Genomic DNA, 67,159 nt, shown 5'->3' with positions numbered 1-67,159 from the left:
GCAGGGTGGGGGGCGCAGCCCCGAGCTCCATCTGCGCTCCCTTTGCTTCCATTTGACCTATTGCTGTCGGATAGGCAGGACGGCAGGACAGCAGGAGGGCAGGACAGGACGGTGAAGGCTAGGCCATGTCCCCACCTTTCCCTGCGCTGCAGTCAGGCCACCCTGAGCTCCCCCACCCCAGCCCCCAGTAGCACCAGTAGCAGTGGAAGCCCCCGGTGCCTGCCAGCCTGCACCCTGCCTCCGCTCTGCTCCTGCAGGGTGTCACCAACGCCCTTGGGGCCACTTCCCCACCGCAGCCCCCACGGCCCAGTTTGTGCTGTGAAAGGCAGGGGCAGGGCCTAGCGATGAGCCGCACGTGGAGAGGCGCTTGGACCCGCTCAAAGGAGGTGTGTGCAGGGGAGGGATGATGGCCCCAGGTGCTTCCCGTGTGCCCGTGCCCCAGGGGACTGGCAGGCGGCCCGCGCCCCGGGAAGCTCTGCGTTGGCAGGGGTCTGAGCTGAAGGGCTGGCTGGTGGGGAGCCTGCGGCGGGAACAAGCCTGCACCCCCACCGGCCCTGGCTGGGCTCCTCCTCCAGGGGCTGGCGCCTGGGCATCCCTGGTTCCCAGGGCCACCAAAGGTCATGCGCATTGCGGCTGCTTAATAAGGGTGTGATGAACCAATACTGTTTTCCTCGCCTGTTTGCCTTTGACAAAGTCTGCAATTAGTCCTAATCGGGTGGTTTTTTTTTTTTTTTTCTTTTTAAAGATTTTATTTATGTATTCATGAGAGACACAGGCAGAGGAAGAAGCAGGCTCCCTGCAGGGAGCCCGATGCAGGACCCGACCCGGGACCTCGGGATCACGCCCTCAGCCAAAGGGAGATGCTCGACCACGGAGCCACCCAGGCGCCCCCCGTCCTGCCTGTTTACATCAAATTAAGTCTGTGAAGTTTTCCACAGTCCAGCTCCCTCCTTCCCTTGGATGTGATGCTGCCCACCCCTTCCCTACCCCGGACACCAGTGGGCTTGTCTCAGGCTTGACCAGGGCACGCCGCGCCCCTGCCTGGGCCGGACGGGACGGTCGGGGAGCTGAAATGACCCTGGAACAAACTGGAAACCCGGCAGCCATGGGTCCAAATTTCCAGGCAGGACTCCTTAGTGCTCGGGGGGCGCCACAGCCCCGTCCCCGCCACGGTAGACAGCGCCCTCCCGTGGAAAGAAGGAGACCGTGCGGGGCGGAGCTTCCCCCTCGGGAGGGGGCCCCAGGGACCAGCCGGCAGGTGCTTGCTGTCCTCAGAGCCGGCTGTGTTCTTTTTTTTTTTTTTAAGATTTTATTTATTTATTCATGAGACACACAGAGAGAGAGAGAGAGAGGCAGAGACACAGGCAGAGGGAGAAGCAGGCTCCATGCAGGGAGCCCGACGTGGGACTCGATCCGGGGTCTCCAAGGTCACGCCCTGGGCTGAAGGCGGCGCTAAACTGCAGAGCCGTCCAGGCTGCTGTTCTAAACGCAGTACTACTGTTCACGGAAACGGCTAATGCAATTATGACGTAAAATTAAAACCCTTAGTATGTGTCTTAAGACGATGCCTGGCTCAAGACCCACAAACCAAATAACCACACAAGCAAAAACAAAACAAAACAAAACAGACAAAAAGAGAATAGAACAAGCAAACATTGGAGAACTGCACCAACATACAATCAGAAAAAAATAATGTAATTTCCACCACATGAACGTCATCGGAAAATATGCTTCCACATTTATATGGTGGGATAGAATTTTCAGAACAGACTCTCAGTTTACTGCCTAAATGAAAAGATGAAGAAGATTGAGAAAAAGATGCAATAAATATCTCCTCTCCACCATCCTGCAAGCACACGCCTTTCCTGAATCAAAGCGAATGGCTAACATTGCTTCTGCAGAGCAGAAATAAACATGTGTCTTGGCTGCTAAGTGATACAAAGAACATTAACAGCCTTTAATTATCTTCCTAGTGGGAACTTTTTCTACTTTACGTAAAAGTTCTATATGTGTGGAAATAAGTAAATATATAACGAAGTATGATTTTCATGAGGAGGTTGTAAAGGCCACGTTGCTAACCTTACGGAAAGGTTCGAAGTAATGGAAGAAGTATCAGTCTGTCTTTCCCCCGGTAACACCAGAGGCCTGAAGCTAAGACTGGTCTTTAAAATCTTGTAAATATATAGTGGCCATTTCAGTATCTCTTATCAGGGTGTTGACCTCATATTGAACTTTAAACATTTTTTAGAATTTGCCTAAACATCCAAGTATCATGGGTCGAACCATATCAATTGACAGTGAGAGTGAGGCTGCCGAATCAGGAATAGCCCGCCCCAAGAACTTCCACTGTGGTCCTGAGCTGACAAGTTTGGGGTGATTCTCCTTCTTTGAGAAGAAGCCCTTTCGGATGGCAATGTGCTACTGGTATCTATAAATTAAGGCATTTCCGAATTGTCGTAAATGGAATATTTTAGTCTTAAGGTTTTTGGGTTACTTGATTTTTTTTTTAATTGAGCTTTCCTTTTTTTTTTTTAAAGATTTTATTTATTTATTTATTCATTCATGAGAGACACACACAGAGAGGCAGAGACACAGGCAGAGAGCCCATGCAGGGAGCCCGACGTGGGACTCGATCCTGGGTCTCCAGGATCACGCCGTGGGCTGAAGGCGGCGCTAAACCGCTGAGCCACCAGAGGATCCCTGAGCTTTATTTCTGCTATTTGCCCTTTCATTTTTGTATATCAAGTTTTCATTATACTTAAAACTGTATCTTGAAACGTTGTGAACTGACTTGCTGTATTTGCACTTTGAACTATTGAAATAAATGTGATTTTTTGGTCTGATTAAAAAAAAAAAAGAAAAAAGAATTTAAAAGATACTTTTAGAGGACTTTAAGTCCAGCACCATGTAAAGGGCCTATATATTCTTAGCATAAATGGATACAGTTATTCATTAAAAAATGGATGACTGGGAAATGAAAGGCAATGAAGTGTTTAATTTAGTCAGATAGTCAGCACAGGCAATAATTCCTTCAATGTCATAAGCCAGGTGAATATGGAACTTTTACCAAAGAAAAGAACTTTCTCCCTCTGCCCCTATAGAATCGTGCAAAGTGGAATGTTGTTTCCAAGACATGCCAATCTTTGAACAGGCCCAGGAGTGGCACGCCAGCGCTGGGCCCACTTCTGCACACAACTGCCCTGTACTAGTTGACCTTGGCCCTGCTTCCCTGGGCCTCCGTGCTCATTTCTCAGGGACTCCTCCTCCAGGGAACATTCTCAGGACTCAGCCTAGCGCTAGCGCCTCCAGTCCCTTCTGCTGCCCCTCTGCACTGGCTCACATCAATGACATGAGCTGCAGGGGCTTGTGTGCAAGCGGCCCCTCCAGTGCTGGGACCTTAGGCTGATCGACCATCCCGGTTTGCCCAAGACTAAGGGGTTTCTGCGATGTGGGACTTCCAGTGCCAAAACGGGAAACGCGTCCCAGGCACAGAGGGAGGAGTCGGTCATCCTCGTGCTGGTGGGAGTCACACGGAGTACTGTGAGTCTTGCCTTTCACAGCTGCAGGAGCAAAGACCCGAGAAATCTGAGGCTTCCTGCTGTGTAAATGCCAGTTGGCTCATCACAGATGGGCGCTGGAGACACCTGCCTTTATTTCTCGTGAGGCCCTGCGGGTGCCTTGCCCCCCCCCCCCCCTTTACTATTTAGTACACATCCCTCCTAGTACGTTCGGCAGAAATCCTTCAGCAGATAATCCTGTTTGGTTTCTAGTGAGTGTGGCGGATGGGGGGTGGGGGAGGGTTGTCACAGGTCAGAAATCCACACCTGTGGCAGGTCAATGAATGTTTTCCCCTGTTTGACATTGGGGAAAGACAACCTGTCAGTGTTTCAAAAAATATGATGTTTTACCAGAAATGCAAATCACTTCAAAAACAGTTCAGTCATATTTATTATGTAATAGCAATAATAACTCTTAGTCCAGGCTGTTATAACAAATCACCATGACTGACGCTTTAAACAACAAACATTTATTTCTCACAGTTCTAGAGGCTGGGAAGACCAAGGTCAAGGCGTTGGCAGGTCCAGTGAGGGCTCGTTTCCTGGCTCACGGATGGCCATCTTCTCGTGTCCTCACGTCGTGGAGGGAACATCTCTCTCAGGTGTCTTCTTAGAAGGGCACTCATCGCATTCAGGAGAGTTCCACCTTCATGACCTAATTACCTCCCAAGAGCCCTCTGAATCACCACTGAACACCATCATACTAGGGATCAGGTCTATGACGTTTTGGAGCGGGGGCACATTCACTCCATAGCAATAACTCATATTTAAAGAGTGTTTGTGGGGCACGCTTGGGTGGCTGAGTCGGTTAAATGTCTGACTCTTGATTTCAGCTCAGGTCACGATCTCAGGGACATGAGGTTGACCCCGAGCAGGGCTCTGCTCTGAGCATGGAGCCTGCTTAAGATTCTCTCTCTCGCTCTCTAAAAAAAATAATGAATGCTTGCTACACACCAGGTACTGTGGTAAGTTTCAAATACATCATGTTGTTTGTCAGAATCAGGTAGGGGAGGAGACTGAAGCTCAGAGAGGTTACGATATTTATCTGGGGTCACAGAGTTGATAATTGGCAGAGCCAGGATTTGAATCCAGTCTCACTGCACACAGTCCACACTTGGACTCAGAACTGCAGACTTGGGGCTAAGCATGCACGATCATGCTTTGCTCAAGCTGAGCAAACACCTGAGAACACCATAGGTTCACAGACTGCAACTGGGGCACATCAGGCAGGCTGTCTTCTTCCTGGACCTGCATCTAGATCACTGAGGAGACTCTCAGTTTCTACAGCAAGCGTTAAATAAAAGATATCTGTGGACTCTAGGCATTGCCCCAAGTTTGGCCAGAGAATCTGAAATGCCATGATCCATCTGGATTCATATGCTGCCACCGAAATTCCAGGGACATGCCCATGGGGAATAGCCTGTAGCTACTTCTCAGCTCAGCCAGTTCCTCTTGAAAGTGAGCCACAGTGATAAAGTCTTGGCTTGAAACTTCAGACTTACCCTAAGGTTTGTGCTTCAAAGGCCACCGAAGAAATAAAAAACCCAGTGTGGTATTTTGAGTTTGGGTTTGCATCCCCTTTGATCAAATCCTCTGCGTGCTGGAGCAGACTGCTTGGGTTCAAATGCTGGCCCTACCACTTGGGAGCTGGGAGATGGAACTGAATTTGCTTATCTGTACACAGAGATTAACAGCCTCTCTTCCATATAACTGAGTTCATCCGTATGAAGTACTTGAACAGAACCTGGTCCATAGAAGCACTCCATAAATATTTTTTACTCAGTAAGAAGGCACGTTTTCACTGTTCCTCACTTGATAACTGTGATAGATAGAACCTTCTGGCTTAAAGAGAACATCCATATGACTGCTATACCCTCCCAAGCTAAAGAACCCTCTCTGCAAGGTTCCTGGACAGATGCTCTCTTTAGCTTACTTGGTAGGGACTAGCTGTCTCAGGGACCAGCACTTCAACTGTGGGTGGTGCTAACGTCTGGCATTAGTTACACCATAGTGCAAAAAAGCTTGGGCTTTGGAACCTGGTTTTAAGATCTCCCCATCATGTCTACCACCACTATTCTGCCCTAATAGTTTAGGGTGAGAAAAAATCTATAGAACTATGATACAAATCTTTCTACATTATGGTGTGCTTCAGATAAAGCAGTTAAAGTGAACTGAAGCTCAGTCAAATGAGAAAAGAATATTCTTAACTTCTCAAATCATGGCCATCTGGATCATGGATTAACAGGAGTAACAAAGCCCCATTAACATTCTTACTTGTAGCAAGAACATTATCTCCATAGGGTCTTTCTAGCCAAGACTAGTAGCTCTAGCTCTCAGTATGAGATGGACTCTTGCAAAAATCTAAGAAAGAGGGGAATGAGCAAGTCCAGGTAACGATCAAGAGTTCTCTTGGGCTAAGAAATATAAGGGAAATGATGATTAGTTCTAAAAGATGTTCGACTAGGTAACTCAGTACATAATGAACATCAAATGTACAAAAAGTCCACTAAGATATGAATTTACATGATTTCATTTGAATTCTAAGATTTCCAGCATTTCAAATAAGCCTTTTAATTTTGTTCTTTTCCTTCACAAGAGAACACAGTTCAGTTGTACTCAAGTCTGATTGCTGTTAAAAGTGTGCCACTGCTTTTTGTCTTGTTCTTAACTGCTCTAAATTGATGAAATTTTCATTTTTTTCTCCTTTTTCCACTCATTTTTGTATACCAGGGGCAAAATGCAACAAAAAGGCAAAGAGTAGTACTGGCTGCTTGAACAAAGGTAGGAATGCTGCTGGAATTACAGATGGCAGGAAGGTAGTTCTACACATACTGCAACAGAAGTTATTCCACACTACTGAACTGCTCACTAGCTGAGGCAAGAAGCCCAAGAGTATGTGAAAAGTAGTGTGATGGGCTGGGAGAAGAGTGAAGGAGGTTCAAAAGTCAAACAAAACATACTTAAGTCATGCGCCATCTGAATCAGGGGCCCCTCAGGGAGGCAAAAGTAATCTGCAGGTCTACTTCACATTCACATTTTCTAGGGCCAGTGGTAATCCTAGTTCCTAACACAAACCAAAGGCTTTTTAATCAGGAGGTCAACTGGGATTGTATATATGAGAAGTGCTTTATAAACAGTAAAGTATCCGTATCAGATTATTCCCAAATTAAATGAGAGGAGATATACTTTCTCAGGGACAGTTAGATCTTTGTGTAACCTGGACTCATGTAATCCAATCTCTAATCTACTCAGTTCCTTCAAGCTACTTTCTAGAAGATACTATTTGTGTTTAATTGGGTGTGTGTGGGGGGGTGACGGGCCTGGTTCATTACCAAAGTTGGGGAGCCCTTCTCCTTTCCTCCATAGCTTGGCTCCTGGTCTTGTGATCTTATCCCAGGAAATATGTACCTAGAAGCAAAGGGCAATGGACTGGACTAGGACTGGTACTCCTGAAATATAACACACCGCTGCTAGCATGCACTGGTGTCCAGAGCACGTGTCACACCTCAGCCCTTTTGCAGGTTTGAGTGTCCATCTTGCCTGATGGGAGGACAACCCAACTAGCCCATAGGAAGCCAGGGGGGCACTAGGAGGATCAAGAGAAAGTTACCCGATGGAGATGGAAGGACAACAATGTAGCTAAACCAACAAGAAACAGGAGTCAAGAAAAAAATGACAACAAAATGTATTTAAAAACAGACTTCTCCAGTTGGTATTTTGAATGAAATGGCTAACAATTAACTCCGACCCCTTATATTGTGTTTCTTTTGCTCCTGGAGTCCTCTTGCAGCTTTAATTCTTGAAACTCAGGCAGCAGCACCAGACTTTAAATCCCCAAAGGGAGAGGTATTATTAAACCTTTTGCTGGTCATTCTTTTCTCAACACAAATGGACAAATTCTTAAGCCCTCTTATTCATCTCATGACGATCATTAGGAGAAACAAATTAAGCCAAACTTGCATATTGAAAGTAAGAACAAAAACACAAAAAAACCCTTGTAGATAATAAATATCGCTGATTCACTTATTTTAAACAAAGTCCAATTTTATTCACTCTTAATATCCTTGCAGTCCATTGTATACCTTCTGCACTGATCCTTGGTTCAGAAGCTGTTTGATACCTGAAGAAAGAATAAGTGATTCCATCAACAAAAAAAAGGGATTTCGCTTAGAGTTTAAAGAGATTTCATGGGGAGGCTCACAAAAGGCCCTATGACAACCACAGATCCGAGTTAAACAGATAAATAACCATGTTCAAGTTCATTGAGTGTGGATCCCCCCCCCCCCCATGGGCACACGTATGTCCAAGATGGCACGGCCCCTTATCTCCTTCTGTCTCTGAGGCACACATCCCACAAAACCCTATCAATGAGAAATGAGAAAATGGCAACCAAGCTCTTCAGTTGTCTTCCGTTCCTTCTTCTTTGTCCTCTTTTTAGTTCTGACCTCTTTCACCATTCTCCTTCCTCCTACTATTCAGGATGCACCAACTGGGCCCTTGCCTCAAGTAGCCATTGCTGATGCCACCCATTGTCCTCTAGCCCTTCTAATGTATATCCTTCCCTTTAACGTTTGGTCCAGCTGATTTGTTTTTATGTGATCCCACTTCACGCTCACAGCCACATACCCTTGTTGCCAAAGCCTCTTCACCCAGCCTTTTGTAACATGGTGATGAGATTTTCAATATCTCTTTTATAGAAAGGCAAGTTCATTTCCTGGTCCTGTGTTTGATGCCCAAGGTCACCAGAGTTTGTTTTTGTTGCCTGTCATCTCTAACCACTGTTTTCATACTCACAAACTGCAGACACGACACACACACCCACACACACACACACTCACACACACACACTCTTTCTCATTAGACCTCTCACCTTCTCTTGCTTCCTCTGTTAACTGTTCTTTTGGAAAATCCACATCAAAAGTGATTATCAAAGAGCCCTTGATGTTGTTGTTGTCAAAGTTGGGGAGCCCTTCTCCTTTCTTCCATAGCTTGGCTCCTGGTCTTGTGATCTTATCCCGGGAAATATGTACCTAGAAAGCAAAGGGCAATGGACCGGACTAGGACTGGTACTCCTGAAACACCACACACTGCTGCTAGCATGCACTGGTGTCCAGAGCTCGTATCACAGCTCAGTACAGCAGCAAGGGTGAAAAAGGGACAAGGGAAACACCATTAGGACATTGTGAGCCAAAGAAATAGGTTTCCAAAGGAAAAGAAAAAACACGTAATCTTAAAACCACCCACACAAAGGTTTAAAAAGACAGGTTTTAAAAAGACAGGTTTTAAAAGGATGGGAAGCAGGAAAATTGGTCTGTTTACCTTGTGGCCATCCAAGTGAGTAATATCCATATCAAAGCCCACCAGAGACTCGACTAGTGAGATTGTCACGTTTGTATACAAATCATCTCCTCTCCTTTCAAATATTGGGTGCCTAAAAATAGAACAAGGCAAAAATAAAAAACTCCCATCTTTCTTTGGAAAGTGTTCCAAAAATTTTAAGAAAAATCTTGGTAAAGGATGAATACCACTCTTTTAAACAATGAGCATTTATTAGACACTCCTTTGTGTGTAGCGTTAATTGAAACCAAAAAGTTGTGTTAGGTTTATTAAATTCTATGCTTAAGGAGTTTATAAATCAGCAGAAGGCAACGCACATAAGTAAAACTAAAACTACAAGTAATCATATTATAGAAAAGAGAAAGACAACTTCTGGCAGTGGGGGCTGGGCGATGGGCATTGGAACAGATTTGGGAAGGTCTCTAAGGCTAGGCTCGAGGCCAGGTCAGCTGTAGATGCAGATAAGGTGGGAATGGGGGAGGGTGAGGTTGGAGTAAGAGGGAATTCTGGCAAAGACCAGGACTTGAGAAGGTACCAGGTTTACTCAGGGAACATCACATGTTCCAGGTTTTCTGGGAAGATATGAGAGAGATAAAGTAGGTAAGGAAACTTGGGGAAAAGATCTCTGAGATTAAGAGTGGTAGGAGGGGAAAGTCCTAGGCAGTGGGGGAATGTTTCTCCATATTTACATAGGAAAATTGTTCCAATGAATCCTTAGAAGCAGAAGTATCACTGCTTTCCAAAGTGGTAACAAGAGAGAAATAATAAACAGGAAAGCTTAAGTCCTGGGCAAAATTCTTGTATAATCAGCATTTCATGCTAAAAAGAAGCTGCATATTATGTAACAGAAGGTTCTTTCTATGTAAAGCCTTCCATTCCTTTGTGGTGCCATGCTTGCTCAGTCAAAATCTCAGGTCTCTCCTTGAGTCCCATTCCTGTTTGTCTCTCTTTTACAACTCCTTACTTGTCTTATCAATTCTTTCCTTCCAACATCTTTTGGATTTGTAGGTCCCAAGTAAATATATAACAGTTCAATCCTGGGCCCCAACCCCAAATTTTCAGTATTGCTGTAGTTACAAATGACCAATTAGGTAGTGAAGGGCATGAAACACAGGGAAAAGCCTAGCAGTGTCCTGGTGGCTATCTATCTCTTTCTAATCCAACTCATCTGAAAAGCGGGGCCTAAAGAGAAGGCCTCCGAAATCAGATCACTTACTTGACAACTTTGATTCGGAACCGCAGGTCTCCTGGCTCTCCATCCACATGAGGCTCACCTAGTCAGAAGAGATGATGGTATATCGTAAGTCACACAAGACGAACACTGCAAATCTACCTGTAGTTTAGGAGAATTTTTAAAAGCTACTACCTTAGGTGTGGCCTATCAAGTCTACCTGTGAGAGCAATGTCTCTAACTGGTTATACCAAGTTTCAAATTATTAGTGAAGATCATCTGTGTCTCAGACACAGCGATAAATAACTTGAGCTGTTTCCTAACCAAAGAAAGATTGATTTCTTGAACCTAAGTCTTAAATTTTCTTTTTTTTTTTTTTTTTTTTCAGAAACCTCAAAAGTGAGGTCTGAGAGCATCTCATTAATGCCAACCAGAGCTACATATCTTCTTTCATTACTGAGTTCAAATTAATCCATTAGGGTCTGAACACTCTAAATTTTGATATAACTTAGGCTACTAGATATCCAGTAAGTTACTGGATAGTAACTTTTGACTGTGATGTTCAAAAGGTAAACTGTAATGCTATGGCTTAATGTGAAAATCCATGAAGGTCATATAAGGCTTTCTGTGCCCTAAAACTGACCGAAGAGTATTGGAAATGATATATATGTTTACTAATGGCCATTAGGATATGGTGTGAGGTGGGGGTGGCTGGAATTCTCACGCACCTGGAGAACAGAAAATTATGACAATAAAACATCAATATCAGTATTTCACCTTCTCCAATAAAGGGGTACTCCATTCCATCTCTCACTCCAGGTTCTATTTCTACCTCTAGTGTTCGTTCTTCATTCACTAGTCTGAGACAAAGAGAATTTAGAAAGAAAAAAATGAAAATACAGACCAAATCCCAGATACAGATAATTAATTTTTTCTGTTCTATCAGAGTTGTTTCTTTCTTTTTTTTTTTTCAGAGTTGTTTCTTGAAAGACTATTCCATACCTCTGGTTGGCAAAGCCATCGGAGATCCATTTACATCTCGTACATGCCAACAGCCAGGGCAAAGTTACTATATATTCTATAATCTTGTAACTGTGGCTTCTAAAGAAGCCTGTAGTAGACTGAGTACTTTGAGCTGAGTGATCAATAACAGAGAAAACTACTCAACACCTACGTAAATTTGCACCTGGAAGGACAGGAATCAGAAGCAAAGTATCCTACCTGATACTTCTCCTGATCCCACAAATAACTGATCTAGTTTATATACATAAAAAACATACGGCTCAATTAAATAGTAGTGTTTATAATATAATCAGCAAATAGTACCTCTCTAATCTGAAATGTTAGCTGGACATATATAACTGCTCTAATATTCCAAGTGGGAAAAATGAAACACTGACATTTGAGAAATATATTCAGAATTAATGGGCACTGCTTATTAGTTCAGAAACACAGAAGGAGATATTTAGAAGAAATACTTCTGGAAAAATAAAAAGGTACATGTCTTCGCTCTGTCCTCTAGAGGTGGAGCATGAGAGAGAGTGAGAGAAAGGTGTTGGGAGATTGGGGAAGTAAATCTCGGTATGGACCATTAGCATTTATCAGACAAGTGAGATGATGAAAGTGTCTCTTGGTAGAACAAAGAAGGTGCTCCACTTACTTGACATTAGGGCACTCGTCACAGACCACCTCCTGGGTCATCTGGAAGCGCCCTGGGCCCAGCTGGGTAGTCCGCATCTCCTGCCGGCAGTTGCATTTTCGTTTGCCTGGAGCCTGTCTTGCCACAGGTTTGTTTCTAACTACCTGAGAAGTACATAAACAACATCAGCTTCTCTCTCAGTAAAAGAGCCTTTAGTCTCCTCAATTGATCAGGGCTGCCCACATGCCGGAGCTGGAACTTCCCTCCTCTGGCAAGCTACCCCCCAGAAAACCTAAAGCTGACAGAAGCCTTTGTGGAGTCACAAATCAGCCTCTATAAGAATAAAGCAGATACTTCAATGGCTCAAATTCTGGAGCTGGAGAAGAGAGCGGAGTAAGAAGAGAACTGTAAAATAATACATATGATATCGGCATCTCTAAGGCACAACTAACCATGCCTGAGTTAAAGCAGTTCACAGAATTGCTATTTTTTAAGAAATCTGAGCTGTACAAAGCACAACCCCTGAAGAACCACTATGGCATTTGAAAGCTGGTCTTAGCTGTCACCATACAATTAGCTATGATAAATCTAATGAAAACACTTCCTTGTTTCGGACAACTTGATCCAGGACTGTTTCCCACTGCTATCTCAATTCAGACACCTAACACGTAAGGGATACAATGATCACCTCTTTGTAATTGCTTGCAACCAAACATGCTGATCCCTCAAGGTTTGTGTGAACCAATCTGCATGAAGAAATGTGTTCCTGGTTTTTGCCTGCTTCATTAGTCAAACACCTGATCACAACGCATGAGTTCATGCAATAGGATGATGCAAATGCTTGCCAGAGAAACCCCTTAAAGCCTACCAATATATGGAAGACCAGGTCAATGGAATAAATGACGACAGTAAGAGTAGAAGAGACCCTCGATAGGACTTACTCTGAGCACCAAGCAAGGCTCTGATCACTTTTACAAATACGAACTTGTCTGATACTCATAACAACCTCATGAAGTAGATCTGTTACGGTCTCCATTTTGCAGGGGAAGTAATTAAGAAACAGAAGGTTCAAGAACATGACCAAGGTCTGGAGGGAATGTGGGAATTAATTAGGCTCACCTCTTTTCTCCCACCTCAACAACCTATCTTGCTTTTGAAAGAGAGATAGAACGAATACTTTCAGTGCCCTTTCCCCATCCTTCAGACCAAACCACAGTATTAGAAGCCAGTGCATCTTCTGTAACTGTCCAGTCTTCTTCGTTCAACTATTCAGAGCAAAAACACAACTAAAGAAAATGCTTCTTGTCTAGTTGGTAGCTATGCATGGGCTACTGGCTTTCTCCTCCAAAATCCTGGAAAAACTAAAAGAAAACATGGATTCCAAGAAGCAATAATTATAACACACAATTTGTGGGAAAACTCCAGAGCCAGAAGGCTGTTTTGAACCAGCATGTGTATAATGTGGAGGCTACAACATGGGGCGGCTGCAGCTAGTGGGGGCCACTGAAGAGATGCTAGAGAAAAGCAGTTGAAGTTCTGCTCTCATCTCTCTCATGAATCGCCTTGGGACAAGCACTATCTGGCCTCTCTCCTCCAAAACAACAGACTGCATACACCAAACAAGACCAAAAAAACCTCCAAGAACACAAATAAAACCACTATGCAAGGGCTTGCCCCCAAACGCTCTCCTCTGGAAAGAGAATTGCTGATATCCATGGGGGAAATATGAGCTCAAAGTCCAAAGAAACATCTAGACACCTGCGGAGTCCAACTACATATATGTCCCCCACTTTCCAGAAAAGGCAACAAATAGATAAAATATATATATTTTAAGCAAATGTATTAGAGGAGAAAGACCAATAAGCATAGTTACATTTAAGGAGATAAGGGAGGACATTAGCAATAATATAAGAAATAATGTAAAGATCCAGTAGAGATATTATATACAAAGATATGAGTTGAAATAAAAACACAGCCAATGGGAGACTATTGGGATGGACATAATTGAAAACTGTTGTGAGCCAGAAGTCCAAAATAAGGCACTCTCCTAGAAGGAAGCAGGGAAGGCTAAACAACTAGAATGGTTTTGTATTGTGTTTTTAATATTTAAAAGAAAGTTATGAGCAGATAGATGGAGAAATGTCAATGAAGAGGACTATATATTTGCAAAAATAATGGGATATAAATTTTCCAGAACTAAAAAAAGAGAAATAACCTCAAATGAAAAGATCCCAAAGTTTTAGTAGAAAATATAGGTGACTTGTTTTCTGATTTTAGGGCAGAAACAAATTTCTTAAACAAGACACAGGGGCGCCTGGGTGGCTCAGCAGTTAAGCTTCTGCCTTCAACTCAAGCGTGATCCTGGGATCCAGGATTCAGTCCCATATCAGGCTCCCTGTGGGGAGCCTGCTTCTCCCTCTGCCTAGGTCTCTGCCACATTCTCTCTCTGTGTCTCTCATGAATAAATAAATGAATCTTTAAAAAAAAAAAAAAAAAAAAAGACACAAAAACTAAGCATAAAAGAAAAGACTGATATATTTGGCCATGCTAAAATTAATGACTTCTGTTCATTTTAAATAAATCTTCAATATAATGAAAACACAAGTTATAAACTGGCTACATTTGTATCACTTATTGCCAATAAAAGTTAATAAAAATAAACTATTCTTAGAAATCGATAAGGACAAAAAAATATGCGCAAAATATGGACATTTCACAAGAGAGGAAATAAATACGGCCACTAAACATATGAAGGTGTTTATCCTAATTATGAACTGAGAAAATGCAAATCAAGGCCACAATGAAATGATATTTCTGCCCACTTGGTAGGCAAAAGTTGAGAAGTTTCACATTTCAGTTTTAGAGAGGTAGCCAATCTATAAGATCTCTAGTAGAAGTGCTAGTACTAATCAATTGAGAAAACAATATAGAATTATCTTGTACAAATGAACATTGGTTTCCATTACCCATGAATTCCACTCTTTTGTATATGCACCCAAGAGAAACTCTTGCTCACATGTACCTAGTTATATGTACAAGAATGTTCAAAAAGCACTATTAGGAAGTGAAAAACAAACAAACAAACCTGGAAATAACCTACATGCCTACTGATACAATGTGCTCAGAGTAAAATTCTATTTAGCAGAATTTTAGCTACAGCAACACCTACCGATCTTGGTAACATAATAGTGAGTGAAAAAAACCAGTCCCAGAAGATAATGTATGGTATGATAGTATTTTTACAAAGCCAAAAACAATAAAAATACAACAATATATTATTCAGGTATTTGTACACATGTAATAGAACAAACAAAGAACAGTGGCAAGGGAACAGTAAAGACAAAACTTAGGACAGTAGCTAGCTCTGAAGTGAGACAGGAATGGAACAGAGAAGTAGCATGTGGGTAGATGTAAGTGGTAGTTTTATTGTAGTTCCTGGACTGGGTGGTGAGTTCATGAAACAGTTAACTCTGTATCATAAACCAAGGACTAGGATTAACTCAAACTGACACATCTGATCACTCTCCCGACTCCCAAAAGACAGAGAAGGCACTCAGAAATTTCTTGTTTTTAGTCAAAGGAACAAGTTCTGGAAGTTATTATGAATAGCTGTATTGTTTGAACTTACTTCCACAAAATTTCCTGCATATACTTCTTCCAAAGTGACTTCTAGATCTACAATAATATCACTGCCTCTTGGAATATTTCTGTCTTGCTGACGAGGGGTTCCTCCAAACATGAAACCAAAATCTCCAAAGAAGCTGTGAATAAGTGTAAAATCATCAAGAAAAGAAAGCAGAGTTCATGTCTTCAATTATTTAGTTTTCTTCACATAGATACAATATTATGTCCTACCAATATACTGGATAAAAACTGACATTTTTAATACATTGGAGTCATACATAATATGCAATTTAAATTTATACAATATTAATTATATTGCCCTCTGCCACAAAAAATTTTTAATAAATATTATCCGGATACATATTACAGTGCACATATACAGTGTGCCAATGAATTCAAAGTTGGGCTTAATCAATGAAATAATAATCTGTTTTAATATCAAGGAATATCAGGATATAATGGCCTTACTGAGAAAGGGCACATATAAACTCATGTAATGCTGACTTTCATGATAATTTTGAACATTTGTATTATTCACTTTGTATATTCAGAAACTAGCTTTAGTTAAAGAAGCTATGTTCTGTAAAAAAAACTCTTGGTTATATAATTAAGTAAGCTAAAAAAGCATCAGCCTTAGTAGAATTTTGGACCTTAAGATAAAGGAAGTTCTGTTCTCTACAAAATCAAAATCTATTTTTGTAAGTTATAAAAGCATCACTTTGAATTAATACAAACAATGCCCTTCAAATGTTCAAGTGTTCTAATCTTGACGTTAATTTTCGATGTTAAGAAACCTCAGATGTGGGCAGCCCGGGTGGCTCAGCGGTTTAGCGCTGCCTTCAGCCCAGGGTGTAATCCTGAAGACCCAGGATCCAGTCCCATGTCAGGCTCCCCGCATGGAGCCTGCTTCTCCCTCTGCCTGTGTCTCTGCCTCTCTCTCTCTCTCTCTCTCTCTCTGTCTCTCATGAATAAATAAATAATAACATCTTAAAAAAAAAAAAAAAAGAAACCTCAGATGTTAGCATAATGATGACAACTAAGTAACTCCTTCTCACCCACCAACCAATCTTGGTGAATGGATTTCCTGAATCTTAAAAACAGAGAGGGAGGATTTTCAGGAGGTGGGGGTAGAGTACAGATGGAGCTTTCTTTCTGTCTGGTATCCCTACATATTGCTTCTCATAGCCAAGGGGAAGAGGACACTTCCTTTGTAGGCTAAAACAACCAAATTGATCCTAGGGAAAAGAAGGATTTCCTAATCATATTATTCACAAATCTTTACAAGTCCTGAAAAAATCTACTGTCTCCCCCAAATACTAAATGAGGGAAACTACTGTATGCAACAGTGATTCTTACTTCCTTTGGGAAAGGATTCACAAAACCCTTTAAGAATCTGAAGAAAGCAATAAACCCTCTACCCATACAAAAGCATACTCACATTTTTTGTTTATAACTTGATTTGGAACCCCAGATTAAGATCTTATGGCATCATCAGTGCATACAGATATTCAAATGCTCAACAAAGAGGGGTTCAAAGGGTGTGAGGGAAAGGTGTGTATTATTATTCCAGTCATTTAGCACTCCCAGAAAGCCATGCACAACTGGAGCAAAAGAGCCTCTACCCTAATTCCTTCTACCAATGCTGATTACCATATTTGCCACACTCTTGTTGATATAATGAAAAAGAGGCAGTTCTGGGTATGGGAATAGGAATTTCTCTCTCTCTCTGCTTATAAGAATAATTTTATGCATTAACAGTTTGCAGATTTTAAGACAGTGAAGAGACAATATATAGTAGTTTCCAACACATAGGGCCCCCAACATTGTCAGGGTCAATTTGATTGATACAATTGGCTGGATGGAAGCATTTTCAGTGCTACCTGTCTATTTTGGAGCTTTATGAAAATAGAAGAGTGTATTCCTGCAGGGAAGAGGATGATTAACCTTTTGGTCAAGAATCAGTTGAGCTGTACTCTTCATCAAAAGCTTCTCAACAAGGGAGCAAGGATAAATCTCTAATAAGCATCCGATGACCTATTCTCAGACACTAACACTTTACAGATGGGCAAATTACTCACTGTGAAAAAATGTCTCCATGGGAGCTCTGATGACCATCTTTTAATCCCTCTTCACCGTAAGTATCATACTGTTTTCGTTTCTCACTATCTGACAGAACCTGGGGACAAAAGCCAGTGGAAGAAAAGATCACGAGTTAGTAATAATGCAATTAAGATACATTCACATTTAAGGGTTTTTAAAACTCTGATAAGACTTTTGTGAAATGTAGTTTTCATTCTGTGTGGTATTAAGGCTGTATATATTTGCTTTAGCAGACTAAATTCTTCAATGCACTGTTCATTTTGGAACTTCCAGTTGCTCAATTCATGTCTTTAATTTAAATTTATCAAAATTCACCTAGTCAGATAAAAATCATATCTGAGATTAGCAATGTGGCTATGAAGGGGAGGGCAACAACAGGGAAGAGGTGAGATGAATTCATCAGGTTTATTTCCCATGCAGTTTAATTCTTGTGCTTGTGCTGTTCACCTCTATGACACAGTATCTCTCTGAACCATAGATTATGATATGATAGGACAGATTGTAATTAATGATGCAGTAAAATCTTCTGCTTAGGCCTACTTGTCCCTACCATATGGACCCCTATCCCCTATACACATTAGGAGACTGACAGGTCAAGGGAATCAAATGATAGGCCCTTCAGAAAGGTCTATACTATACTTTCATATTCCCTTCTCTATTTTGGGGGTATGTAGAAATTCACCTGTAGAAGAATGCTATCTACTATATATATGTTTAAGTTTGTAATTTTGAGTCTGAATTGCAGAGAGTGGGGAAAAAAAATTCACTGCTCTATGAAGACTGCTCAAGGTCAATTTCACAGCTTGAAAAAATTGGGCCCATTCCATATAAAATACTGAAGAATATAGAAACAAAATAAGCTTCCATACTCTTTAAAGTCTTTCAACATGCCAAAAAAAAGTAAAGGCTTCCCATCTATTTAGAGAAATCTGAAGTATATACACACATACAATTTTGACAACTAAATAACTTTATTCCTAATTTGTTATTTTAAAACTCTATTTAGACAGCAGATTGAAGGCAAGTTATTTCAAACCCATACTTGCACTGGCTCAGGAAAAGAGGTTATAAGTACGATGGGGCTTGTTGCTCAGCAAAAGAAAGGGAAGACTTGCCTGGCATATATAAACAGGATACGCTTTTGGCTCGGGGCTGAATAATGTGTAAAGAGCCCCGAAAAAATTTTATTTTTCTAAATTTATCTTAAATGTTACAAGAAAGTGAGTGTATGAAAGAGAACATTCTTAAAAGCAAAGACAAATGGGTTACTTGACTAAAGGCATAATTGTTCATGTGAAAGGAGTGTTTGGGTAAATATCCTAAAAAAAAAAAAAAAAAAAAAAAATTAGCTACTTGAGGGAAGTAGAAATGGGCAGAGTTAACTTTAAAAACAAAAGCCTCAAACTCATTATTATGTGATCTGGATTTCCAATATTTTTACTTTCAAGTCTCTTGGGCTCTTGTCTTGCAAAGAAATGAACCCCACATTTGGGTCTATAAGAAACACCACTTCAAAACCCCTAAACCAAGACTATTTTAAAGTCAGCCTCTTTATAGGCAGCAGAGGCTTCTCTCATAACCCTCTCAAAACTACCCTTAAAGTTATCTATTATAATTCACTTCCTTTTCAGTTTTCTTCTGTCCAAGGAATGCAATTTTATTCCATGGTCTTAGAAACTATTTTATTTTCAAAAGAAAATAAAGGTTCTTAGTTGATTGGTCAATCAACCCAAAGTCTCAACTAATTAAAATGCCAGCAGTAATCCCAGCTCAGTAGAAAAGACAGATTTGTATTCACAAAAGACTCAACTGGGATTTTGATTCGTGAACACTAATTTATCTAAGGACCAAGGCAATGAAGTGAGTAATACAAAGAAAAAAGAAAATTTGAACCAGTGACTAGAAAGGTTCTTCGAGTTAAATAAACTGCAATCTCATGAATGATTTATGTATAGCCTGCTTAGGTCATAGCTAAACAGCATGGGAGACACTTATTTCTTTAGAGACAGAGAGAGTGAGTGAATTTGTAAGTGGTGGGTGAGGGGCAGAGGGAGAGAATCTCAAGCAGGCTCCACACTCAGCCTGAAGCCCAATACAGGGCTCCATCCAATGACCCTGAGGTTATGACCTGAGCCGAAATCCATAGTTAGATACTCAACCAACTAAGCCACCAAGGCGCCCCAACATGGTAGACTCTTTAAAGAAGATGGCAAATTCTAAGCAACAGCTTCCCTAAAAAATATTTTCAGTTCCTAGCAAACAATGGGAATATTTATGGGAAAAATAGTGCAAAATATGGTTTCCATATTATCAATAAGAACCAAAATGTTACATATAATTTAAGAGTCCACCAACACTCTCAAATGTATTTGTGGGCTCCAGGTTAGAAATTTCCATCCTATGGGATCTTTGAAGGCATCAATAGAAGGGGGACTCCATTAGCTCTAGATCGCTCTCTATAAATCATTGTTTTAGTTTGGTGGATTCTTTAGGCTTTGGGACCCCTTCCTTTCAGCTTTTTCCCACTAAAAATATTTTTCAGATTTGTTTCCAGCCTTCTCACTAACCAGGGATTTAACTTGAATTCAGAAGTTTTAGCTCCAAAACTTTCAGAGTTAAATTATTTTACCTGTGCCCTTTCAGAAAATGGAATGTTATCACTACAGTGGTAACACTGTAATGTATACCTGAAATGTGCTAAGAAAGCAGAACTTAAATGTTCACATCATAAAGAGACAAGAAAAGTGCTAGATGTGTTAATTACATGGGCAGTGTCCTTTCACAATGTCTATATATATCACATCATGATGTACACTTTAAACATTCTATAATTTTGTCAATTACATCTCACTAGGGCTGGAACCCCTCCCCCACCCCGATCTCTTATTCTATTTCTAGAGGAAAAGTGAATTGCAACACATGAAAAAAGCTAACTCCTAACAAATGCAAGATTATCAGAACTTATTTGTAAAATTTTTTCCCATAGTGTTGAAGGAGTCTGTGTGTAACAGTTTTCAAAATAGTAAGTAATTTATTAAGCATTCAATAAATATTCCTCTGTGTTAGTAAAAATGAAAAAGAAAGAAATTGAGAATATGTCCAGCTCTACTATATTTCATGGTATCCTAGTGCAGATTAAATGAGATGATATTAATGAAAGCGTCTTCATCTCCTGATTAGAGGCTGCAAATTGTAAACTGTTGCTGTGTTTTGTTTGATCTGCACAAAAAAGAAAATTTTAAATTGAATTAGTTACCAACATTTTCCAATCAAAAGAATTACATAAAAATCTGCATTTCCACTTCTCTTGAAAAATTACACGATCTGGCAATACTGTGTTTCCATTTCTACATGTCAAAGACTAGCTGGGGTTGAGTAACAGCTGTCCCCTTGAGAAAGGGCAAGAAGACTTCAGTTTGTCACAGTCCTTATCAATCCCTGTTGATTCCCAACATGGAGGTAGAAGATCCACTGTCATGTTTTATCTCATAACTGCCCTGCATGTTCTGTGTCCCATTGCAGGCATGTGGATTTGCAATCCTCATTTAGATTTTGTTTCTATTTCCGGCTCTAGCTCCCAAACTGACTGATGATCAACCTACTCATTAATCTTTCAATCTTTCTTTTTTTCATCTTTTTCAACCTTACTCTCCTTAAAAAAACAAAAATACGAAAAAATTAGGAAATGGCATATGCTAATGTTAATATGCAATGTAGCAGCAAGCACTACTCTTATTTTTATCTGTAGCCTATTTTTTTTTAAAAAGTGACCTGAAAGAAAGGAGTGTTACTCTGTGTTACACGGCCTTTGCTCTATCTGTAGATTTTGTTCGTACTTCATCCTTTTTCCTGACTCACCTCATAAGCAGCACCTAGGTCCTGGAATTTCTCCTGAGCTCGTGGGTCATCCGGGTTCCGGTCAGGATGAAGCTGCAGGGCTAGTTTCCTGTAGGCCTTTTTAATGTCTTTTATAGAGGCGCTGCGAGGCACCCCCAAGATCTTATAGAAATCTCGCCTAGGGAATAGGGAGGGGGAGAGGGTACTTCATTAAAGAGTTCTACAGTATGTTTTTAAAAGTGAAATTTTTTTCCTTTGCTTTTAGGTTTGTATATGAGCAAAGAGGTAGGAAAATGAAGGCATACATGTGACACACAAAAAAGAATGACTAAAAAGAGCCCGTCAGAATTTGTAAGGAATCTTACATATTGAAGTAATCACAATGAGAGGCCATGAACTTTTTGAACTTTGCTACAATTATTCAAAACATCTGTGGCATACTTCTCTTAGACCCTTTCAGACAAGAGAACTATTTCCTTATTTATGGTCACATGTTATTTTCAACCAGTAACTGTACAATCGAATTAACTCTCTCTTTTTTCCTTCCCTCTATTAGTGACTTCAAATGACTTCTGGCTATGTCCAAAGGTCAAATAATAACCAAAGGATGATTTTCTTTATTCAAAAAGATCACATCATGTAAAAGTTCTAACCGTAGCTTTGTTTAGAATGTTAAACATGAAGCAACTGAAATTAACTTCAGAGGTTAACATAGAAGTTAAGCCAAAATCCAGTTAAGAACTCTGAGAAAGAATAACCTCTACCTGGATGTAGGAGTTGTGGTGTTTTTTGCTAAAAGTGAGAGAAAATATCAATCTTGCAGTCATTTTTAGTGGCTATACTGGTTTGTCTTGGTCAAGTCGTAATTATAGACAGCTGCTGAAGCCCATATGCAGAAGCCTGTAAGTCTCAGCAGCTACAAATATGCATACAGCATGAGCAGGGAGATAAGGTACAGATTCACTGACCTCCTTGCAAGGGACTCTGCTAAAGTAATTATAAAAGGAGTATTTGCAAGAAGGGCCAATGCATAAAACAGACCATAATAAACTTCAAGGGTAGGGACTGTAGCCCATAGAAGACACCAATAAATATTTACTGAATGAAATGAATAAATAAGCATGCTCACAAAAACCTACTCCTTTTGCCAGAGTCATTTTAGCCATCAAAAATTATTCTGAAAAAAAAATTATTCTGAAAATGCATTTCTCAACACAGGGAATGGGAAAGTTGTCCACAATGGACACACTACTACAGTAGTGATGGTGACTTTAAAATGCAATGGGGATAAAATGCATTGAGGTGCCAAGTGATATATGACAGAACATGGAAAAAATGATTTCATAAGTTCTTTGTTGCACTTTGGAAAGTCATATAATCATTTCAGGTCTAAGTCTGTAAAATTATCATCCCCAATGAGAATTAATTAGACGTTTTATCCTCCCCATCCCCCCCCCAAATCTGCAAACACCCCTAAGATCTAGAGACAAGGGACTAAATAAATCAAAAGGTTCACCAAAATTAATAACAAAAGAGCTGTTTAAAGAATGAGGCTTACTTAGAATATGCTTAATATAAAAATGGGTCAGTAACAGTCCAGAATAATCAGGGAAAAGAGAGCTGGCATAGTTCAGCATCAATGTTACAGTTCCCCAAAGACTTCTCTATAAAAAGGCTGGCGTTTAAAGCTACAGAATTAACAATACTCAGACTGACCCATATCTTAGGGTATGTATGTGTTGCTTTAAGTGAAGTACTAACAAAAACATACTAAAAAAAAACAATAAAGCATTACCTAGAAGAAATCATTATTATTATTATTTAGCAATTTAAAATGTTTCACCAGAAAAAAAAATGACAACAAAGTTTAAGCATATAAGCACGGGGGGAAAAGAACACTTTTAAGAAATAACAAGCGCTTTGAAGTTTAAAGCTTTGCTAAGTAGCATCCCCTACAGTGAGGGAAACTTAGGAATTGTTAGAAGCTAAGACTTCACTGTTTCCCCCATATACTCAAATGTGAGCCCGGCACGTCATATCCTGCGGTCACCGAGCTTTAGGATCGTAGATCTAAAAGGCTGCACGCATCCCTGAGGGTTCAGGTGGTCCTTCCTACTCCCTTCGTACGGGGGGGGGGGCACCTTATTATCTTCATGATACAGATGAGAACTCAGAGTCACGAAACTCGCAGGTGGGGTGGGGATGCGGGGTCTTGAATGCCAGCTCGCTGTCTGTCGGTGAAATGCCCTTCCTGTTCCTGAGATTAGGAGGCTTCTCAGGAACGTGCCATGGAGAGGCCGTGAAGCAGGAGGGCAGCTAAGGCTCCGTTATCGCCAGGAGCCAGGAAGGACAAGCACTCTCCAGGGCCCGCCTCGCTGCCTCCATCCCATTTCCTTCGGCCCCGGCATGGCTCCCCTACCTGTTCTCCCTTGCTCGCTCAGCCTCGCAGTACCGCCGCCTCCCCCCCCCCCCCCCCCCCGCCCAGGGGCTTGTTGCGGGCTGTCCACGTACCCGGTCCTCCTCTTCGGCTCAGCAGCACCCCGCGCCCCCCCCCCCCCCACGGGCCGTCCCGCACCGCATCCACATCCCGCTGGAAGGGCCTCCGGCCCTGCGCCCCTCTCCGCCGCCCCGCACACCCCCTCCTCCCGCAGCCCAGACGCACCGACCCACCGGCCCCGTGCCCGAGGGCGCCCGGTCCTCACCCGGCGATCGCGGCCCCGAGGAGGTACAGCAGCAACAGGCAGAGGGTGCCCAGGTTCTGCGGGGCCATGGTCTCTCGGCGCCCGCCTCCGTGCCGGCCCCTCGCCCACGCGCTCCGCCCCGCCGCCGCGTCGGCTCACCGGCCCCCCACCCCCCGCCCGGTGCCCAGAGGCCGCCTCTCCCCGGGGTCACCCCTCGGTCCCGAGCGACGGCGAGCTCGCCCCCTCCTCGGCCAGTCCACTTCCCGGGAGTCCCGAGTCCCCGGGAGAGAAGCCCCGCAGCCGGCGAGAGCCAATCGCTGCTCGGGACATCACACGCGGCCGGCGCCGCGCAGCCAATCAGCGCGGTACACTTCACCTCCGAGGCGGCGCGGCCGGCCAGTTAGGCCTCCGAATTGCAGCCGCAGCTCCGGGCCAATTAGAGGAGGAAACGTCAGAGAGACGCGCCGCCGCGGGCTTCCGCTCGGCCCCGGTAGCCACGAGTCGCGGAAAACTGCGTAAAAAGGCGGTGGGGTCCAGGAGTCCCGCCCCTCCCCGCCCACCTCGGGCTCTCCACCAATCACGAGGCTCCTCCTCCAGCACTGACCAATTACGGGAGGGAGGACTTACCTGGTGACGAGTCTGGGAATTTCATTCATCCGGAGCTTTACGCTGGGTGCGGGAGCAAAGGGTCACCGGAGAAATGGGCGGGGACAACTACTCTGCGCCAACGGTGGGGCGGACGCACGGCTTAAGAGATCTTACTTTACCCTCTTGGAACAAGCCCCGAAGAAAATTGCCTCGGTTTGCACGGAGAAGAGGCCGTGGGGGCAGACAGACTTAGATTCGGATTCAGCTTCCATCACTTCTTAGCGGTGAGAACATCCTCCTTCCCTTGCCCCCGTCAAGCCTAAGCTTCATTTACAAACCCGAGGGCAAAACATTTTACTGGCAGTGTTGTGAAATTTAATGGGAGAAAAGCTGTAAACTGTCTAGCACAGCAGGCACGCAGTGTAGAACTCTTTGATTCCCCCCACCTACTTGTTCATGACAAAATTCTAGGTATCTTCCTTGATTCCGCCCCTATATCCTCTATCCACATCTTTGCTTTTAAACTATAGCCTCAATCTGTCCACGGCTGTACATCTCCACTACCTCTCTAGGCCAGGTCACGTCATCTCTCCCCTGGCAAGCCTTCCTACGTGGTCTCCCTGCCTCCACTCTTAATATATTACACTCTCTTGTTCACTCCTGACCCCCAACCGCATGATTTTTTGCAAACGTGTCAGACCATGTCATTCTCCTACTCAAAAGCCTCGAATAGCTTGTCATTGCACTTAAAATAAAACCCCAGCTCTTTATGATAGCTTATAAAACTCTGTGTGCTTTCATAAAGCTGGGGGAAAAAATAGTTAAAGCCTGATAGGATCTGTGCCCTCACCTAGTATATACTCCTTGGAATGTTCCAGCAAACCTGGTTTTTTCTTTTTATGAATACACAAAATTCATTCCTCCCTAAGGCCTCTATTCTTGCTATTCTCTTTGCCTGAAGCACTCTTCCCTTAGTTTCTAACTTGGGTGACTGCTTTTTACACTCAGATCAGTTGAAATGTCACTACTTCAGAGAAGACCTCCCTGACTAGCCAGTCGAAAATAGCTCCTGCTGAGTCCCTTATTCTTACACCCCACACTCACAGGACTGTACAGTTTCAAGAGAGCAGGGGTCTAGACTGTCTGGTCATACCTGAATAGAACAGCATCTTAGAACGGAGCCTACCACAGAATAACAGTTGTTTCCACCGTGATCTAACTATGCTGGCTTTTTATTCTTGAGTCCTCAGATCAAATTCAGCATTGGTCCTCCCTCCTCCCCCCAAATTTATAGCACTTATTAATATGAAATTGTCCCTTTCCCTCTTAATATGTATTATCTATTCTCCCTATTAAAATATACACTTACGAAAGCAAGGATCTTACCTATTTTGTTCACTGCTGTGATCCTGGTGCCTAGCACTGTGCCAGACACCCAGCTGTGCTCTGTGATAATTGCTCTTGCGAAAAACAAAGGCATAGAGAGGTAACAGAATCTGTTCAAGGTCACTGAACTATTTAGTGGCGCAGCTTGAATTCTCCCCAGGATCTGTTTAATCCAAAGCCCTCTCTACTCTCGGCTCTTACAGAGGGGTAAGCGGAAGACAAGGGTACTGCTTTCAGGAAGATGCCTACTAGACGAGAGAGGGCACCTAGAAGAGAAACTAAATTGCATTTTACGGTCTTATTTATTTTTGTAACTCCCACACCTGTGGAGGCGATAAACGAAGTAAGAAATCAGGAAATGGCCAAAAATCATTAAATGGAGGCTTCGAGGAACGCGTGGTGTTTTCTGCGGGGGGGGGGGGGGGGGGGGGGGGCATCCCAAGAAGCTCCTGAAAGCGGTAACGTGGCGGGAAAGCTAACAATTTACCTGCAGGTTCTTTTGTTAAGGAGCTAATAACCCTGGGGGCTCTGGCTTTAGGCTACCTGGCTTTCTACGCCGGCTGCTGTGACCTGAGGGCTGTGTTCCTTTCACCTCTCTATGCCTTAGGTTACTTGTCGGTACAGCAAATGCACTTCACTTGGAGAGACTGCGATGATACACGTAAATGTGCTTTACCCAGGGCCGGCCCGTGGTAAACACTGTCAACCGTCATTGTCATTACACTACGGATCAAAGCGTGCTGACCTTACCAGCAGCTGTGGGCTGACCGTAGCTGCATAGAGCAATAGAAAACTGCCTACTTTCCTGAGGTGGAAGGCGCCGACCAGATTGCAGCCGGGTCGGGCTCCAGATCCCAGCACCTCGGCCGGGAATTTCCCAAGCCCGCGGGAGAAGCGGCCGGCCGCTCTAGCACCGTGGGCCTCCGGTTCTCGGTGGTGCGGGGCCTGGCGCCTGCGCAGTGGGTGCGGCGCCGGCGAGGGGCGAGGGGCGGGGCGAGCGGGGCGCGGCGGCGCGCGCAGGGTGCGGCGGAGGGGCCCTGCCTTCGCAGGTAACCGCGCGCCGGCCGGCGCCAGGTAGGGAGGGCGGGCCGGGGAGGCTGCCCTTTGGGTCGCCCGGTGTCGGGTCCGCCACGGAGCCTGCCGGCTGGGGCCTCCCAGGTGTCGGTCCGGCCGGGGGGCTCGTGCGGCCCGGACTCGGACACGGACAGCGGCGGAGGCGGCGGAGCCGGAGGACCGCCTGGGTCTCACGCCCACCTCCCCGCCCCAAAAACCCCGCCGCGAGCGCTCCCAGCGGCTGCTTCAGAGAGGGAGAGAGCCCTGGTTCGGTTACGGAATTGCACCCCGAGCCTCGGAGTTCCTCCCCCAGGGTCAGGGTTTCGGTTGCACACTCCAGGGCAGGAATTCAGGATCTCACAGAGCAGCCTCTTTGCATCTTGGGGCAAGCTAAGATCTTCCCACGTCACTCATCTCCCTTCCCTCCCTTCCTAGAGCAACCTGAGCCCTTCCCGTGCACCCAGGCAGCCGCCCTTTACCCTCTGACACCCTTCTTTGGGTTCATGCTCACACGTTCCTCTACCTGCCTCTTCTGTGGCCTCACATCTAAGGCCACCCGTTCTGGTGATCCTCTTATGGATCCACTCCCATTTTTCAGAGATTCTCCCGAAACTTGGGTTCCTAAGGTACCCTGGTAACAGTTGTCCAGGCTGGACAGACTTGAATTCTATCTAATCCAGGGCGATGCCAATTTAAGTCTGTGACTTCAACTTCTCCAGGCCTCAGTGTGCTCATCTGAAAATGGGGACAGTCATTATTTCCAGGTGTTTGAGAGGACGAAAGGAAGTGAAGAACAAAAAATGTTTAGCACGCTTCCTGGAACATAGTAAGCATTCAGTTGGTGCCAGTTATTTATTTATTTATTTATTGATTGATTGATTGATTGAGCAGATAATCCCCCAAAGAAGTATGACTTTTTGGAATCAAATGCAAAACATAGTAATAGCAATAAAATATTTTCCACCAGTCACATAAGGAAGATTTTAAAGTGATGTTACTTAATGCTGAGGAGTGCTCAGCAGTCAAATGGTACTCAATGGTACCTTGGTCAAATGATGGTACAGTTTGACACAGTCCTCTTGGAAAGCAATGGAAATATATGTCAGGAGCTTTAGAATTGTCATTTACTTCATTTCACCAATGCACATCTGAAAATTTTCTTGGAAATAATCATAGCCCAGAGAATATGCAGAAAGATGGTGATTATAGCATTATTTGTATTATGAGACATTTAAGCTTTGAATTTTATTTTAATTGAAGTATAGTTGATATACATTATATTAGTTTCAGTCGTACAACATAGTGATTCGACAGTTAAATAAACACCACTGGGGCGCCTGGATAGCTCAGTAGGTTAAACCTCCAACTCAGTCTCAGCTCAGGTCTTGATCTCAGTTGAGAGTGCAAGCCCCATGTTGGGCTCCACACTGGGTGTGGAGCCTAGTAAAACAAAACAAAGAAAATACACAATAAATGTAGCTGCCATCTGTTAGCATACAAAGTTATTACAGTATTACTGACTATATTCCCTATGCTATACTTTTCTTCCCTGTGACTTACTTATTTTATAACTGGAATGTTATACTTCTAAATCCCCTTTCTCCTTCACCTACCTTTAAATTTTCCACAGTGGAAAATTTTAACCTATACAAAAGTAGAATAGGTAAATAAACCGCTATGTGCTCATCACCCTACTTCAACAATGAGCAGTATTTTGCCTATCTTGTTTTTGTAAAAAGTATTAAACCTACTTACTGTCCAAAAATAGGAGAACAGATGAGTAAACTGGGGTACCTTTATTTAGAGTGCTATGAAGCTTTTAAAATAACAGAATTATATATATGCTATTATCACAAGTTTGAAAATTCAAAAACTAACATCCAATCTGTAGAAAAAGATATGAAGTACAATACGATATTGACTAGTTTCCCTTTGATGGTGGGACAGTAGATGATTTCTTCCCCCTCTATTTTTAGATATGTTATGTACATTCCATAAAAATTATGTATTGTTATAACAAAGAAACAACAAACAAAATCTGAAAGCATTGCACCTGAACTAAGCACAAAGAATATGCCAGAGCAGGTTCACAGTTACTGAGAATAAAGGTGATGGATTTTTGCAGCCCATGCTTATGTGAGCATTCGTCTGCCACATATGTTAATGCTTCATACTGAACTGTATGTCAGCTAACACATCCAGATCTTTAGCCCACCATCCACTATGTGTAAGTGATTTGACCCTGAAATTGTATTCCCTTTATTTTGACTAGCGTTGTCCCTCAGGGTAGGCAAAGATTTCTTGTGAAGAGATGACTCTCCCATTTCTTCTTTATTTCCTAAGCAGGATTCCAACTCATACTTCATGCACTTATACACTCTTCCTAAAACAACCACTTCAAACAATTCATGTAAGATAATTTTGTTTTATCACAAAATAAATTCTTTTCAAAATTTCTTGTTCAAATCAATTATAGTGAGATCTGACCAAAAATTTATTCTGCTCTTGATTAATAAACTAGATCTGCTTTTAAAAACTGACATAGTACATCTTGAAACAGTTAAGGGAGGGGGTCACCTTAAAGAAAATGTATAAGTGGAAACAACAACAGCAAAAAGAAAATGTATAAGTGAGTTTCGTTTCAAATCAGTTTGTGAAAAAACCTTTGTTTCCTAGGTATGCCAAGAAGCCTTTTCACACAGATGTCCTTCGAGATAATATGGATCAGTCCGGAGTTCTCCTCTGGGTGAAAGCAGAACCCTTTATAGTGGGTGCCTTGCAGGTCCCCCCTCCATCCAAGTTCAGTCTTCACTATCTCAGGAAGATATCCACCTATGTGCGAACCCGGGCCATGGAAAGGGCTTACCCACGCCTGTACTGGTCTACGTGGAGGCACATTGCATGTGGGAAGCTGCAGTTGGCTAAGGATCTGGCGTGGCTTTACTTTGAAATATTTGATAGTCTTGCAGTGAAGACGCCAGAGGAGCGCCTGGAATGGTCTGAGATCCTATCCAACTGCATGTCAGAGGATGAAGTTGAAAAGCAAAGAAATCAGGTATGTATTTAGATGTATGTGTATGTGTGTATAATTATTTTGAGAAATACACTATCTTTCATTTTTGTACTAGCTCTGCAGTGTGTGGTTTTAGGTTAAGGACTGTTGTGATCCCGACGTGCCATTTTTTTTTTTTTTTAACTGTTCCAGGTGGGCAGTTTTTAATGAGTTAGCCCTCCTTTTAGCAATCCCTATTCATCCCTTCCAAAGCCACGATGTTACAAGAACCCTATAACTGAAAGAGAAAATACTTTCGTTGACTTTAAAAATATTTTAAGGTAAGTCAGTAGTTATGAACCATTGATATGTTACAGTCTGGGAATGTGACTATTTTTAAGTGAGCATGTGCTATGTGCTGGGATTCAAAGATGATTGCAACAGCATCCCTACCTTCATGGAGTTCATAGACTAGTAGGGAAAGTTAGTGTGTAAAAGAGTGCTATTTGATAATGTGGAATGTATAATAGTAAAAGTATGCATAAAGTACAGAAATAGAATAGGGAAGAAAATGGTTAGTTCTCACCAGAAAGGTGAGACATCAGGAAAGACTTCACAGAGAAAGTATATTAATCAGAGCAGGCTCATTACAGTAAGTAACAGGCAATCTTGGCATTTCAGTGGCTTAACACAGTAACAGTTTATTTCACATTCATGCAGCAGTATAACACAAGGCATCTGGTAGGATGATTCTCTAGGCTGCTGTTGTCCAAGCAACGACTCAGGGATCTAGTCATCTTCTGTCTTCTGGAACCATAATTTTATTATTAGCTTTGCTGCAGTTAAAAGCAAACAAAAATGAAATTGCAGTGGCTCACAGTAACAAAGGTATATTTCTTGCTTATTTTACGTGCAGGCTACACTTTAGCTAGGGCTAAAGGTTATGGCTTGGCTCTATGTGTCTACTCATTTTGGGAGCCAGGCTGAAGAAACGTATTCTGTATAGGTCATGCCTATTCTATGACAGAAGAGAAGAGCAGCAGAGCAGGAGAAAACTCATGATGCTCCTTAAAACTTTTGTTCTGATGGGACATAAACTATAATTAGTTTCATTCCATCGGCTAAAGCTTTGTTCTATGTCCTTGTCTAAAATCAGGTAGGTGGGGAAGTAAACTACCTCAGGATGTGGGGAAATCCCATGACCATGGGTCAGCTGTATAAGCCTCCTAGAGGATGTGGAAGTGAATGATTACAGGTATCATACCATTTGTCCCAGCCATACCCACTAGGGCCTCAGAGTCCTTCACTTCCGGTTTTTTTTTTTTATTATTATTTTATTTTATTTTATTTTTTTGTGGACTGTTTTTGGGAGACTCAAAAGTGGCATATGTTAATCCACCCACATTCCATTGACTGTAACCCAGTTATATACCATGTCTAACTTCAAGGGAGGCCGACGAATGCCATCTAAATGTGTGCCCAGGAAGAAAAGAAAAGGTATTTAGTTAGTATCTAGCCATTCTCTGCCACACGGGGTAATATCTAAACAAGGTTTGGAAATTGAAAAGTTTGACAAGAAAGGAAAGACATTATAATTATTCGTTAATTAAATACTCAGTGCCTACTATGTGTGAGGTATGGTAATGTATACTGGATACAGAGATTAATAAAACCTTCAAGAAGCTCCAGATTTTTTGACTGCTTGTTATGTGCTAGATTCTATGCTAGTTACTAGGACTAAAAAAATGAAAAAGATGAGAATCTTACAGTCTCATGAAGAAGGTGGTATATGAATAACGATAATATACACATAATTGTTAAATGGAAGTATGTATAAAATCAAGGAATTTTGCTGAGTTAAAAAAGCCAATTCCCGAAGGTTATTATACTGTATGATTCCATTTATATAACATCCTTGAAATGACAAAATTATAGAGATAGAGAACAGATGAGTGATTGTCAGAGGTTTAAGGAAGGGGTGACGGTGGGAGGGAAGTAGGAAGTAGGTGTGGCTATCAAAGGACAACATGAGAGATTCTTGTGTTGATGGAAATGTTCTGTAACTTGACTGCATCAATGTCAGCACCCTGGTTGTGCTACTGTATTAATAACTTTGTAAGATGGGAAACTGGATACAGTGGACAGAGGATCTCTCTATTAGTTCTTATAACTGCATGTGAATCTACAGCTATCTCAAATTTAATGAAAAAAGCAAGCATTTAAAAAAATATGTAGCATCACAGGGTTCTGATTAATTAAGTAGTTCTAGATGGTCCTGAAAATCTGTACTTTTAAGTTCCTTAGATATAGCCATTTTTAGCCAGGTTGGCTAAAATACAGCTGTAGGAGATGTTATTACATTTTTGTGTCTCCTATATGTGTATGGGAATGAATATGTGAGGATAATCCTGAGCTTCAAATCCTGAGCTTCAAACCATATCCTCCTTCAGATAAGAAATGACTTCTAACCATCTATCAGAACGATAGTATTTTTTTTAAATCAAACACTCTTTTAAGAACTTGATAAAAATCTGAATCCTCTTCCCCCCACAAGATGCACATACACCAAAAAATTACATTCAATTCCTGATTTATATTGATACCCTAAACTTTGTTGATAAGTCACTTAGGTTAGAGTAACCTCCGTATTTTGGTGAGATCTCCTTCCTGTCTTTGATCTATTTATTTATTCAAGTGACTAAAGTTTGTCTTTTTTTTTAACTGCAATTTTAAACTTCTGAAATAATATGCTTTTAAAAAGTATGTACTTCATCCTCTCCTCTTCATAGATTTTGGGGAGAGAATATCTATGGCCATAGATGCTACCTAGCTTTCCGAGAAGGTAAGTGACTCCAGTTTCATTAGTTCTAGAAACTCCCATATCTGGACATCAGAGACATACATATCGAAGGCTAGCAAGTTTCTACATTTTTCTTTTTAGGATTGGCAAACTGTTGTGAATTTATTTTACTGTATCTAATTAGTTATAGACTAGAGACTTGTGTGGTTAAGGACATGTGTTCATCATCTCTTTTCTTTTTGGACAGCTTTCAGTGGACACCCTACAATTTCTGCTCTTCTTATACATACAGCAGTTAAATAAGGTCTCCCTGAGGACATCTTTGATTGGAGAAGAGTGGCCTAGTCCCAGAAATAGACCTCAGTCTCCTGACCTGACTGAAAAATCCAGTTGTCATCCTAAGGTACTATTAAAATTTTGGTCTCCTCCTTTGAAAGGAACAATTTATGAGGGAGATGATTTGGCTTCATTAAAAATTGTGTTGGGATTACTTATATAAGCCAGTCATTTGCTGGTGTGTTTTGTTTTGCTTTTTTGTTTCTTTTCCTTATTATAAAACAAAATAAATATTTGCAGTCTTAGTCTAAATAGAGAAGTAATTTCCATTCCTTCATTGACACAAAAATCACATGATTTGGGGGCAGATTATTCACTGTTCTCATTAGCATTCTTATTATTGCAAATGTTAATGAATTTGAATCTACTCATTTGACTAAGTTAGAGTAAATGAGAAGATGTAGTGTTTGCAAAGTCAGTTGAAATCTGAAAAAATTTCTATGAAAATATCTTCTCATGTTTAAGTGATGTGCTTTGGTATACTTAAGTTCAGCACGCTTATGTTATGTGACAATCAAGAAGTTCAACTTAACTGCCTCACGTGAGTTTTAGAGATTGTGTTATTTCTTCTTTCTGGTTTTGTAAAGAAGGCTGAAATGTTTTTACCTGTTTATGTAAAAATATTCTAAAAAATCTTTAAGTAAAACATGGATCTCAGTATTACTGCCATGTGCAGGTTCTTTAAAAATGTTGTGAGGCAAACAAAAACCACCACAAAAGCGTCTCTGATAGTTGGTACTTTTATAATCTCCTTTTTCAAGTAAATCTGTCCACCCTTATATTCCATGATACAATTCCTTCCTGGTCATACTGCTTATTCTTCATTTTTACTCTTCTTCATGAGCCTCCCCACTGGCCCCTACAGGCCACTCTTCCCCCAGGATTCTATTTGGGGCAATTTTGTCTTTTCACTAGACATAGTCTTTAAACATAATTCTTCTCTTCCCGTGATTTTATATATCTCAGTGACTCCTGAGTGTGTCTCCATCCTGGATTTCCCTCCTCATGTAGATGCCCTAACTATACCTTAGATTCAGAATGTCCAAGTCCAGATGTATTAAAAAGGCCAATCATTGTCTGTTCTTTCCACACATTGTTTCCTGTTGAATGGGCACTGTATAGAGATGGTGTTTTGAACTAAGGTAGTCAGCATTCACATTAGCTCTGCCACTTAATGTCACATAATTTTAGGCACGTTGGTTAATTTTTCTCAGCCTGGGCTTCTCTTTTGTAAATGGGAATGATAATGCCTATTTCTGCATGGCTGTGAGAATTCAGTAGTTCATTAGCATAAGGCTTGTCGCATAGTAAACATCAGTTAATGGTGACTCTTCGTTTGTGCTATATATAGCATGACCTCTCCCAACAACTGATTAGACCAGAGATGGACACTTGACTAGAGTAACCCATTCATAGGTATGTATTTGAAATTGGTCTGATTCAAATTGATGACCTGGCTCAATCAGTGTCCCTAGGACCTGAAGAAATTACCAGTTTGTGATGGGTGCTTGAGCTGGCAGCTTAGGTGGCAGTGGTACCAGAATAGCCACCATGTTCATGAGTGATCTGGACTTATAAGGATTAGAAACTCTGAGGTAATCAGAGAAAAAGAATAGAATGGAACAGACGGGTAGAGACACTGGCCTCTGAGAGAGAACCAGGCTCAAGATGGCCTTCCAGTTCCAGTTCTGATGAGGCCTACGTGTACTTCATCAAAGTCTTACTTACTCTGCCTCCAAAACAATTTTTGTTTTTAAGATTTTATTTATTTATTCATGAAAGAGATAGAGAGGCAGAGACATAGGCAGAGGGAGAAGCAGGCTCGCTGTGGGGAGCCCCATATAGGACTCGATCCCAGGACCTGAGTCAAAGGCAGATGCTCAACCACTGAGCCACCCAGGTGCCCCCTTCCAAAAGAATTCTAACTTAAAAGTCTGTCCCTTTTTGGGTAGCTGGCCCAGTTAGTGAAACATGCAGCTCTTGATCTCAGGATTGTGAGTTCAAGCTCCACATTGGGAGTAGAGATTAATTAAAAAAAAAAAAACCTTTAAAAATAAATAAAAGCCTACCTCTTTTTTTACTTTCATAGGAATATTTTATAGGACATAATGACATGTTAGGGGGGGGCCTTTATTTCTATAATTAGATCTATCTGGTCACTCAGCTTTAAGTCTACACTCCACCTACTATGCTGAACTTTCTAAATACAGAAGGATTATGTCTGTTTCCTGTCAAAACTCCCATCATTGATTATCATTGTCACTGTTTTCATCTTCTGTTCCATGGAGCCACCTCAGGCCGACTGTGGGTGAGGGGGATGCAGTAAGTGAGATGAAGAGCGACAGCTCTGCTTTGACATATTCTCTGGTATCCAAATGAGAGTTTATTAAAAAGAAAAATGGTATTGCTCTCCAGAAAATAGTTTTGAAGTCCCTGGCACACAAAATAAAGCCCATATGCTTTAGTGTTTCATACAGGCCTTTCATGATTGGTCCCTGACTACCATTTTTACTTTACTTGACACTTCCCAGCATTCTTCCTAAAACTCACCCAGAACTTCCATTTTTCTGGACATAGCAGGTAATTTTACTGCTATTAATTTTTGCATATGCTATTCTGCAGGCTGAGAATGCCTTTTTTCCTTGTCTGTTTGCATAACTATCAACATTAATCAAGAATCTGTACAAATAGCACTTTTTTTCCCCCAAGAGGGGTTCCTTACTCCTCTGAGGCTCATAGCGTGTCTTTACAGATCTCTGCTATAGTTCTTATCCCACTGTGTAATAGTTGCTTATATTGTCTTTTCACTACATAGGCCCTGAGTTCTTTGAGGACAAGAACTATGTCCTATTCAGTTTGCATATTTTGTCACTTAACACTGCTCATACCACATAAGAGATATTCAAGAAGTCTCTGTTAAATGAATGAGCCAAATCATTGAAACATCTGCCAACTCAAAGCTTATTCCAAAAGTGATAACTTCTCTTAAATCTAGCTACTGTAAGATCAGTTGCATTGTTACATCTGGTGGAATTTGAAACTCCTCCTGTAACATGAGAAGGTAAATAAAGAAACCCAATGCTTCATCAAATGAATGTCCCAAGGTAGCTATTTTTTTTCAAGGTAGCTATTTTTATGTTAGATCAAGACTTAGAGTATTTACTAGCTGTGTGACCTTGGGTAAGTTTCTTAACCTTTCTGTATAACCATTTCCTCATTTGTAAAATTGGCATGTTAATGGCATCCATTACAAGATGGTTGCTAGGATTAAATATGTTAAGGTTTGTGTAACACTTCGTGTTGGCACACACGAAGGGTTAGCTATAGTATTACTTCTGAATTAGTTAAGAAAGGAGAGAATCTGTTTATACCTATCACATGTATTAAAAAATCTTTATAAGGTTTATATTGTTGCCTTAAATGCTTTTTTAGGAGAGGAGACAAACTGGAAATACAAAGTAATTAAAATACAAAACGTTCAGGTCTTGTAAAATCTATTCTGTTAAGAGTGCTTTATTTTGATATTTTTTAGAACTGGAATGATTACAGTCACCAAGCATTTGTCTGTGATCATCTATCAGATCTCCTTGAGCTACTTTTAGATCCAGAACAACTCACTGCATCATTTCATTCGACACACAGCAGCCTAGTCTCTCGAGAAGCTGTCATGGCTCTCAGCTTTCTTATTGAAGGTACAGTGAGTAGAGCCAGGAAGATATATCCACTTCATGAACTCGCACTGTGGCAACCACTACATGCAGAAAGTGGCTTCTCAAGGATCTCGAAGACCTTTTCTTTCTACAAGCTGGAAGCCTGGTTGAGAGCCTGTTTGACTGGGAATCCATTTGGTACATCTGCTTGCCTTAAGTCTGGAAAGAAATTGGCTTGGGCTCACCAAGGTATTTTTTTCAGTATTTTAACCTGTATTAAATTGCATGACAAGTTAAGGAACCTAGTGTTTTCTGGTGTGTTAATAATCACACAGCTTCTGTAGAAGACCTAAAAAATATTGCTACTTAAAGAGAAAAAGGCAACAGCTCTCTTTTGTCTATGACTATTTCCCTCAAGGCAGCAATAGTCTGAGAGAGTTGATTTAAGAGTCTGGGTCATTTTGGTCAGTTAATGGAACTCCAGCTTCAGCCAGTTCTCTCTTTGCTCTGTTTTCCTCCTTTCTTTCTCCCTCGCCCTCTCACATGCTCATTTGTTTGAGGCTTTCCTGTTTTCTCTGTACCACAGCCGAATTTGGCCTTTCCCCAGTTACAACCTCAGAGAATTGATGTAAAAATGGGGTCCTTTTTAGGTACACAGATACAAGCAGATTAGATTTTTCTAAATTGGAAATTTCAAGTTACAGGAGAGAAAATTTGTCTTTGATTGCATCATATACTTATTACTGACAGTCCAGCAATGGCTAACAGGATAGGTTCGGGTGCTGAATGACTTCTGGGGCCCAGGTATAAGTTTAAAGAGAAGTAGGTGAGGCAAATGCCAGGCAAAATTAATGGGGGGAAAAAAAAAGAGAGAGAGAGACCTAGAATATACTTCCACAATCTCTGAATTTCAAGGTAAAAGAAAAAACAGTTTCCATGTAATTAAATCAGTTTTGTATCCCATTTTCGAATCAGTTTTGAATCAGATGATTGAGCAATGTCTATAGAATCTCAAGCAAAAAGATTGTGATCCAAGAATTCTATATTCAGCCAAGCTATTGCTCTAGTATGAGGTCACAGGCTTCCAGATATCTAAGGGTCCCATAAATATGTAGGACATACTACATAATTCTTGATGGTGATAAAAGAATATAGGTTCCAGTAAATATGTAGGACATACTACATAATTCTTGATGGTGATAAAAGAATATAGGTTCCAGTAAGTTTTTAAATGTTGTTACAATAGTCACTAGTTGGAAAAAGAGGCTATCTAATCTCTTAGGATTATACTGAAATATTAGCACAAGTGGATAATAGGATCACAAATAATTTGTACCTTCTTTTAGCACTAGTATTTAAACATTTTCTACAATAGCCATATATTACTTATTTTATAAAAGGAAGCAATAAGAATTGTTTTTTCAAAAAAATGTAATAGCATACTTATGTGACCTCATATTTGGCTAGTATTTTTTACAAGGGTGTCCTGATAGCTTTCAGAGAAGTATACTCTAACTAAGAAGCCAATCATAATGGTGAGACTGTACTAGGAGGGCAACCCCTTCACAGATATTTTGAGTATCAGTTTGTGCAAGGTACTGTGTGTGAAAGGAAGATGTGCTCTCATTTACTAATGATGTAGGGATTAAAGACATGAATCCAAATAGAATTCATGGAATGATGTGGTAAGTAGCTTAAGAGGGTTATGAAATTGGTATTATGGCAATTTCAAAAGATTAAGGACTGGGATGATAAATTAAGGAAACTTGCAGAAGATATTTGAGTTATTTGAATTGGGCCAGCTCTGTCACTAGCTAGCCATATGACCTTAGCCACAATCTTGAATGAACTTTAGACCTTAAAAAACTTTTATGACAGACAATTATGAAATATTACAAATATACAGAAAAATACAGAGAACGGTATAGCAAACACCTCTTCACCCCATGCCTAGATCTAAAGTTTTTCCAAATCTTACATGTATCTAATTGTAGATATGTAGACATGTAGACATATGTAACCTCATATGGTTGATTGTGTGTCTTTGATTTGAAACAATCTCATTTATTTATATTTTTCTCAAATAGTTGAAGGGACGACCAAAAGAGCTAAGATTGCTTGTAATACTCATGTGGCCCCTAGGATGCACCGCATGGTGGTAATGAGCCAGGTTTACAAGCAGACCTTGGCCAAGAGCTCAGATACTCTGGTGGGGGCACATGTAAAGATTCATCGTTGCAACGAATCTTTTATATATTTGCTGTCTCCTTTACGGTAAGCACAGTCTTTACAGTGTTCTGATATTTTGATATTTTCTTTGGACTAGATTGATCCTTTTTTGCCATCAGAGAATAATTTTGTAGTCAAATATTCTTTTATCTAATTCTCATTCAGTAGAATTTACCTCATTTTTTTTTTTTCATTTTTCAGATCTGTGACAATTGAGAAATGTAGGAATAGCACCTTTGTCTTGGGCCCTGTACAGACTGCTCTTCACCTCCACAGCTGTGACAACATTAAAGTCATCGCTGTTTGCCATCGTTTGTCCGTCTCTTCCACAGCAGGTTGCATCTTTCACATTCTGACGCCTACACGCCCACTTATTCTCTCTGGAAACCAGACAGTAACTTTTGCCCCTTTTCATACCCATTACCCAATGCTGGAGGATCATATGGCCAGGACTGGCCTTGCTACGGTGCCTAACTATTGGGATAATCCGATGATTGTGTGCAGAGAGAATAGCGACACAAGTGTCTTCCGACTCTTACCACCTTGTGAATTCTATGTATTTATTATCCCCTTTGAAATGGAAGGGGACACAACAGAGATACCTGGGGGTCTTCCAGCTGCCTATCAGAAAGCACTGGCTCAAAGAGAACAGAAGATACAAATCTGGCAGAAAACTGTGAAGGAGGCTCGTTTGACAAAGTGAGTGTTTTCTAGAATTGGTTTCACATAAAACTCCGTGGGAAAACAAATTAATCTGTCCATGTTTACAGCTGAACTAAAGTAATAAAAAAGATACAACGTGTCTTTTGTTGAGGTCAGTATTCCAGGCTGTTTGGTTGGGGTTGGGAACAAGTAGATACTCCAGAATTAGACTCCCTTCTTTTCAGAAACTTTAGTTGATAAACAACTTATATTTATGAAAGGTCATATATAGAATATACCACATGATCCAATACTTGATGAATTGGTTTTCATTTTTAATTTACTTCTCTAAACTATATTGGTGGTTCTCAACCTTAGTTTTGCATTAGCCATCCAAGGGGCTTGTTAGAAATACAGATTCCTGGCTCCAACACACCACAGACAGACTCCCAAGAGTGGCTTCCTAATACTGCTCCATGGACTAATGCTAGTTTTTGTCAAAGTTTTTCCTAATCCATGGTAAAATGTGAAAAATAAGTGTGGTGTTTTAAAACAAAGCTAAATTTAGTCCACTGAAAATACTGTATTTTATTCTGAAATTATATCCTTCCTAAACTTGGGTGCTAAAATATGTTGTTTTTAAATTCCATGCTTGTGATAGTAGATGATCATGGTTTATTATGTTCACTGCAAAATTTTATTTCTAGGGTACTAGTCTGAACTCTAGAAGCCAGGGACATGCTGTATGGTTACTAGAGATTCAGAAAACATCAGTGTGGGTAGGCAGGGAAGGTCTGTGGAGGAAGCAGAATTGATGTTGGGCCTGGAAGAATTAGCAGCGTTTGGATAGGAGTTGAAGACTGAGCAGAGTACTTCTATTGTATCTGACCAATTGTTCTGTTGTTGCTGTTTTGGTGGCGGTGCTCTGATGTACAGAACTCAACAGAGCAGTTATTTGGAGGGAACAAATGGAGAACTAGAAATAATGTCTATCCCATGAAAGTGTTCATGGGATAATCACCTGGAGTAAAATGAACATGAATTAGCGTTCTTACATTTTTTTTATTCTTAATGGCATTTTTAGGGATCAAAGGAAGCAGTTCCAGGTACTTGTGGAGAACAAGTTTTATGAGTGGTTGATTAATACAGGACATCGCCAACAGCTGGACAGTCTTGTGCCCCCTGCAGCAGGCTCCAAACAAGCAGCAGGATAAGACTCCTACGTGGAAACGTTGGTGGGTATTTATAACATATGCCTCTTAGAACATATTTCTTGGGAAAAGCTGACAAGCATACAAACAAGCTGTGCAGGATATTATGTTACTGGCCACTGCCACTTTTTCTCCACCAGACCTACCAGCATGTACAGACTTTACATACCCACTTCTACTGCATTTTATAGTGAGAAGACCAACCATAGGCTCCACCTTTGGAATAATGGGCAAATATAAAGGCCAAGTTTTGCCTTATTTGCTTCTTGCCTAGTACAGGTTGTACTGTCTAAATACACTACTTTCCCCATACATAGCTTTCAGTTTTATTTCCACCTTTCTAATACATCTTTCATCTTTCCCTTCACCCACACACAAATCCATTAAGTTAACTGATCTTTGTAAATTGCACATATAAACATTAATAAATTACTAGAATTAATCCAAATGAAGATTTGAATACTAAACTCTGGAAGGTCACAGATCCAATACAAGAGAATCTTGATACAGACAAATTTACTAGAAGTTATTTAATCCAAATGTAAAATACTCTCTTAAAAAATAGAAATTAGTTTACTTTTCTATTTTGAAGTCTTTTTAAAAGACTAATAGACAATAGACAATAGAAAAACAGACAAAGGACATCAATAGTTATTGATAGCAGAAAGATACTTATAACGATACTTTTACTTAAAGAAATGTAAGATATCATTTTTCTTCCATCAGATTGGCAAGAATCAAAAGCTGGTATACAACACTGGTAAGACGTATAATTTTCTGCTGGAAGAAGTATACATTTGTGCAAAATCTTTGGAGGATAGTTTGACAAAACGAAAATTGTAAATGCACACATTCTTTGACTTAGCAATTTTACTTCTTGGGATTTATCTTCTAGATACACTCATTTATGTAAAGATCTGTTTAAAAAATGTGTTCATTGCAGCATTGTTTGAAATAGTTGTAGCCCAGAAACAACCCAAGTGCTTCCCAGGAGAGTGCCTAAAGCTGGTGCCTAAAGCATTGGTTCATCCAAGGTAAAGGATGCATTTTTAAAAAGAATGAGGTATATCTGTAGGTGTTGATATGAATCATCTTTAAGCTGGGGGTTTGGAGGGGTTAAGGCAGAAGAGGAGGGGTAAATTATTGCCTTGTATGTTTGAAAAAAGAGAGGGATTATTACATATACTTATATGCTAATTATATGCCTTAAAAACTTCTGAAAGGATACAATATGTCTAGGGTTAAAGAAAACTTTTAATTTTTTTTTGATACAGAATTCACATAACATGAAATTCATCTTTTTAAAGTGAAGGATTCAGTGACTTTTATTAATGTAGTCAATAAAAGTGTGTGCAACCTTCACCATTGACAAATCCAGAACATTTTCGTCACCCTAAAAACAAACCCCATACACATAGTCATTCCTCATTCCTCCACTCTCAGTATCTTCTCTTTTCTCCAGTTTTTGACAACCACCAATCTACTCTTTGTCCCCTGATTTGTCAACTCTGGACATTTCTTATAAATGAAATCATATAACATGTGGCCTTTGTGCCTGGCTTCCTTCACTTCACATCATGATCTTAGGGTCATGAGTGTAGCGTGTGTCAGTATGTCATTCCTTTTTATGGCTGGTTGATACTCCATTGTATGGATATTCCACAATTTATCTGTTCATCAGTGGATCTGAGATTGGAGTTGTTTCCCCTTTTCAGTTGTTTTCACTTTTATTGTGAATAATGTTGTGTAACTTTAGTGTAAAAGTTTCGGTGTAGACCTACATTTTCAATTCTCTGGGTATGTACCTAGGAGTAGAATTGCAAGGTTATAGGTTTAACTTGTTGAGGAAATGTTGAACTGTTTTCCAAAACTGTAAAAAACTATTCTTTATCATTATAGATTGTTCGCATTTTAAAGTGTATATTACTTCTTACAAAAAAAAAAGAATTCTATAATATTTAATAAATGCGGAGATTAAGAATCAGAAATCTGATGAAGATTATCCAAAACAAATGGGAACTATAAGAATGTGAAATTTTAGTTGAGACTAATATTGATAGCCTATAGCCTTTTCATGTCTATATATGAATGTCTTTTTTTCTATTTTGAACTGATATGACCCTCAGAAAAAAGGAATATAATTAATCTTAAATGTTATGTATTTTGTCAGTCTAAACTTTCATCTGACCTTGATTTATGTGATTTTATAAATATAAGTTTTCTCCTCATTACTTGCATGAAGACAATAGAAAATTCAGTTATTAATATTTTTCTTTGGTTATTTTCAGGGCCCTGGTAACAGGAGGATGGATAGAAGATGGTACACATCTTGAACATACATTGGGAAGATGCTCTTGCTGCTTAAGAGACATTGGGGCTCTTTCCTTCCTTTTTAAGACTGTTCTTTGATTTTCATTCCACACTGATATATTACTACTTAGGTAGGATTTTAGATGAGCTTCTGTCATATAAACGTATTGTTTATAGCACATCAGAAAACCAAAATGAAGTTGATGAAGGCAGTTTCATTGTATGTTACTATTAAAGTGATTGAGTATAGATTTGCAAGTAAACTTCACATTTCAGTTTGTATGATGAAAGGGTATCATCCTTTCTAGAGTTAAATAAGAGTTTTCTAGTTCTTTGTAACTATTTAAAAGGAAATTGCTGTTCCTTTTAAAAAATGATTGGAATGAAAGCATAGTTTGTTGGTGTATAAATATAGCAGAAATAGTTTTATACAAAGATATTTTAGTCCTTAAAAGTATGAAACAATGAAATTGTGTAAAATCTCTATTTTTCATTTTCTGCTCCAATTTTTCAATAAGCAAACTCTGAAAAGTAATTTTCTTCTTTTGATAAAAAGATAAAGTTTTACTTTTAATTTTAGAAAAGGTTTTATGAGGGAGGAAAGAATTTTTCCTCTATCCTTCTAGGTTCTTTTGGCTTTGATCTACTAATTAAATGGGCATAAGACAGATTAACAGGAGGAAACAATTTTAATTACATATCTTTGGGTGCCTCATAAGAACATGAGTCCCAGGAACAAGTCAGGCAGTTGGCATATATGCCACCCTGAACTAAGGAATGGAATATCGTCCTAGGGCTTCAAAGAGGAAGAGGGTAATTCACAGGATGTTAAGAAGAACAGATGGGAGGCAGGTAGATGTTTGCCATGTCATACAGTTAGTTGAGTCATTCAGATTAAAAATTCCCTCTGGTAATGGCGCCCCTTCTGAGCCAGGCCCCATATCTGAATTATTTTAGGTGGTTAAGGGAGGGAAAATGTTTTTCTTGAACCTGAGAGGTCTTGATCATTTTCAGCTCAAAATCCCCACATGCTACAGTAGCACATTTTGGGGGTCATGTATTCTGCTCCCTCTCAGTTACCAGTGTCATCCTGTGATGTTATATGAAAATAAAGTTTACATTTGATTGGAAAAGCTGTATTCTTTAAGATAAATGAAAAAATTGGGATCTCTGGGTGGCGCAGCGGTTTGGCGCCTACCTTTGGCCCAGGGCGCGATCCTGGAGACCCGGGATCGAATCCCACGTCAGGCTCCCGGTGCATGGAGCCTGCTTCTCCCTCTGCCTATGTCTCTGCCTCTCTCTCTCTCTCTCTGTATGACTATCATAAATAAATAAAAAAATAAAAAATAAAAAATAAAAAAAGATAAATGAAAAAATTATTAAATTATTAAATAATTATTAAATTATTAAATGAATCTGCTGATGAACATTGTTTCTTATGCTAACTGGTCATTGAATTAGTAATTATTATCAAAAAGGGGCTTGATCTTTTATTTCTAAAGTGAAAAATTAACTCTTAGAATGTGTATTCTAATTGAGGTTTTCATCATTTTTATCTTAAGATGAAATTCAAGAGAGAATTCAATAAAGAAACACTGGAGTAACAAGTGTTTTGGAAATTGCTATTGGTTACTGAAATTAATGATATTACTTAGATATATTCCAGTTTATCAAATTCAAAGCTAAGCATAGCTTAATAATTTCTCAATAATCTTCTTATCAAGGCACGTTTCCCATTTTCTGAATCAACTGTAATATATCTTGGGGCATCCAAGATATTGTTGCATAGCTTTATTAGTGAACATGAGGAAGATGGACTTTTAAGAAGAGTATGTTTGACCAGGAAAATGAAAATTGAGAAGGATTGCTATTTCTTTGAATTTACCTAAAATAGGGCACCTGGGTGGCTCAGTCAGTTAAGCATGTGCTTGGGATGAAGCCCTGCATCAGGCTCCCTGCTTAGCAGAGAGCCTGCTTCTCCCCTAGCCCCTGCTTATGCTCTCTCTCCTCTCTATCTCAAATAAATAAATAAAAATAAAATCTTAAAAAAAAAAAAAGAATTTACCTAAAATGTAATCTCATTCTAAAAGTCAGAGGTGTAGTAGGTACCAAGAAGTGTCCTCTAAACAGGTCCTCATATGATATCATGGCAGAAAAATGCCACCAAGCAGGCAGCAAGTTGGGCTTAGCTCAACCTTTGCAGGATAATTCCCATGGTAGCTTTCTGTCTCTCAGGCTGCATACTGAAGAGCCCTTTCTTATGGATTAGAACTTGCATGTATGTCCTGAAAAAATTTCAAACCTAACAGTTGCAAGAATCTGAATCCCCACACAACCCTTGTCTAGATTTACTGCTTGCTAATGTGTTGCCACATTGACCACTCTGGACAGTAGTAGTATTTTTGCTCAGCAATCTCAGAATAGGTTGCTGACATCTTAAACCTTTACTCCTAAAGATGTTAGCATGTATTTCCTAAAAATAAAGACATTCTCCTGTGTAATCATAGTACAAATTATTAAATTGATTAAATTCAGGAAATTACACAATTTCATGATACACAGCCTGTAAACAATTTTTGCTAATCATTCTCAAAAATATCCTTTGTAGTGACATTATCCAAACAAAAGACCATGCATTGTGTTTAGTAGTCAGTAAGTTTTGTTCCTTTGGAATGTGTCACTTCTATTCAGAATTAGAGGGTAGTCTTTTGACTCTCCTATAAGCTCTGTTGAAAAAAGAAGACATTGGGGATTTCAAGGTGGCTGCTTGCTAGAAAACCAAATTGCCCAGGTAAGAGGGACGTTTTTGTTTTTAATTTTGAAAACTTTGGCTGGGTTTTGGTGCCTTGACTCAGCAAAGTCTATAATGCAGCAAGGCTTGGTAAGCATTAGAAGGGGTACTGAAGCTTTCCTTTATTTCATAATCCCAATTGTTTTTCTAGAAACCATCAATAGCCTCTAAATGACTGACTCAATTTTTGGATCCTATTCTCATGACTAAGCAAATGTTTGATTTCAAACCAGCCCAGTATAAATGTCTCTGTGCCTCTAACTCTCTGTAGCTATTCCGGATTCCAGCACCGGGGAAACCAATCTATGCAACAAAATGTCTAAATCTGGAACCAAGGTAAGTAAGCGGTCATGCTGATTTTTACCCTACCACTTTCTTTTCCTTTGTGCCTCTTTTACAGTGTTTCCTTTCGTTTGGAACGTTTCCTCTTTTCCAATGTACCTAAAGATACATTGAAAGAAATGTGGAGAAAAGCTTTTGCTTCCTTGCCTGCAGGTAAGTATGATAGTGATTTGAAGGCTGGGATTGGGAGAGGAGATTAGGAAATGCTGCTTATGTTTTTTACTGTAACAGAATTACCCAACAGTTGTATTAAGGGTTTATCTTTGTGTAGGTGGGGGGGCGACGTTCAATACTGTACAGGTATATAGCGTGCAAATGTCGTCATGATTTCTACCTCTCACCAACCAATACATTATGAATTTCCACAGGAATAGTACATACTGATAAAAGGAGTACATGGAGTAGAAAACATTTAGTATTTGGTTAAAACTCTGTTCTGTGAGGGAGGGGCGCCTGGCTTGTTCAGTTGGTAGAACATGTGATTCTTGATCTTGGGGTTTTAAGTTCAAGCCCCACATTGGGTGTAGGATATTACTTAAAAATAAAATCTTTATTAAAAAAATCTGCTCTGTAAAAGTTAGCATCAGTCAGTAATGTTCTAGACCAATGAAGTGAATTAAGTCCCACATATCCCCTTCATTCAAGCGGTTACTCTTATCCATTTCCTAAAATAAAGTGCTTACTTACCTTAGGAAAATTGCCTCTAAAATACTTAATTCACAGTTGGTGGACTGGAAATTGATCTCTTAGGCAGGGCTTTAGGAAGGAGGGAATCTATCTTCATTCTTTATTTTAGCTCTTCCATTGGCCAGTGAGTATAAGGCAAACCCATTGATGCCTGATTTCCACCCAACTTTTTACTTTGAAAAGTTTCAAACCCATTGAATCTTAATAAGAAAGACATGTTGAACAGATACTTGAATATCCCTCACTTATATTCTCCAATTGTTAACATTTTGCTATATTAGGTCTCTCCCTTTGTACTAAACCACTTGACAAATAGCAGACTTAATTCTTTTGCCATAAGTATTTAGGCATGTATCTCCAAAAATAAGCACACTATCATTATCTTGTCCCCTAAATTTCTCATAAATACAATACCTAATATTCAGGCCATATTCAAATTCCTTCCTGTTGCTCCCCCAAATGTGCTTCATGGCTGGCTTTTCCCCTGATACAGGGTCCAGTCAAGTCTCATGCATTGCATTTGGTTGCCAGGTTTAAGCTTTTCTTCCTTTAGCTTCTTTTATATGGAAAAATCAGCCCTACCTTTTTGTTGTTTTTGAGACATTGACATTTTTCAAAGTCCAGATCAGATGTCCTGTAGCAAATCCTGAAATCTGCGTTTGTCTGATTGTTTCTCTATGTTTAGATTCAGAGGAAACTGTCTTTGGCCAGAAAGTTACATAGGCAATGTGAAGTATTCCCCATCGCATCATGTCAGGAGGCACCTGTTAACTTGTTCCAGAATTAGGTAGTGCCTGATTTTTTTTTCACTTGGAAAATAGAACTAATCATCATACTCATTATCTAAAAGATTGTGGGAGAAGAATGAGACAGTGTCTTTAGTGCTCCAAGGTTCTTGAAAGGACGCCATGCAAATCCTGTAGGAAAGAATTGTAAGCCCTTAGAGGAATATCCATGTGCCTTGAAGGAAGACTGTTACAGAACCTTCTTCGGGGCAGCCCGGGTGGCTTAGTGGTTTAGCGCCACCTTCAGCCCGGGCCTGATCCTGGAGTCCTGGAATCGAGTCCCATGTCGGGCTCCCTGCATGGAGCCTGCTTTTCCCTCTGCCTGTGTCTCTGCCTGCCTCTCTCTCTCTCTCTGTCTCCCATGAATAAATAAATAAAATCGTAAAAAAAAAAAAAAAAAACCCTCAGATGAAAAAAAAAATCCCGCTTTCAAAGATTTCCAAGGTAGTAAGAGTGTGCCTTCTTATTTCTTGTAGCTGCACTGTTTACGTGGTTAACTCACCTGCTTGCTGAGCCAAGAGAGCAAGTTAATCTCTTACTCTTTGTCCATTGCTTCTCCCTTTCCCTCCAGTTCACTAGCAATTTAATCAGAGTTGTGTGGGCTTGGCAGAAACAATGCATTTTACTAAATTTGGTTTTGTTACCTCTGGAATACTCAACATTTTTCTTTCTGCTGTATTGGTTTAGTAGGCTATTTTTCAAAAACCAAATGAGGATGAGAGAAATTTTGTCATAATTTATAGGGAAATCTCCAGCACTATTTCTTAGCCTACTCTACAAATGTTTTTGCCCAAGAATCTCAGCTGACCATAGAGTAGATTTCATGGTCCTTTTGCAAATGGAAATTGAGTAGAGGTACAACATTCTCTGGGCTCTGAGATTTGGAATGTCTCCACTGACAGGAGAGCTTGGTTCAGTAATGGCTCCATGGCAACAATGTACTTTGTTTTAGCCCTGGGATGGTTGGCTAGTCTGCTGGAAGGGTAGACAGCAAGGTGACTTTATAAAACATCCTGTATATTTCTACTTCTCAGATATAGATTTTAGCCAGGCAAATGTGCAGAGGGCACTAAGTGTGAGAAACATTGAAGTAAAAAAGATAATAACTTTATTTCCTATAGCATATCTCTTGCAAAGCCTCTTTTTTGGTGAATAGTTAACCAAAACCAAAGCTAAATTAAATTAAAGTTGAATTAAGGAGTTTAGAATCAATTAATTCTTAGTGAAGTTACCTTGGTTTTCCTAAAGATCTTTCCACAGGCTTTGGGAAAAGCGTCTAAGACTTAGTCGTGTTCCATTACTAAGAGAGTGAATGGGGTGTGTAGGCAGGAAAACAGCAAAAGGGAGATAAGACTCACTTGCCTGCAACTAACTCATAACTAGCTATTTAGGGAAGTCATTTAATTTCTTTATCTGTAACAATACTAACAAAAGTTTATTGGCAATTATGAACCAGAATAAGTGTTTAATTGGCATTATCCCTCCTCAGAACAACCCTCTGCAGTGGATATTGTTACTCAGTTTTACAAATGTAGAGCCTGAGCTCTAGAGAGAGGTCCGGTGGCCTCTCCATGGTCACAGAGCTGGTAACTAGCAGTGCTGCAATTTTGTTTTCATCTGTAAACTGGGACACCATATATCTCTAAATCTGTGCTATGCTAAAATGGGAAATGGAGTTGGAAGAGAGATTTGGGAGGGGAAGGGAGGAAATGAAGTAGATGATTTAGGGGTAACAGTTAGGTGTAAGGGAGCTCGTAGAGAACAGGAAACAGAAGAGTGGAGAGAGAAACAGGAAGGGTAGATTAAGGTGGAAGGAAATAACCATTAGTCAGTAGGCTATAATCTAGAAGGGCTCCCCTGCGGTAGAAAACATTGAGGTTTTATGCCCTTTTACAAGTCATTTTTGGTTTCTGCCTGTCCATCAACACTTACATCCAATCAGTCACCAAATCCTCCATTCCTTTGACTGTTTCCTCAGTGTCATTCATCTAATAGTTGCCATTTGGCTGGCCCGCATCATCTCTCACCACACCCATAGCAACCACCTGCTTCTACGCAGGGGCCACTCCATTGCGTCTCGCAAATCATCACCAACGGATTCTAGCAGGGCATCTGTGACTTTATTTCCTTTTTTTTTTTTTAATTTTATTTATTTATGATAGTCACACAGAGAGAGAGAGAGAGGCAGAGACACAGGCAGAGGGAGAAGCAGGCTCCATGCACCGGGAGCCCGACATGGGATTCGATCCCGGGTCTCCAGGATCGCGCCCTAGGCCAAAGGCAGGCGCCAAACCGCTGCGCCACCCAGGGATCCCTGTGACTTTATTTCCAAATACTTCACCACATACTCTATATGCACCAAGCTTGGTGAACTACTTGTCCCTATAGTGGGTCATGTTTTTTTTTATTCCTTTGAACAGGCAATCCATTTTCCTTTGCTTCTGAAAACCCCCGCCTTATCCTTCAATCTTCACCTCAAAGATCCTTTCTAGACTACCTCCCTTCGCATGAAAACACCAGACATGATTTTCTTCTTTTAAACCGATAAAGCAAATTGGCCACAAGGTGGCGGCATAACGCTAGGAGATCAACTGCTTGAATCCATTACCCCTGGTGATTTCAGTTTAAATTATAAACCAACATTGACATTGGGTTGTGGAATTGCAGAACAAGAAGGGGCAACCTCTGCAGTCCATTTGGTCTAGTGGTTTTCAGAAACTGCACTATGAAGCCCCAGGAGTGCCTAGGAACTTTTATCTCCTGTTGCAAACCAAAAAATTTTATTTTATAGCTAGCTGGGGCTTCCAATCCAGTCTAGTCCTTTGATTTGAAATATGGGAAGCTGGAGCCCAGAAAGGTAGCTTGCCTAAAGTAGTAAGGCTGAGTGTAGAGATGCAGCTTGAGAGCCCAGGTTTATTATTTCCTGTTTCTCCGGGCTGCATGCTACAGTGCCATCACAGGCCTCAGGTTTACCCCAAAGGTTGTGGTAGAAACTTGGTAAGAGTTTGAGGCAAAGAACATTCTTGACTTGTCATCTTGTTACTTTGTAACTACTCTGTGGCAATAAAATAATACAGAACATAAAATATTGTCAGGTGTATGCTCTATATATCCATCTAAAATAAGCTCTTTACAGCAAAGGTCTACATTTTATTTTTCTCTATGTATCTTCCATATCACCTAGAATGAATTTATGCATTTAGAACTTACTCATCTTCATCTCACAGTTATTGAAGGTTTGTCCATAGCTTAAATAAGGCTGCGCCTTTGCCCATGGAAGAAGTCTAATAGGAGTCTGATGGGAAAGAGATATGTAAGCAGATAATTTACTTTCTAATGTGATAAGTACAGTGAGTTTTGGGAACAAAAAGGAAGAAGCAATGAACTTGGGTCTGGCTTATCTTTTGTTTTGCTTCATTTTAAGCCTTTAGGAAGTTCTCATTCCTGTTGCTGACAACCAACGTTGTCTGCCAGAGGATAGGTGTTGTGAGGTGAAGTAGAACTCTCTTATTTCCTCCTCAAAACTGAAGAGAAAGGAATGTCCAAAGTGAGGAATGTGTTCTTGGTTTTAATTTTGTTTATGAAGAAAGCCACCCAACTCCCCAGTTCCTCTCTTTGTCGGCCTTGCACCTCAGATCACTTTCTATGAAGACAAGCATTTCCAAGGCCGCCACTATGACTGTGACTGTGACTGTGCAGATTTCCACATGTACCTGAGTCGCTGTAACTCCATTCGAGTGGAAGGAGGTACCTGGGCGGTGTACGAAAGGCCCAACTTTGCTGGCTACATGTACATCCTACCTCGGGGCGAGTACCCCGAGTACCAGCACTGGATGGGCCTCAACGACCGCCTCAGCTCCTGCCGAGCTGTTCACCTGGTGAGTTTGGAACCCAACCCTCCCAGCTCGTTTGCTTGCCTACCAAGCTATGGTTCTCTCTGTCTCTCTTTTCCCTACTCCCTCCCCCATTTTTTTTTTTTTTTTTTTTTTTTTTACTTTTATGTGAAAGCCTTTTCTTAACATTTCTCTACTCTTAATGGGGTGTTTTCTTTTGTTGGCTGCTGAGGCTTACATAAAACTTTATGTCAGCTCATCCCAAGACTGAATGACGAATTACATCCGGAGCACTCTCTCTACCTCCTGAGGACTTTAAGGCACTAAGTTTCTCTTACTGAAAGTCACCTGTTTCAGTCAGTACACCGTAGGGGATGGGAGATAAGATCATCTAGCTTTCAAGATGGTGGGTTCTGAACCATGCTGTTCTCGGAGTTGTTGAACCGTTGGTGATTTTCATGATGGCCGCTGTTTATTTCCTCCTGTGTTTTTCCAGTCTAGTGGAGGCCAATATAAGATTCAGATCTTTGAGAAGGGAGATTTTAATGGTCAAATGTACGAAACCACCGAAGATTGCCCTTCCATCATGGAGCAGTTTCACATGCGAGAGGTCCACTCCAGTAAGGTGCTGGATGGTGTCTGGATTTTCTACGAGCTACCCAACTACCGTGGCAGGCAGTACCTCCTGGACAAGAAGGAGTACCGGAAGCCCATTGATTGGGGTGCAGCTTCCCCAGCTGTGCAGTCTTTCCGCCGCATTGTGGAGTAATGATTTAGATGGGGCCATGGGCTTCTCCCTGGGGGCCACATGCTGGCTGGCCTTGTCATACAAATAGGCATCATAAATAAAACAATTGGCATGCATTCCAGTGTTGACTGTAATGCCTCTCCTTAAACACTCTTAGGGACCAGTAAAATCATGCCCACCCGTGGTGGGGCAGTTACACAAAGCAACTTGTCCTTCAGATTACCAATCTATAACTTTGTGCCAAACTGAATGGGACTGCATTAGAAGGCTAGAAAATCATACTGCCATGTGGTGGTTCTCATTGCTTGAGTTTGGTATTGATTCAACAGGTACGATGATAACAACAGCCTGTTGAGAGCCTTCATTAATCCATTTTCTCTCTACAACAACCCTGTAAGAGAGGTGGTTTATTTGCATTTTACAAATAAGAAAACAGAGGCTTAGAGAAACTAAAAACTTGCCCAAATTCACCAGCTGGTGATTGGAGGAACCAGGGTTTGATCCAGGATATTTACATTTCCACAGCCCCTGTTCTTTTCCTTCACTTCCAACTTGTTCATTCAACACCTGCCAGGTGGGGGTCCATGTGCATAATGACAGTACAAGACCCTGAGGAATTTAAGAGGAGAAAAGGTCAGGGTCCCCTGAAGGTCACATGGAAGAGACAGACTAGCTATCAAGAATGGACAGTGAGGGATCCCTGGGTGGCACAGCGGTTTGGCGCCTGCCTTTGGCCCAGGGTGCGATCCTGGAGACCCGGGATCGAATCCCACGTCGGGCTCCCGGTGCGTGGAGCCTGCTTCTCCCTCTGCCTGTGTCTCTGCCTCTCTCTCTCTCTGTGTGTGATGACTATCATAAAAAAAAAAAAAAAATGAATGGACAGTGAAAACAGAGCCATTGCTTGAAAATGGTGGAGCCATGAGGACTTCAGGCCAAACCTGAAGGCTTTTAAGAATTCAGAGGTTCCTGGGTCAGTTACTTCTCAACCTTAAGTTCAGTTAAAAAAAAAAAAAAAAACATATTTAATTTGTCCTGACTATACAATAGTTGAAATGGAGTTTATTTTTATTTTTTTAAAAGGACACTTGTTTGTTTTTTTAAGATTTTACTTATTTATTCATAGAGACAGAGAGAGAGAGGCAGAGACACAGGCAGAAGGAGAAGCAGGCATCATACAGAGAGCCTGACGTGGGACTCGATCCCGGGTCTCCAGGATCACTCCCTGGGCTGCAGGCGGCGCTAAACCGCTGCGCCACCAGGGCTGCCCCATACAATGGTTGAAATGGAGTTTATTTTTACTTTGAGTAACTCCTGAGATTTTCTTTGTTTAATTTTGACGAAGAGGAGAATGGTGAAGGAAACCCAGTGTCATTAGGGATACTTGGTGAGCACCTGAGTGAACCTGGGGATGTTCTGGAGGTACTTGTCTTTAAAAGAGAGGGCAGAGTCAAGGTCTCGTAGGAGCTTTTCCAGAAAAGGACAAATTAGAACTGCTAAGGATATTCCCTCCATGTGCACTTCCATCTATACACTAGTGCAAAATGTATTCTCTCCCCTAAATATTTTTTATTTGACTTGTTACCATCCCCTGCCTTTTGTCATTTTCTCTGTTTTGAGTGAGGGACTTTGAGAAATTTGAGTAAAAGTAAGGGAGGGAGACAAGATGAACCATAGACAAAGAATGGGAGGCCACCCACTGAGCCACAGTGAGCTCTGGACCTCATCTCTCTACCATGAGGCGAACTTGCATTATCTCTAAAATGAGGGAGTTGAACCAAATGCTCACTCAAGTCCCACTGAATATAAACATCTTAATTCCTTGGAGGTCAGGAGGAGGATGCAGAAAGGCCAGCTGATGACCAAAGACTGATACTTTCAGCAGCACAGTTTCTGGAAATGACCTCAGATCTAGCCCCTCCTTTTCTGCAGAAGAAACTGAGGCTGGGGTAGCAGTGCTTTAGGGCCAGCCTCTGCTCTCCTATCAACAGCCGCCATGTTCCAGTCCCTGGTGAGTCGGACATGGTCTGTTCAAAACAACCAGAAACACAGTCCTGGCAGCAGGATAGGAAAGTAAGCGTCAGGATGGCTTACCCCAGTCTCAGAAAAGTAGAAGATGGTTTTTGACAGATAAAACAGAATCATTGTTTGGGGATGTTATAGGCCTCTCAGTTCATGCCCTGATCTAGAAAGGGATTGCCACCATTCTCCCCAGCTGTAGACACATCAGTCAACTTGCACTTAACAAGAGTTTTCCTAGCAATTGATATTAGAGGTCAAAAACACTTTGTGTCCTTATCTGTCCATCAATCCCTGTTTTGGTAGAACATTCTGCTGTTCCAGCACAAGCCAGCATCCCACCTGTCAAGCACACCAGAATAGCACCTGGGCTGTTATTTAGAATTATCTCCCTCTAGCTTTTATTGTTTTGTCTCTCTGAAATGGAGGATCTCTAGAAGATAAGACAAGGGCATATTTATACATTTGAGCCCTGTTTTCATCTCTAGCATTCCTCTGAGACAACTCTTTGAATATTTCCCAAATATAGAACCCACTTCCTCAAAATGCAGCATCAGGGCTCCTATTTCAGGCCTCTGGGGTAGGGCTGCCAGATTGAATATGGGACAGTGTTAGTAAATCACAAGAACTGGCATATAACTAACTATAGACACAGTATAAGTACATCCCAGGTATTGCATCGGACAGAGTTACACTAAAAAAAGTATTTGTCGTTTGTCTGAAATTCAAAATTTAACTGTGCATCCTGTATTTTATTTGCTAAACCAGTCCACCCTATACCTGAAGGGCAAGTCAAATTACACATGAATGACGTGGGACTAAAACACAGGGACTGGCATAGGCTCTGGAAACAAGACACATGTCCCACAGCAGAGCATTTAAATACAATTTTTCAGAAAGCACTGTGAACCAACAAAATGTGTCTGCAGCCAGATTTAGCCTATGGACCACCAGTCCCTGTTCTGGGCCTGTTGGAGAGCTCTGAGTATCAGAAAATACTGCTTACATTGAGTCAAGAGTAATTCTGAACCTGAAAGCCTAGTTCTGTTTTCCTTCTAGTTCTCGTTCCCAAGATAGCCCGTTAGGTATTTGAAGATTCCCTCCTGTTGGTCTCCACACCCTCATCTCTAGGCTGAACAATTCCTGTTCCTTTCATCGCTTCTTTCTTGGTGTCGTTGGCACCCAAACTCCTCATTCTGTGCTTCTCCTCTGTGCTGGTTGCAGATGGTCTTTTCCCCTCTGCTCAGCCATAGCCTGACCAGACTACATCTGGAGGATCGTGTCCAGTTCTTTCACCTTCCTTTCTCAGATATGCCCTGTTCTTGACTATGCTCAGCTTTCCTGGTGCCCTCCCACCAGCCCCGATGTGGGCCTGGGCACCCTTTTCTAAGAACTCACATTTCGGCTCCAGGGCTTCCTCTTTGGAGAGTGAGAGAGAAATGGAATCCTACCACTTCCATACGTGCACTCTAAGTCACGTTAGTATACACAACCTCAACTTCCTTATCTGTAGCACAAAGATGACATCTACTTTGTGGGTGTTAAAATGATGTCATGCATTAAAAACACATAGCATGTATGGCCAATGCTCATGTATGCCACAGTTGTGGTCTATAAAGACTTGACCACTAGGGGTACCTGGGTGGCTTAGTGGTTGAGCGTCTGTCTGCCTTTGACTCAGGTTGTGATCCCAGGGTCCTGGGATTGAGTCCCGTATGGGATCCCCGCAGGGAGCCTGCTTCCCCCTCTGCCTATTTCTCTGTGTCCCTCATGAATAAATAAATAAAATCTTAAAAAAAAAAAAAAAAGATTTGACCACTAGATAGCAGCCAACAGTTCCCGAAGGAAATACAGAGTTAGGTGCCTGTGAATTTCTGGTCACAGAGATTTTGTCAACTGATCAATACTTAACTATTTTTTTATGTGTGTTTCACACCTTATTTAATGTATATTGTTGATTTGTTAACATTGAATTCACTGACAGCCCATGCCTGAATGAGATGAACAGGTTCTCTCTGCAGGGCACATCGCAGCTTTCTTAGGAAAGCTTGCTTAGGAACACCAGACAGCACTCCAGCACTACATCTGGGGGTTGTTTTCTCTAGCAAAATCACCAACCAAAAGGGAAACAAGGCATAAAACACAGCACTAAATAGCAACAAAACAAAACAAAATACTTGTTTATAGTATGAGAGCTGCAACCAGAAGGCAAAGCCTTCATTTGACCTCAGCTGGGAACACGAGCACTGGGGGACTCAAATTTTTTTGCTGCTCCACTCATGCCCTTGAATGCCCTCAAAAGCACCAGAAGGAGAGATTGTGGAATTACCAGTAAATTTTAGCCAGTGGGCAAATTCACAAATACAGAACGTGTACTTTACCACTATGGCTGGTGCGTTAGTACCATTTTCCTGGTTATTTAAGTACCTCTGTTACCAAACTGTTGGTTTTTTGCTTTATTTTTTCCTTGCTTAGCTTTTTTTATATCTCTTTCTATCCTCCAGTTGTTTTCAGAAAAGCATCTCTGCATTTTTGGCAGATGCTTCACTGCTGGGAAGGCATACATCAGAGTCATCCAGCCCATCCCATTGCCTTGAAGAAAGAGCTACATTCCTATAGGAGCTGGCCTCCCCTTCGCTCTCTCATTTGCCTCATTCCTGGTTCTACTTCCCACCAGTTTCCAAGGGCAGCAGGGCTGTCCCTAGGGTTCACACAAATCCCCCTCTTTTCTTAACTTTGACCTCATCTCTCTTATTTGGGGGCTTTCATCTGCCAGGAGCTGTGAGTCCCCAAACTCCCCTAACCCCCTGGCTGACCAGCCTGTGGTCCCCACAGGAGAGAAGGCCCTGTGGCAGCAAGATGAACCTCTCTGTCTGCAGACAGACACCACCCACCTCTCCCACTTCCCTCAAGCCTCACACTTCAAAATTGGGAAACTTTAGAACTGGAGGGGCTGGGGGCTTTCATATATACTGCAATAGCTTGATAAGGTGGGAACCAGGGCCCAGACAGGCTAGAGGAGTTGTCCGAGGTCACTGGTTCCAAAGCTCTTGCTCCTTCCATAGCCCCACACAGCTTCTGCTTCTCAGTCTTCATGAGACAGAACCACCATATGACATTGACATATGAGAAGGCTCAGCCTAGGGGCACCTGGGTGCCTCAGTGGTTGAGTGTCTGAGTTTGGCTCAGGTCGTGATCCCAGGGTCCTGGGATCAAGTCTTGAATCAGGGTCCCTGCAGGGAGCCTGCTTCTCCCTCTGCCTGTGTCTCTGCCTCTCTCTGTGTCTCTCATGAATAAATAAATAAAATCTTAAAAAAAAGAGAGAGAAGGCCCAGCCAAAGAGAGTCATGCCATGCCCCTCAAAGCATGGGTGATTTTCTCTTGAATAGCTCTACTCTGAGATATAATCCACATGCTGCACCTGTTCAAAGTGTAGGACTCACCAGACTTTAGTATATTCACAGATCTGTGCCAGCATCACCACAGTCAATTAGAGAACATTTTCATTACCTTAAAAAGAAACCCTATGCCCTTTAGGAATTACCATCTTATCTCCGCCTTCCCCCCACCCCACCCCCAGTCCTGAGCAATCACAAATCTACTTTCTGCATCTGTGGACTTACTTCTACTAATTCACGTATTGTATATATTCATATATAATTACTTATATATCAGTATTTACATATATATACTTATTCTAGACATTTCATATAGCTGAAATCATATATTATGTGGTCTTTTGTGGCTGGCTTCTTTTATTTAGCAAAATGTTTTCAAGGATCATCCATGGTGTAGCATATATCATGCTTCATTTCTTTTTGTGGCCAAATCCTACTCCATGGTATGGATGCTTCACATTTGGCTTGCCCATTCGTCAGTCAATGGACATTTGAGTTGTTTCTACCTTTTGACTACGGCTATAAACATTTGCACAAGTTTGCATGTAGACCTAATGCTCCTTTTTTTCTTGAGTATACAGCTAGGAGTACAGCTGCTGGGGGCATGGGCTCTTTCTTCTTAAATGCTGGCAGCCTGTGGGGCCTTGAAGCCACACAGACCTAGTTTTGATTTGGATTCTCCTGTTTTCTAGTTGTAGTATTTCAGCCAAACACACCTCTCCTAGGTTGAGCCTTCTCCTACATCAAATAGAGATGTAATTGTACCTCCCTTCCCAGTAGTTTTGTTGGCGTTGGATGAAATATTAAGGAAGAATTCTCGGCCCAGCAAACAACCCAAAGGAGCAGGTGCTCAGTAAAGGCAGCTATTTTAAAGTTTCCCAAAGGTGGGATCCCTGTAGAAGTGGCTGGAGAAGACTTGGTTGGTAAAAAGCTTGGGAATCAGTGGGACAGTGGTGTCTCCAGCCTCTCCCTGCTTAAATGATCTATGACTTAGGTGCCCCTGGCTAACAGTGAGGCCTGTTTGGCCAGCGGGTGGAGGGGAGGAGGGGAGAGGGCGGAGGGCAGCAGTGGTGGGAGCTACAGGCAGGCAGAGAGCTCCACGCAGCTGGGCGGAGTAGCTACTTGCACAGGAAGGGGAACTTAGTCTCCCTGTCTCATTTCTGCCAGGGCTTGGGCCTTCCCCTTGATCTTCTCTTATCTCTGCTAAGCGATCTTATTTCCTTTCTCTTCGGTGAAATGGTTTCTCATTTCCCCCCACCCCGCACCAGTGCGGCCCTTTGTGAGTCAGCAACCATCGGGGCTCAGCACCCTGGTTGAGTGGTTCTGGAATTGATTAGCTCTGGGGGAAATCCTGCCAGCACTCTGCCTCCCTGGAGCATAGCCGGCAGAGATTTGTTCCCATTGTCCGCGCCCCACCTCCCTGAACAGGCCTCATTAGCCTGTTCACTGACCCGCGGGGCCAGACAATGGTGGGCCTGGCTGTAGTGCTGACCCCCACGTTTCTCAGGCCGCACTGCTGGTGGCCCCGAGCTCACGGCACACTGGGTGACTCTGATGCGGGAACCCCAGGATGTGGACAGAAGGAGGAATCTCTAGACTGTTCCTATAAGCAAGAGGAGGGGGAAGGGGGCAGCCTGCGGGTTGCTTATAAACCAGAAATAAAAATATCCCAACTGCAAACAAGCTTTTGGGGCCTCCTCTAAAGGCCAGGGGGTCCTTGCCATTGGGCGGGATCACATTTTCATGCCAGGCTGCCTGTGGCTTACAGCCACTCAGCAGCAGCTCCCACTGGCACATCTTGTTTCAGAGTTTTTAAAGCCCTTTCCCATGTTGATCTGACCCTCACCATAGAGGTACCAGAAAAGGAAGTTATTGGGGACACCTGGGTGGCTCAGTGGTGGAGCATCTGCCTTTGGCTCAGGAAGTGATCCCAGGGTCCTAGGATCGAGTCCCGCATTGGGCTCCCTGCATGGAGCCTGCTTCTCCCTCTGCCTGTGTCTCTGCCTCTCTCTCTCTCTCTCTCTCTGTGTCTCTCATGATAAATAAATAAAGTCTTTTTGAAAAAATAAAATTTCAACAAAACTGAACATTCACAGGAGGTTTACTATTCAAGAGTTGTATGTGTATGCCTGGCTGGCTCAGTGGGAAGAGCATGTGCCTCTTGATCTTGGGGTAATGAGTTTGAGCACCATGTTGGGTGTAGAGATTACTAAAAATAAATAAGTACATAAACTTGAAGAGTTGTGTGGTAATCGAGAAAAAATCTATTGGGTGTCAGAAGTTGAGGCATACCCAGACTCATCAAAGAAGATGTTCTCAGTCTGTGACACTCTCACACTGTTCCTAGGCCCTGGAAAGATGACCCTTTTTCTGCCTTGGGCCTCCACTTAGGAGGATCCTACATCTCAGAGACTCTAAAATACACAAGTGTTTTCTATCTAAATCTCTGTCCATCTGTCACTCTGGTAAATAACTGAGTGAAGGGTAAATACAGGAGAGGGTCACTTGAGTTGCAACGGACCATAGACCACGGAGGAGGGAGAAAATCGCAGCCTCTGTCCTGGGAAACCAGAGAAAGATGGTCTGAATGACATACGTATTTGGGGGGTTAGCTTTATTAAGGTATAATTTATTAACTATAAAATTCACCCTTTTTAAAGTGTTTGGTTTGGTGAGTTTTGACAAACTGCCAACACGATCGGCACATAGAACATTTTTATACCTCAAATTCCCTTCTGTCCCTTTGCAGTTAATCCCCTCCCATGTCCCACTCTGGCAAACGCTGGTCTACCTTCCCTCCCTGTAGCTTGCCTTTTCCAGAATGTCATACAGGTGGCATCATGCTGTATGCAGCCTTCTGCGGGTCTGGCTTCTCTCACTTAACATATTGCTTTTGAGTGCCTTAGGAGTTGCTCTTTACCCATTGTTGCGTATATTCGTAGTTTATTCTCATTACTGGGTAGTATTCAATTGTCTGGATGTAGCACATTTTGTTTTACCGTTTACCAGCGGAAAGAGACTGGGTTGTTTCCAGAAGGCCTGCTTTGTTTATAATTGCTTCAAATTATGCAAGGTGGGATCCAGCCAGAGAAATTTCCACAGGATAACTCTGTTCTTTCCCTTCTGTCTACTCGGGTGATGTAGCACTGGGAGGTGCTTAGAACTGCCTGGAAATCCTGAGTTGGCAAAATGACACACAGGGAGGGGTATATGCCTGCCTAGGCTTCCTGGGGACTTTGATTGTGTCAGTCCCTGTCCCGAGTTCAGAGGGTCTGGTGAGAGCTGTCATGAACCAGCAGATCTGAGTCATGCATCAGGCCTGGCCCAGGGGTGGGCTCAGCATCTTGGGCCTCTGGGATGCAAGGGTGATGCTTGGGAAGAGGCTTCAAGGCTCTGGCTGGGAATGCAGGCCCGCAACAGCTTAATCTATAGTCTCTAGGAGCGCCTGGGTGGCTCAGTGGCTGAGCGTCTGCCTTTGGCTCAGGTCGTGATCCCAGGGTCCTGGGATCAAGTCCTGCATCAGGCTCCCCTTAGGGAGCCTGCTTCTCCCTCTGCCTATGTCTCTACCTCTGTGTATCTCTCATGAATAAATAAAATCTTTTTTAAAAATTATAGTTTCTAAATATTCAGACATCTGGCATATGCGCCTCCTTTTGCACCAGGCCTTCAAAGGTTGTGGAGGGCAGGCTCCTGGTTGTGAGTGGGGAGGGCATATGGGAGCAAAGGACAGTGTTAGCGCCAGTGGCCCTCTAGTGGTTCACGGAATAAATTTTGTATCTGCAAGCACCTGCTTGGCTCCCGGAGGGTAGCTTCTGTGCCCGGAGAATCTTACCTCATTATTCCATCTGGTTCCCTAACTGATGGCAGCTGTCAGGCCAGGAGAAAACAATTGGTGCCTGGCAGTTCTTCACAGTATCCTCCGTCTACAACCTCACACGGCCGCCCCCAAGGCAGCTGTTTGCTTCTCTCGGGCCCCAACCCCCGCCCCCCTCCCGGGGCCCTGGTGTCTACAAGACACCTCCACCTCCGGGGGAGCAGGACCACAGGGCCAGCGTGCACCCAGCCCCAGCCCTGCTCCCAGTACACTTCTTTCTGGCCCAGAAATATATCTGGGCTCCCTGACGTCTTGTCCCGGTTCCTCTTCATTCCTGATTCTTGGATGGGTTGATTTCTTCTCTCTCTCTCTGTAGGATCCTCACATCTGTGTCCCCTGAGCCTGAGAAGCAAGCCACCGTCCTGTCCTCACCCACTCTCTCTTCTCTCGTGTCCACTCAGATTTTGGAACCAGTCTACCCTCCAAGCATTTCTCGAGGTCTTCCTTCTGTTCCACCTCCCTGCCTGTGCCTCTGCCTGAGTCCTCGATGTAGTCCCCCTGGCCCAGGTAGGTCCCTCTGCCTTCTCCTCAACTCATCATTGGGTCAGCTTCCCTGCCTCCAGAGTATTCTCTCCAAAGCACAGTTGTGGTTTGTGTCACTTCCTTGATTTAAACCTTTCTAATGGGACACCTGGGTGGCTCGGTCAGGTAAGTGTCTGACTTTGGCTCAGGTCCTGATCTCAGGGTCCTGGGATCAAGCCCCACATTGGGCTCCCTGCTCCATGCGGAGTCTGCTTCTCCCTCTGCCCCTCCCCCAATTCATGTGGGTGCTCTCTTTCTCTAGCAAATAAATAAAATCTTATATATATATTAAAAAAAAAACCCTTCTCATTAATCATTTGGGTTCTGGGTGTTCTGAACAAAATCCAAACATCTAGAACCATGACACGTGTCCCTGGTGATAGAGTACACTGTGCCAAAATGGCCGCAGCATACAGTTGTGCGGTGTGTGCACGAGGCCATCCAGCCAAGGGGAGGTACTCAAGTGCAGCTGGAGAAAGGGGCACCTTCTTTCTAACTAGGACAAAGTCTTATCTCTTTCTACCCCCTCAGATCCTCACACACACTGTCCACCACCATTAACAACCCCCCCCCACCACCACCAATATACTGCACTCCTGGTGAATTGCTGGTAATTCTTCAAAGGTGCCATGATGTAGCCTGTCTGGAATAACCCTCCCTGCCTTTTTGCCTGTGAGTCTTCTCCTCCTCCTTTTTAACAGATGTCCCACTGGGGGAGTCTTCTGTGGCATCTCCCCTCCCAGTACAGTGACACTGCTCTTCCTTGCTCCTGTAACACTCCGCCCTCTTGCCTCTGTCTCAGTTCTAGCATCCTGGGTCAGAGTTATCTATCCATGTTTGTCTCCCTCTTTAGACTGTGAAATTGCCCCAGGTCAAGGACTGTGTCTGGGTAGGTGTTTATCGTTACATGGGTATTTATCATGTCCCTACTATGTGTGGGGGCCTTCTGTTCTATTGCCAATACTGGTGGGTTAGAAATTATGAGAAAGATTTCTCTTGAAGGCTTAAATTTAAGCATAACTTCCTAAGAATCACCGCGGAGGGGGATGGGGCAACTGGGTGATGGACATTAAGGAGAGCATGTGATGTCATGAGCACTGGCTGTTATATAAGACTGATGAATCATTGACCTCTACCTCCAAAACTGATAATACATTATGTTAGTTAATTGAGCTTAAATAAAAATATAAAGAATCACAGCAGAGATCTTCAAAGTCATCTCAGAAAGACAAAAAGGCTCCCCATCCTCCAAACTTTACCGTACCTTGACAGAAAGCAAAAAGACTTTACGTGAAGAGATCAGTTAACAGATAGGAGTGGAATGGTCAGCCCTGGAATCTAAGAAACGTCAAGTCCTAGGGACAAATGTTGCGCAAGAAGGTGGGTCCGTCCAAATGCTGTCCCCAGAGGAGGAAGCCTTGGAGGGCCTTCAGATGTCACCATCCCGAGGGCAGAAGCAGGAAAGAGGCACACCTGTGGAGCCTGGGGGTCACCAGCCCGCAGCTGCCAGCCACTGAAATTCTTAAAGCCCCTCATTCCGAGCCCAGGCTTTTCAGGTAAACGTCTATCTGATTTTGACTTGGCTTCCAAGGATAACGTGACCACCATTGGTCATAACGGCTCAAGGGGTCTGGATCTGGTGGTCGGTACTCACCGTAAATTACTGACACAGATGGGCCCGTCTACACTGTGTGCACAGATGCTAGCCTCTGGGCTTGCAGGGCTGGAGGCCAGATCTTTCCTTACGGAAGCAAGGAAAGATGCTCTGTGAATATCTGGGGACACAATGTAGCTGCGGAGCTACTTATGAGAACCTTGTTTTGTTTACGCAGGCAGCAGTGTCCTGGTCAAGCGGATAGGCTCTTTGGGCTGGATGGCACAGCTTCACATTCTGGCAAGTTACTTCATCTCTCTGGGCCTCAGTTTCCTCATTTACTCGATGCAACCAGTAAGACTAGCTATGCAGCTAGCATCATTTTCTCCACATCTGAAGCCCATTCCATCCTCAAAGCAATCCTCAGCCAGAAATGCTGGGAAGTTACAGGCCAGGATAGTCAAGCTGAGAGAGGTGCACAAGCACAGGACTGCAAGTGACAGAGCCTGGAGTCAAAGCTGGCCTGCCTGGTGTAGACCCCCATGCTCCCCTGTCCAGTTTCGTGCAGTAGACCGGGGCCCTGGCCTCCACCTCTACTGTTCCTGCTGCTGTCACCACTCTAGCAATGCACCCTACCCAAGGGAGCCTCAGCCCCACGGGCAGCCTGCTGGGCCAGGGGTGCGGCTCATATGGGCTGGCTTATTTCGGTGCATGCAGTATTTCCCCCCTGTAGCAACTCTGGCATAGGCCTGTCCACTTATTGAAAAAAAAAAGGTTGATATTTTAATAAACTTAAATATGATTAAAAAAAATCATTGAAGGTGATGGTAGCAGGAGGAGCAAAGCCCCCAGGGTGCTATTAGCAATTTGGCATTTCCATTTCCCATGGGAATGTTGATGGCACTCTAGAAGCAGTGTCATTATGATTAAGACACTGTAACTGTAGAAACTTGAAGGTGTGAACTTCAGCATAGGAACAAATGCAAATATCTCACCAGAGCCGGTCATCCGCGGTAAAGCCAGGGGTAGAAGCCAGGTCTGTTTGCTCCCAGACTGGTGCTCTCTCTCTCTTACACCACACTGCCTCCATGTGTCCATCTCTGAGCCTCAATTTCCCCCTTACAATGGTGTCTTAACCACTCAGCCTGCCCCAACAAGTTATTTTAGACTGGGTGGCTTTATTTCTCAGTTCTGGAGGCTGCCAAGTCCAAGATCCAGTTTCTGGTGAGAGCCCACCTCTGGCCTGCAGCTGGCCATCTACTTGTTACCTTCCTGCTGCAGAGAACACAGGAGAGGAGGTCTCCAATCCCGGGCAGGAGGGCTCCACCCTCACGATCCAGACACTTTTCAAAGCTCTCCCTTCCACATGCCCTCACATTGAGGATTATTTTCAACATATGAATGGAGAGGGGTGGACACAGGCATTCAGTCCACCCCAAACGGGAATGAAAAAGAACTCCTGGATTTCAGGGCTGGGAGGATGAAAGGGGGAAGGTCATGTGAGTTGCTTTGTAAGCTGCAGAAATCACACAGGGCAGCAGAGTCGGGTGGAAAGGGCATGTGTTTCAGAGGTAGGCCTGGGGGGCAGCCTTGCTGCCCACCTGCTTATCTGGGCCCTGATCTCTACAAAATGCAACGACCCCATCTCCTGCCTAAAGTTGTTATGGCACTTGAGTGAGATATTTTATGTAAAATTCTTAATTCTCTGTCAAAGTTAGAAACTACCAATTCTCTACCTTTCCTCTGCTCCCCACCTTTTGAAAGGAGCACTGAAATGGGACACCTGGAAATATTGCGAGAACCCAAAGAATGGGTGTCGTTACAGGACTTGGCTCAAATGAAACACATCGCCCCCCCCTTCCATCTAAGGGCACCTGCCTGTTCCAGGGGTGACAGTGAAATCGGCTACGTGGAGAAGAGGCAGAAACGACTTCCCAAGAGGTTGACAGAGTGTCAAGCGCTGGCTGTCAAAATGAGAGCCTGTTGCATCAGTATTCGGAGCAAGTAGGCTGTGCTATTTATGGGAGCTTATTTGCCTGTGTCAGGAAACACTCAGAGTTTGCCATATTTTCAACCAGGGGCGGATGAGCCCCACAGGGGTGCTGAGCAAAGGGGGAGCGGGGGCTGCTCAGCCTCCACATCACCCTTTCCTCCCCCAGGGCAATGGAGCATGGGGTCACTGAAGAGACTCTTGATCGGATCTTCTGTTCTTTCCACCTGTTTTTAGAGCCAAGGTGTCCTGCTTTCCTATGCTTACTCCATTTTGTTTTTAGAGGGAGTACACATGTGCAAAAGTCGCACACGCTACACAGAGGTGTTCGGTCCCCCGTCCCTCCTCCAGGCTGACACCCTCCCCTCTCCCACCAACAGGCTACGGCCGATACTACGTTCCCATGTAACTCTTCAGGGATATTCTTTTCATTCTGTTCTCCTACCACTGAAATGCTTATTGGGTACCTATTCTAGGCTCTGGGAGTGGAACAGTAGAAAGACAAGTAGAAATAAGTAGTGATAAAACAGTAGAAAATTCTTGCCCTCAAAGAGCTGCCATCCAGCTGGTACTTCCATGCTTACCTTTCATACACGTGTTCTATGCTTTCTCCATCTGGTCTGCTTCTGCTTCAGTACATCAGTCACTATTCCTTGTACACACTTCTCTGTGCCTTGCTTTTTTCATTTAATACTGTACTTATGAGGTTAAGAAAGGCCACGTTTTGGGGATACCTGGGTGACTCAGAGGTTTAGCACTTGCCTTCGGCCCAGGGCATGATCCCGGAGTCCTGGGATCGAGTCCACATCAGGCTCCCTGCACGGAGCCTGCTTCTCCCTCTGCCTGTGTCTCTGCCTCTCTCTCTCAATCTGTGTCTCTCATGAATAAATCAATAAATAAAATACTTAAAAAAAAAAGAAAGGCCACATTTAAACCCAGCCCAAAGGGCTTTTCTGTTGCAATTGCCTGAGCCCCGACATTAGCCTACCTACCATGAGAAGGAAGGTAAAGTCCACAAATAACTCCTGACCCAACAAAGGCGAGAAGGAAGTACGAGCATTACAGGTCTGTTTTGGAGGGATAGGCCTGTCATCAGGTTCAGATTCCTGTAGGAGGTTTACTGTTGAATTAATCAGGTTTTTTTTTGTTTTTGTTTTTGTTTTTTTAGGATTTTATTTATTTATTCACAAGAGACACAAAGATACAGAAACACAGGCAGAAGGAGAAACAGGCTCAATGCAGGTCTTGGTCCCAGGACCCCGGGATCACAACCTGAGCCAAAGGCAGACACTCAACCACTAAGCCACCTAGGCGCCCCTTAATCAGTGTTCTTGATGTTCTCAGTTTCAGAAGTTGAACCCAAAATGGCTTAAATCAGAAAGAGGATCCACTGTCTCTTAAAGCCAATAAGGATGCTGGGGACAGTTCCAAGAGTA

The 67,159-nt window shown here is 42.2% G+C and overlaps 2 protein-coding genes and 1 long non-coding RNA gene across 5 annotated transcripts; 1 reads left to right on the top strand and 2 right to left on the bottom strand.

Annotated features, from left to right (window-relative positions):
* Nucleotides 1–7,243: 7,243 nt before the first annotated feature.
* Nucleotides 7,244–26,714, bottom strand: DNAJB11 (DnaJ heat shock protein family (Hsp40) member B11). Of its 3 annotated transcripts, none has more exons than XM_038583640.1 (10): nucleotides 26,671–26,714; nucleotides 21,287–21,443; nucleotides 17,407–17,504; nucleotides 15,333–15,465; nucleotides 11,726–11,868; nucleotides 10,843–10,925; nucleotides 10,111–10,168; nucleotides 8,877–8,988; nucleotides 8,428–8,587; nucleotides 7,244–7,677 (listed from the first exon to the last, which is right to left on the bottom strand). In XM_038583640.1, the coding sequence occupies exons 1-10, from the start codon at nucleotides 26,697–26,699 to the stop codon at nucleotides 7,613–7,615; spliced, it is 1,038 nt and encodes a 345-aa protein (XP_038439568.1). In that variant the 5' UTR covers nucleotides 26,700–26,714; the 3' UTR covers nucleotides 7,244–7,612. The 3 variants fall into 3 exon arrangements, with proteins under 3 accessions (XP_038439568.1, XP_038439567.1, XP_038439566.1); XM_038583639.1 differs by lacking the exon at nucleotides 26,671–26,714 and adding an exon at nucleotides 24,574–24,617; XM_038583638.1 differs by lacking the exon at nucleotides 26,671–26,714 and adding an exon at nucleotides 23,968–24,198.
* Nucleotides 26,715–30,621: 3,907 nt separating this feature from the next.
* LOC119867502 lies at nucleotides 30,622–48,616 on the bottom strand. The gene is made up of 3 exons (XR_005383850.1): nucleotides 48,251–48,616; nucleotides 47,546–47,880; nucleotides 30,622–30,801 (listed from the first exon to the last, which is right to left on the bottom strand). It is a non-coding gene; the product is annotated as an uncharacterized LOC119867502 (long non-coding RNA).
* On the top strand, nucleotides 46,211–52,445 carry CRYGS (crystallin gamma S). Its single transcript, NM_001080901.2, is given in 3 exon segments — nucleotides 46,211–46,270; nucleotides 51,384–51,626; nucleotides 52,078–52,445. Coding segments are annotated over 3 exon segments (537 nt in total). The 5' UTR covers nucleotides 46,211–46,249; the 3' UTR covers nucleotides 52,351–52,445.
* The last annotated feature ends 14,714 nt before the right edge of the window (nucleotides 52,446–67,159 follow it).

Source organism: Canis lupus, chromosome 34 (assembly GCF_011100685.1).
Source record: "Canis lupus familiaris isolate Mischka breed German Shepherd chromosome 34, alternate assembly UU_Cfam_GSD_1.0, whole genome shotgun sequence".
Taxonomy (NCBI): Eukaryota; Metazoa; Chordata; class Mammalia; order Carnivora; family Canidae; genus Canis; species Canis lupus.
This window is presented reverse-complemented; position numbering and strand designations above follow the sequence as displayed.

Coding starts and splice junctions, on each gene's coding strand:
- DNAJB11 (XM_038583638.1), bottom strand. CDS start 24,035: ATGGCCCCGCAGAACCTGGGCACCCTCTGCCTGTTGCTGCTGTACCTC. Junction 21,444..23,967: donor CTCGGGGCCGCGATCGCCGG/GTGAGGACCGGG, acceptor CCTATTCCCTAG/GCGAGATTTCTATAAGATCT. Junction 10,169..10,842: donor GTACCCCTTTATTGGAGAAG/GTGAAATACTGA, acceptor TCTTCTGACTAG/GTGAGCCTCATGTGGATGGA.